The sequence below is a fragment of the Ctenopharyngodon idella genome, chromosome 9 (assembly GCF_019924925.1).
Source record: "Ctenopharyngodon idella isolate HZGC_01 chromosome 9, HZGC01, whole genome shotgun sequence".
In the NCBI taxonomy this organism is placed as follows: Eukaryota; Metazoa; Chordata; class Actinopteri; order Cypriniformes; family Xenocyprididae; genus Ctenopharyngodon; species Ctenopharyngodon idella.
The window spans coordinates 35,259,909-35,331,997 of NC_067228.1; the positions used below are offsets into that span (position 1 = coordinate 35,259,909).

At 39.7% G+C, this 72,089-nt stretch overlaps 1 protein-coding gene and 3 long non-coding RNA genes across 7 annotated transcripts; all 4 read left to right on the forward strand.

Annotated features, from left to right (window-relative positions):
- Nucleotides 1-1,432: 1,432 nt before the first annotated feature.
- On the forward strand, nucleotides 1,433-5,747 carry LOC127519309 (uncharacterized). Its single transcript, XR_007931777.1, has 2 exons — nucleotides 1,433-1,875; nucleotides 2,382-5,747. It is a non-coding gene; the product is annotated as an uncharacterized LOC127519309 (long non-coding RNA).
- Nucleotides 5,748-25,308: 19,561 nt separating this feature from the next.
- Nucleotides 25,309-33,259, forward strand: LOC127519243 (uncharacterized). Of its 4 annotated transcripts, XR_007931752.1 has the most exons (7): nucleotides 25,309-29,582; nucleotides 29,833-29,937; nucleotides 30,025-30,099; nucleotides 30,262-30,336; nucleotides 30,475-30,567; nucleotides 30,818-31,159; nucleotides 31,551-33,257. It is a non-coding gene; the product is annotated as an uncharacterized LOC127519243 (long non-coding RNA). The 4 variants fall into 4 exon arrangements; XR_007931754.1 differs by having other exon boundaries at nucleotides 30,007-30,336; nucleotides 31,551-33,259; XR_007931751.1 differs by having other exon boundaries at nucleotides 25,309-29,937; nucleotides 31,551-33,256.
- Nucleotides 33,260-33,744: 485 nt separating this feature from the next.
- Nucleotides 33,745-36,522, forward strand: LOC127519244 (uncharacterized). Its single transcript, XR_007931755.1, has 2 exons — nucleotides 33,745-33,892; nucleotides 36,321-36,522. It is a non-coding gene; the product is annotated as an uncharacterized LOC127519244 (long non-coding RNA).
- Nucleotides 36,523-52,377: 15,855 nt separating this feature from the next.
- LOC127519404 (immunoglobulin superfamily member 2-like) lies at nucleotides 52,378-54,150 on the forward strand. The gene is made up of 3 exons (XM_051907112.1): nucleotides 52,378-52,704; nucleotides 52,948-53,331; nucleotides 53,479-54,150. The coding sequence occupies exons 1-3, from the start codon at nucleotides 52,479-52,481 to the stop codon at nucleotides 53,925-53,927; spliced, it is 1,059 nt and encodes a 352-aa protein (XP_051763072.1). The 5' UTR covers nucleotides 52,378-52,478; the 3' UTR covers nucleotides 53,928-54,150.
- The last annotated feature ends 17,939 nt before the right edge of the window (nucleotides 54,151-72,089 follow it).

A 72,089-nucleotide genomic window follows, 5' to 3' on the forward strand; every position in this document is an offset into this window, starting at 1 on the left:
TACTGTTTGAAATTATTTATAAAATGAAAAGATAGGCTACTTTAAAAATGAAATTAAACCCGCCAGGAGGTGGCAGCAAGTCCCTGTTAATGAGCGAGTCATTGAGATTCAACCGATTAATTCAAATGGCTGATTCATTCAGGAAGTGTTGCTCTAAGGCCGTGTCCCAAATGGCACACTTCTATGCACTTTCGGTCTTGTGGACTTACAATGGCTGCCATGTGCGCATGTCCGTTAAGTCCACGAGACCGTAGGGTGTCCCACTTGTCAATTTTAGGCTTCAGAAGGGTGCTCGCAAGCGCCCCCTTTGCGGGCCGATATGCGCCCTTGATGCACACTTTTGCTGAGATGGCAGACTTCTTCCCGACAGTCAAAGCGACGTTACGTCACGAAAGTGCGGACTCGTAGGAAGGCCTTGAGTGTTTAGGGTGCCATCTGGGACAGGGCCAGAGACCAAAACAATCCTGTGGACTTTGTTTGGAACTATTTTCATTGGCGAAATAGAGCGAAACAGGCAATTTGGTGTATAAAATGTAAGTCAATTAATATAAACTGTTTATTTATTAAACTGTATGTTGTATAAAATATTACATTTCCAATCATGCTGATATTTGGAGAAAAATGGCTCTCTTTATGTAATATTGGTTAACTATATTAAATGATCTAAATATAAAATACATACAGGGGCATTTTTGCCCCTCATCTTGAATTCTGGGGGCATTCTAAATTCATGTTAATCCACCTTATTCCTACGTCCCATGACGCTTTGCGCGAAGTATGGGTGTAACTTCTGTTAAGCGCTCTGTGAACGCAATAATAGGCTACGTGTTTTTTTTAAACTGGGTACAATGAGATGACCTTTATTCTACTCACCCTTCAACCATCGAACATTAAAAGGACATTTAAAAGTGTAAAAGCATCAACAAGGCACTTTCATCAGACCATGAAAACCCCAAAAAGCTTGATTCTTTCCACAGCAATAACGAACTGGTATCACTGTAGTAATCTGTAGGCTATTATGTAAAATACATTACCTTGATAAAAAATGTTAATTTACTTCAGCATTGCGTGATACTATTTCAAAGTGATTTCCATCATTTTGACAGATAATAAATTGTATTTACCTGTGAAAACAAACCTGGAAAGAGACGTGAGGATTTGAGGAGATAAACGAGAGATTCTTTTTGTGCATTCCAGTAAATTTTTAATAAATTAAATTGGGAGAACAGTAGGAGCAAAGAGCAAAACTGACAGTGGTGGAGTGTTACATATCCGGCGCCTGCTGGTTCCTGCTACTCCCCACCAGAGGTCGCCGGTTCACCATTTCATTGCACACACAGTCATACATCACTCTGAACTACATTTCCCATAATTCCCCATCTAGGAACCAATCACACACTTGCACATGTTTCCCATCAGTGGACCCTTTATAAGCTGCACCCAGACACACACACAGGGTTGAGTATTGTTTAGTCGTATGTTTTCTGTGTTAATCCATGTTCCTAGTTCCATGTTCCTAGTTCCATGTTCCTAGTTCCATGTTCCTAGTTCCATGTTCCTAGTTCCATGTTCCTAGTTCCATGTTCCTAGTTCCATGTTCCTAGTTCCTAGCTCCTAGCCTTGCCTTGTTTTTGACCCTGGACTGTTTATTCCTTGTTTGATGATCTTTTCTGCCTGCCTTGACCATTGCCTGTGACTTGGATTACTCTTCTGCCTTGCCCTTATGTTTCTGTTTGCTGATGTTTGAACCTTGCCTGTACGATTACGCTCATTCTAATAAAGACTGCGTTTGGATCTACCCCTTGTCGTCACGACTCCCAACGTTACATGGAGAGAGAAGTGCCCTTGATGAGGAAACCATGGCAGCCATATACGGTAAGTAAATACTTGGTGAAAATTTACTAGTGATTTTTGTCTTGCAGTCAAGAAGAGATTTCCAAATGTGTCCAAAGAGGTTTTGAGGATTTGACCTGGAGAAAATGAGACTTCTTGAAAGCAAAAAAGTTACATTTGTTTAAATATATTGTAATGTTGTAATTTTTTGAACATTGTAAAGTATGTTCCTTGCTGATTTGTATTCAAATGTTCACATGTTATAGACGATGTTGAATGATGAGTGGCAAGGCAAAGATCCTTTTTAACAACAGTATCTTTACTATGAGACATGCAGGAGTTCAACACGCAATGTACAAACTTCAACACTGTAGCACCAACTCGCACATGCGTATAAGCAAGCTCTAGGATCATAGTCTGCTCAGATTTAAAGCTACAGAACACTACTATGTTCTACATCCTCCTTCTTTATCACTGACAGTTGTTCCTTAATGAACAGTTTCTTATATTAAAGTTTACTCAAAGGTTTTTTTTTTTTTTCTTCATAGGAAATGCATTGAACCGATTACTTGAGCTGAGAGTAAAAAGGGCAGTTAACACAACATTTGTTAACTCACATGTTAACATCAGTTATAATGTCAACATTTATAAATTGAACATTTTGTTACTGAATTACAGAACTTTCTTTTCTCTCTTTTTTTTAATTGTTTCTTTTTTTTTTTTCATTCCAGGTACTTTGGGTTTGGTTTGCAAATGCGACCTGCTCTGGTCACATATGGAGCTGTAGAAAGAACTTTTGTTGAATGTTCATTCAGTGGTTTCTTCTCAGTTCCTTGTGGGGTGCATTGTTCTTTGACCTCATTTGGAGTGGAGAATTTGTGCTTAGATTCAGCAGAGGGGGTCTGAACAAAGGGGAGCGACATTTCGCTGTGGTCTAACTTTTGTGGTGGTGGCTCCGCGACAGGAAGGATATGTTTTCGGTTTCGTCTGTATTCTCTTCCTTCAACCTCCACAAGGTATGATCTTGGTTCATCGCAGAGCTGTTTGTCGAGTCCGATTTGGTCATGGCCTTTGGACGTTGCAAGTCTCACTTTCTCTCCTTGTAAGAGTGGTCGGAGAGTTCTGCTGGACTTGTCATAGTATGTCTTTTAACAATGTCTCTTTTTTGAGATCTGATTCTTGACAGCATTGTTATTCTTTGACGCTGGCACCAGAATGGACTTGCTGATTGGCAGAGATGTGCGCGTCTGCCTCGACGTTAATCTCTCTGCTGGTGAGCCCAGTGTCTGGTCACGTGGAACATTTCTGAGGTTCAGCAAGTTTTGAAACGCATCAGAGCCGTCCCTCTTGGATTTCTCCACACTGCAAAAAATGCTGAGAGCCCAGTCTCAACTCTTCTCTTCTGAGCGTGCCCGGGTGGCGTTCGTCATCTCCTTACTCTCTGGACGAGCGCTACAATGGGCTCAACCCCTCTGGGAATCCAACGCCCCAGTAACAGCCACCATCGCCGCCTTCTTCAGCCATTTCCTGGAGGTTTCGGTCAAAGTACCGCCAATCTTTCAGTACACGACCAGGGCCCGTATGTATAAAACTTCTCAGAAATGCTCTTAAGAATAGTCTTAAGTTTTGACTTGTCAAAAAATTCTTGGTAAAGAGTAGGACTTTTCTAAGAGTAGGAGACTTTTATAAAGAAGCTAAAAGCAACTATTAGTAAAGTATAAGACCGATTCTTAAGTGCTGACTGAAGTCGCACTTAAGTGTTGTGAACTAGGACTACAATGATGTCAACTCAAAATGGCTGTCCTTAACCTCTGAATCAGCCAATAGCGAGCCTGCAAGGGTGAAGTCACAGCAGCATGACACCAATCATTTAATGTTATTATTAAAAAAAAATAAATAAATAATTGTAAAAGACACTGAAACGTTTTAATGTTTTAATTTATTTTTAAAAATAGCTTTGCACTGTGCAAAATTATCACAAATTAGTATTGACGGTGTGGAATCTTTTTCTATTGATATGTCTCCATTTACGGTTAGAGCAATGATGTGAACACGAGTTCATCAACGGCTCCAACAACTGCAGGGAAGCCCACAGTCAACATAAAAGTGGCTTGCTTTTGCCACATGGTTTGATGGTCAGTTGGAAAGTCAATGTACTGCCATAGAATAGTGGCCAAATGTGATGTCCAGCCATATGAAAATTGACATCCTCAACCTTAATTCAAATATTTTTTAAAAATGTGTTAAAAGATAAAAAAGTTAAAAGAGCATATCGTGTAGCTGTGCTTGGAGTCAATTGTTTCATGTGTGATAATGAAATGATTTCAAATTATTTCAAATTATTTTTGGACAGGCTGTCATGCAAAGTAATTATGAACACATGTAAAAAAAAAAAAAAAAAAAAAAAAAAAAGAACCAATGAGAAATTAAAACTGATTATGTTGTAGTCAATGTCATATTTTATAACATTTAAATAATATAAACATAAAAATAAAAATATTTTCATATTTTGATGGTTTAAGCAAAATTGTAGGGTCATTTAAAAAAAAAAAAAAAACTTTGCACATCAATTTTGGCCACTATGTTTGGTGTGGTAAGTTTACACAATACTAAAGAGCTCAAAAGAATATCACTGCAATGAAGGTTTATGACTGGGCAAGCGCTTTAAAACCTTGTTTATATTAGAAAAGCTTTCCAGCGCTGGAGAGAGCTAAGCAGGAAGGCCTGAAAACAGATGAGGAGGCTGCTTTGATTCCTTCTCATGTAATTAACACTAGGTTTTGATTGTCTGGAGCTGCTGTTCTGTTGGTGATTAACAACAAACTTTTTTTTGTATTTACTCTAGTGTACTGTACGTTAATTTTTTGTGCTTCCTTGTCGTTCATTCATCATCTGCGCTTTATTTTTCGTGTAGCATTTTGTTGCGTGTCAGCTGTGATAAACAGACATCCACTCTCGTACTGCGTGTGCAACAGCGGCCAAATAGTGAGAGTTGTGCAGTTAAACTACTGCACATTGACGCCCACTAGAGCATGAGGTGTTTAGCGTCATTGTTAGTGCACTCGCCTTGCATGCCAGCAGCGTTTGGGCCGGGGTTTGAGACCGACTCGGAGCAGGGCGATTAGTATTGGAGTGTGAGTTTCGGAGGTGGCGCAATGAAGAGAGGGATGTGTTTGTTTGGGTTGATTTCAAATATCAACAGTGTTCAACAACGAATTTGAGAAATCGCATACAGCACCTTTTAAATGTATTAAAATGCAGTAAACATTAATTATTGTTTAAGTAATATTTATTTTATTTAAAGTTATTACATTTCTTGTTAGGTCAGTTACAAAAAGAATTGACAATCAAGTTTATATCATAACTCAAATACATCATATCTTCATTGGAGAGTGTGTGTCTCTTCTTCTTTGCTGCCATCTTGTTACTCCTAACTAGGTTTAGAGACCTCTCCAGCTCTCTTAAATAATTTAGGAGCTGAGACCTAGTCTTGACACTTAGGAACCTTTATGAATCATACTGTCACGGAGTCACAGCCAACAGCCACCAACATCCACACATCGTCACCGGATCTCCACGCTCCACCCACTCGTTCCCAGTCTCCGGAATACTAATCAACTGCACCTGCACCTCATCACCTATGGACACTATAAAGACATTCACTTCCCTTACTCTGGTCTGGTCTCGTCTACGTACCTGGACTCCTTACCTGCTACTCACCTGAGTTTACTGTGTTCCCATCCTGTCGCCTTCCGTCTCCAGTATCTCTGTGTTCACCAATATCTGTAAAAGGCTTTACTCTGTTATTCAGCCAGCTAAGCTACCATTCAAAGTGCTTGTTCATTTACTCACCTGCATCCACCATCTGCCTGTGTTCCTGCCTCTGTTAAATAAATTTGTGTGTTTCACTCACATCTCTGCCTCCGTCTGTGTCCTGACAATGACAGCCTGGCCAAAAATAATTTGAAATTTCATTATCACACATGAAACAATTGACTCCATGCACAGCTAGACGATATGTTTACATCTTTTAATACGCTTTTAAAAATATTTGAATTAAGGTTAAAGATGTCGAGCGATATGAAAATTGACATCACATTTGGCCACTACTCTATGGCAGTTCATTGACTTTCCAACTGACCATCAAACCATGCGGCAAAAGCAAGCCACTTGTATGTTGATAGTGGGCTTCCCTGCAGTTGTTGGAGCCGTTGATGAACTCGTGTTCACATCATCGCTCCAACTGTAAATGAGGAGACATATATCAATAGGAAAGGATTCCAAACCATCAATACTAATTTGTGATAATTTTGCACAATGCAAAGCTATTTTTAAAAATAAATTAAAATATTAAAATGTTTCAGTGTCTTTTTAACTTTTTTTTTTTTTTTTTTTTTTTTTTTTTTTTAAATAACATTAAATTATTGGTGTTGTGCCGCTGTGACTTCACCCTTGCAGGCTTGCTATTGGCTGATTCAGAGGTTGAGGGCGGCCATTTTGAGTTGACATCACTGTAGTCCTTAGTTCACAGGTCTAAGTCAGCACTTAAGAATCAGTCTTGTACTTCACTAAAAGTTGCTTTTAGCTTCTTTATAAAAGTCTCCTACTCTTAGAAAAGTTCTACTCTTTACAAAGATTTAAGTCAAAACTTAAGACTATTCTTAAGAGCATTTCTGAGAAGTTTTATACATACGGGCCCAGATTAGTAGTGTTTTCTCAGAGTGGTTTGAGCCACAAGAGGGCGTTTTAACAGTACTGCATAAGAGAGAGTGATTCCTTGAATGTCTCATTCAGTCCATCAACACCCATCTCAAAGTAACACTAGAATAATAGTAGACTTAATATGGAAAATAATGTTAATTTAATGGCTAAGGTGAGCACAGTATGCCATTACACAGAACCTGATTTCACCAAGTGCAACATGTTCCTGGATCAGCATCTTTGCTCCTCGATCAACATCTTGGTGATTCTCCTGCTCTTTTGTTGAAAAGATGTTCAAGACGTTGATCCAGGAACAAAACAAACAGGAACAAAAAACCAAGCAAGTGTCTCAGAGCCAGCAAATCTATGAAAAGAGTGACTGTTTATCTTACACAGTCAGATGCAGCCTGCTGAAGTGACATGCATGGTTGTTGTCCATACTGGAACTACCTACTGTAGCCAAGTGCCTGATTCCCCCAGTGAAGTTCAGTGGTAGTAAAGCTCTTATGTATCCTTGTTCCCTTTTTTTAACAGAAATTAATGACATATTATATATATATATATATATATATATATATATATATATAAGTAAATGTTTAATACATTTCAATTTTGCCATCTTCCCATGAATTGCATTAGTGAATTGCCCTGAAGTATGAGTGTGTTTCCACATGGAAAAGCAGAGACAAAGACACACATAGAAAATCCTCAAAACAGACTTTCCTGCATTCATCTAAAGACAGGCTGTTCTTTAAATGAACATGCATATCCATAAGACATGGCATCCATTATTACTGTTTGTGTATTACCTCTGGTTTTTGAATTCAGTATTGTTATGTATATTTTATAAGAACCAATGATTAACATAAACTCACCTATACCAAGTTTGGTGTCTATGAGTTTGTATTTTGAAGATTTGAATGTTTGTGTATAGGGTCTGTCGATACCTGTGCAACATATCCGTATTACAAGAATCTTTAATAGTTTCTTCAAAACAACTTAACCAGTTAATGTGCAAATCCCCTGCTAGAAACCCAAAGGATCGTAAACTTTCCTGTCAGGAGCTCGTGTATCATTAGTTCACTGACCCAGAGGGGGAATGTCTAGCACCAGAGGCTAAAAGCCAGCGCACAGTTCTCCTCCTCCCTCTCTTGCTTCTTTGGACGGACTGACGCCCTACAGGGCGACCTCTTTAGGCCAAGGCCTAAGGGCCTGCCAGGCCTGTAATCCTAAACCTGCAACCCAACCATGTGCTCATCCAGAAGAGTGAAAGAACTCTTTCTTACTACAAGATTCAAACTAACCATGAAAGTTTGTTATTGCTTCTTCATTCAACACAGAAGACATCGATTGCAACTTCAGTACCATCAGACCGAATTCTCAGGACTTCCTACGGCAACAATATATCCAGACGCTCTTCAAAAAGGCATAGGCCTAATTCAAGTATCGTACAATATATAAAATTGCTGCTAATTAGTTAAAATTGTGAACCTCCTTTGTTACAAGGGAGATTTTATGATGAATACTGATGATTCTTTTCCTGGTTTTTGGTTTCTTCGTAGCTCCTACTGTTTCCCACTTTCGGTTTCACTCTATCATTTATCATTTTACCCGTTTATGTGTGACTTGTGTGTATATATGTTTGTGTTTGTTAGTTAGCTATGTGTTCGTGATTTAGTTAATAAACTTGTGCACAATACACATTTGGTTCTGGCTCCTGTTACAGTAGTTCTTCAAGGAAGACGAGGAAGGCAGGTTCAAAGACGATAATGTAGTTTAATCTCACAGAGTAGTCAGGAAACATAGAACACACGTAACATACAACAATACCGGACGCTAGACTGAAGACAGGGAGGAACTTAAATACACAATACTAATGACAAACAGCTGTGGTTGTAATCAGTGTCCATGGTGAGTGATGAGTGGTGGGAACAGAACACAAAGGAGCACGTGACAGTCAATAACAAACAGGACAAGACGGTGAATGTAACAGCTCCCTGTCTGAATAGATTGCCTCTTAAATGATCAGATCTTGACTACATGCTCTGAGTTGTACCAGTAACGGTATGGTTCTGTCAGATATGGTAAGAAGAAAGTGGATTTCTGAAAACACAAAGAGAATGTGTCTCGCTAGAAAGCAAAAAGCAGAGTCTGAGAGCTGCCCACTAAGTAAAGAGGTCTCATTAGGGAATGGAACATCGAAAATATGTGTGTCAGTCTTGGAAACATGCACTTCATATTATTCTCGGTTAGGGAGAGTGACTGTTTGTTTTGACAAAAAAAGAAATACTTGGCACTGCCCATGCTCTAAGCCAAAGAATTCATGTCCTCACAAGTCCATTGCAAAATGGCACTTGAACCAGACTCGACCTGAACTTTTCTTAAAAGTCAGAAGTACGGACAGTGATGTGTTTGACACCTTTGCAGAATCTGGTCCTCAAGATGTGCACAGTACTGAGGAAATTCTTCTATATCCACCTGACGGAAATGCTTTGACTGCAATTGTCCTTTACTTGCTGAACAACAAGAAATTGCCAGCTGCTCTGCCAAAAGATGTTTGTTCACCACAGAACATGAAGACACTGCCCAAGCACCTCATTCCACTGGAAACCTTTTGCGCTGTATGTCCAGGAAAGGTCCCTCTTTCAGAACCAATCTTAATTACACAGAAAGCAAAGATTGTTACGTTCACAGGTATACTGGAAGGTGTGTATAATTTAGGAATACATTTTAGGAATACATTTACAGTCACTGTTAGCAATTTAATTGAAGGTAGAAGCAATGAGCTCCTGGAAAAATGAATTATATAATATTAACAATAATTAGGATATATAGAAATTTGGGAATGTACCTGTTGATCCAGATGCATCTTTAATCTAGATTTAAACTGGGTGATTGAGTCTGAGTCCCAAACATTATCAGAAAAGGCTATTCCAGAGTTTAGGAGCCAAATGTGAAAACGCTCTCCCTCCTTTAGAGGACTTAGATATCCTAGGTACAACCAGAAGTCCAGAGTTTTGTGATCTTAAAGAGCGTGAAGGATTGTAGGGCGATAGAAGATTGATTAAGTACACAGGAGCTAAACCATTTAGAGCCTTATAGGTCATTAGCAGTACTTTATAATCGATACGGAACTTAATAGGTAACCAGTGAAGAGATGATAAAATTGGTGTTATATGATCATATTTTCTTGACCTGGTAAGAACTCTAGCAGCTGCATTTTGTACTAATTGTAGCTTGTTTATTGAGGAAGCAGGGCAACCAGCTAGTAATGTATTACAGTAATCTAGTCTAGATGTCATGAATGCATGAACTAACTTTTCTGCATCAGAAACAGATAACATATTCCGTATCTTAGCAATGTTTCTGAGGTGGAAGAAGGCTGTTTTTGTAACATATGAAATATGATTTTCGAAGGACAAGTTGCTGTCTAATATAACACCCAGGTCTTTAACTGTCGAGGATGGAGTAACAGTACATCCTTCTAAATTACTAGTCATCCAATGTTTTACTTCTTTAACACACTCTGTCAGATTGGATAATTTGGAGATTTCATCTGGTCGTGATGAAATATATAACTGAGTATCATCAGCATAGCAGTGGAAACTAATTCCATGTTTTCTTATAATATCACCAAGTGACAGCATATATATTGAAAATAGCAGAGGGCCTAACACAGATCCTTGCGGCACTCCATAATTTACTATCGTTATCTTAGATTTTTCCCCATTTAAATAAACTAAATTGTGACGGTCTGATAGATACGACCTAAATCACTGTAATACCTGCCCCTGGATACCAGTGTAATTCTGTAGTCGATCAAGGAGTATTTTATGATCTATAGTGTCGAACGCAGCACTGAGATCAAGTAACACTAGTATTGAGATACAGCCTTGGTCAGAAGCTAGAAGTAAGTCATTTGTAATTTTAACGAGCGCAGTTTCTGTGCTATGATGAGGCCTGAATCCTGACTAAAATTTTTCATAGATAGCGTTTTTTTGCAAGAAGGAGCACAATTGGACCGACACCACTTTTTCTAGTATTTTAGATATAAATGGAAGATTTGAAATTGATAGCGTGATTTCTCTTTTGATAGCATGAGTAATACTGTTGTACCATGTTTTTTTTTTTTTTTTTCTCTCTAACCTTTTTTAATCTAATCAGTGCAACAGTATCTAATGTACTAGTGAAAGTGGTGCACATACTGCTAGTCACTTTCTCGAGATCATTTGTGTGTTTATGTACAATGAGACAGATCAGGAAGTTTATTTGTGAATTTATCTATAGTTGTCGGGAGAATTGTTCTACCTAGTCGATATCGTGGCGCAATTTGACAAATATCAGCAGTATGCAGTACGCATGTTACAAGGTAGTGATCAGTGACATCATCACTTTGCGGTAGAATTTCTATATCGGTAGGATTGACAATTATGTGTTGTGGCTGGGTTGTTATAGGTCTGCGTGACTCTCGATGTATTAGACCTAATTTAACGGAGGAATTTTGGTATTCTTCTGTAGCCTGATGAGTAACGTACTCCGTTACTAACGTAACCTCGGTTCCCTTAGATACGGAACGGAGTACTGCATCGTCTGCCTTTTTAGACAAGACGCAACGGGGAAACTCCTGTTTTCACCGATTCTGAAGCCTTTTTTAATCATGCAGTGAAACTGCGAGCCCGCCAAAATGGGTGGGGTCTCGGGCTATATAAGCGGCCGTCTCGCTTTGGCAAACTGATTTAATTCGATTGAAGCGACGGCATGAGGCGTCCTATGAATAGCACGGGAAGTTACGCAGTACTCCGTTCCGTATCTAAGGGAACCGAGGTTACGTTAGTAACCGAGTATGTTCCCTTTCGATACTACACTACGTACTGCGTCGTCTGGCTTTTTAGGCAAGACGCAATGGGGATTATACAATCACGCCGTGCTATGAAGGGGGAACGACAGAGCATCTGAGCAGAGCACTGAGGAGGGTTCGCACGGATGCACATAGCATAACATATCCCGGAAGATAGGGGACACTATAGTCGTCCTCCCGTTCCTATATATTCTAGGAGCTCCCTTGGGGCCTAGAGCATATATAGGGAAAGGGAAAAAATATGTTATTACCCAGACTTTGGTCAGGGCCATAAACGAGTACTCGTAAGCTGATCACATTAGTGAGGCTTATGCAGAGAGAACCTGTGTCTGTAATGCGGGGATGTCTAGATTATAAAATCTGACAAAGGTGGACGGCGAGGCCCAGCCGGCCGCCTCACAAATTTCCGCAATGGACACGCCAGTGGACCATGCCCAAGAAGAGGCCATGCCCCTCGTGGAGTGTGCTCTAACACCTATGGGGCATTGTAGGCCCAAAGAGGAGTAAGCGAGCGCTATAGCATTGACTATCCATCTGGATAACCTGGGCTTTGTGACCGCAAGACCTTTCGTACGACCACCGAAGCAGACAAAGAGTTGTTCCGACTGACGAAAAGAGGCGGAACGATCGATGTAAGTCCTCAGGGCCCTGACTGGACAGAGTAGGTTCAACTCCTGATCATCCTGGGAAGGAGGAAGTGCAGAGAGAATGACCATTTGTGCCCTAAAGGGTGTGGACAGGACTTTCGGGACATATCCATGACTCGGTTTCAGGACTTTCGGGACATATCCATGTCTCGGTTTCAGGACAACTTTAGAGTCGTTAGGCCCGAACTCAAGACAGGAGAGGCTCACGGAGAGCACCTGTAAATCTCCCACTCGCTTTACTGATGCTAAGGCTAGCAATAAGGTGGTTTTTAACGTTAGAGGACATAAGTCGACAGTCTGGAGCGGTTCAAAGGGAGGGCCCTTAGGACCCCTGAGAACCACAGACAGGTCCCATGTGGGAACTGTGCAGGGTGGGGAGGGTTCAGCCTCCTAGCCCCTTTTAGAAAACGAACAACAAAGTTGTTTCTCCCTATCGACTGTCCTGCTACGGGAGTATGGGAGGCTGCTATGGCTGCGACATAGACTTTAAGGGTAGAGGGAGAACGGCCCCTATCCAGTAAGTCCTGAAGGAAAGACAATATCAAAGATATGCCACAAGTAAATGGGTCCTTGTCCCGGGCTGTACACCAGGCAGCAAAGACTGACCATTTTAGGTAGTAGAGACATCTTGTTGACGGAGCTCTGGCTTGTGAGTGTTCAGGAAATCTTCAGGGAGGTCTGAAGGCTCCCGTCTAGAAGCCATACATGGAGATCCCACAGCTCGGGTTTGAGGTGGACAAATCATCCCTCCCGCTTGGGAGAGGATGTCTCGTCTCAGGGGAATTGGCCATGGCCCCATGGACGCCAGCTGAGACAGGTCCGAGAACCAGGAGGACTTTGTGGGAACCTTCCCTGATTCATCTGATAACCTGGGGAATCAGAGCGACCGGGGGAAAAGCATACAGGAGGAGGCTGGGCCAGTCGTGGGCCAGCGCATCCTTGGACTTTGAAAAGTAAATTGGCCAACGAAAGTTGTCTTCTGAGGCAAAGAGGTCGACCTCTGCCTTCCTGAAGACATCCCAAATTTCCTGAACTGCGAGGGGGTGGAGTGACCATTCCTCCGAAGGATGGTTGCTCCGGGACAACATGTCTGCCCCTTTGTTCAGTATGCCCTGAATATGCGCTGCTCTGAGTGAGAGCAGGCTGTGCTGGGCCCACTCTAGGATGGATCTCGCTAGAGTGAAAAGGGGCTTGGATGAGAGCCCGCCCTGGCGATTTATGAAGGACACCACTGTCATATTTTCTGATCTGACCAGGACGTGGTGTCCCGCCAAGAGAGGGAGGAAGGATTGTAGAGCTAGATACACCGCCATCATTTCCAGGCGGTTGATATGACGCTCGCTCTCTTGGCTCGTCCAAGCACCAAAGGCTGGGTGACCATCGCACAGAGCTCCCCAGCCCATTTTGGAAGCGTCTGTGAAAACGACTTTCCTCTTGCACATCGTCCCTATAGCCACGCCCTGTTAGAACCAGCAGGGGTTCATCCAAGGAACCAGGGTTGCAACGCACGCCTGATTCACTTTGAGCGAGCAGCGACCATGCTGCCAGGCTTGGGACGGGACCCGCGGTTTCAGCCAGAACTGTAGTGGGCGCATATGAAGCAGGCCCAACTGCAGGGCTGGTGATGCTGAGCCCATGAGACCTAGCATCCTCTGAAACGTTCTGAGCGGCAGAGAGGATCCGGGCGTGAAAGTTTTAGCGAGCTGCTGAATGGCCAGGGATTGCTCTGGTGAGACCACCTCTGGCGAGATTCTTGAGTCGAGAAAAATTGATCCTGAGCCCCAAGCACTCTAAGTGGCTGAGAAGAAGGGATCTGTGTGTCACTAGCTTCACCTCTGACTGGGCCAGGACGAGCCAGTCGTCGAGGTAGTTGAGTATGCGTATGCCCATCTGCCTCAGAGGGGAGAGGGCCGCGTTCATGCACTTTGTAAAAGTGCGGGGAGCCAGAGACAGCCCGAACGGAAGGACCGTGTATTGATACGCCACCCCTTCGAAGGCGAATCTCAAGAATCGTCTGTGATGGGGGGCTATCTGGATGTGAAAGTAAGCATCCTTCAGATCCAGGGAAAAGAACCAGTTTCCTGGGCGAATTTGCGAGAAGATCTGTTTCAAAGTGATCATTTTGAATGAGCGCTTTATCAGGGCCCGATTCAGATGTCTGAGGTCGAGGATGGGTCTGAGACCGCCAACATTTTGGGAACGAGGAAGTATCGGCTGTAGAATGATTCGCCTGATTCGCTCAGAGCTGGGGGAACCATTTCTATGGCTCCTTTTGCCAGCATAGTGTTCAGTTTAGAGTGTAGGACGTGCACGTCCCTGCTTTCTACTGAGGTTTGGACCACTCCGTTGAATAACGGGTCCGCTGAGAGAACTGGAGTACATAACCTCGTTTTACTATGTTTAGTACCCAAGTTGACACTCCGGGGATGGCCTGCCAGGCCTCGGCTCAGGTGGCAAGGGGCTGGATTGGTTTGAGCACCAAGTCACTGTGAGGAACTGTGGTGCACATAAGGGGTGGAAGAGGAAAATTGCTCTCTTTTCAAGAATGTTTGTTTTTTATTATATCCACTATAACAGCGGTGCACTGCCAGGGCATTTGAACAGGCTCTGTGCAGGCAGAAAACACATTTTTTCGAGTGCCCGGAACTGAACCGGGCGATGGGAAAACCGAATGAGGCATTTTGGAGGGTGGTCCGGCCGCGGCGGGACTTAGCCTCCTCCTCTTCCTTATCTGGGTATCAGGCCGACTTCTGAGGCACAGGGTCCCTGTCGCTTCGGAGGGGGGTGGCGCCTAGCAGAACGTGAGCGCTGTCTGTGCTCAGGCCGTGGTGCGGGCTGAGTAGCGGATGCCGCAGATTTAGGAGGCTGCTGTGCTGGCGCAGGCTTTGGGCGGCTTGAAGCGGAGGAGCTGGAGCGCTTTGGCAGGAAGTGTTGCATTGCCTGGGACGACTTCTGTGCTGCAGTGAAGCGTTCAGCAAACCCATCGACTGCAGGGCCAAAGAGAACAGTAGGAGAGACAGGCAAGTCAAGGAAGACGGCTTTATCTGCATCCTTTATCTCCGTCAAGTTTAACCATAAGTGGTGCTCCAGCACCACCAGGCTGTCAATTGCCTGGGCCGTGGTCTTAGTGGCTCGCAGGGCCAGGTCTGTGGCGCAGCGCAGCTCTTTGAAGGCGGGCCAGAGTCCTGCCCAGGCTGGTCCAGGTCACGCAAAAGTTTGGCCTGGTAAACCTGCAACACCGCCATCGAGTGCAGGGCAGAAGCTGCTTGGCCGGCCGAGGTGTAGGCCTGTCCAGCAAGGGTCCACGTGGTGCGACACAGCTTGGATGAGTGGGTGACCTTAATTTTCCAGCCAATGGCGGCGGGCGGACACAGGTGTGCGGCCACAGCTTCATCCAGAGGCGGCAGTTTGTCATAACCCTGCTGCTCTGCGCCTGTCAACCGAGGTGAGAGCGTGAGAGGCAGAAGAGCGAATGCAGGCAGAGTACGGGGCACACCACGATTTCGTGAGCTCCTCGTGTCAAATTAAGATCATATTATTTTGTCTATATGATACAACTAGGATAAAAAATAGGATTTGATTATGAGATTTTTTTTTTTTTTTTTTTTTTTTTTTTAATGACTCGAGACTCGACTCGGACTCGTGACAAAAGACTCCAGACTTGACTCGGACTCCAGATAAAAGAATCGTGAACATCTCTGCTTAGTAGCATGAAAAACAAATAGCCTGGCACAGACAGTGCATATAGAGATCAATTTAAGATTTAAACTCTTGATACAAAACATATCTTTTGTGAGTTCTTGTTTTTAATGTTGATAATATTATATGAGCAAAAATGCAAATCCAATCCACACGTTTGCAAATGTGACATTGATTTTATAGAACAGTTCAACAAACAAACGGTTAACATTAAGTGATGTTCTTCACAGTATTGTCAGTATTTACTCTATTTTGCAATGAAATAATAGTTCCAACGAAAGCCACAGCAGAACTACAACAGACACAGTGGTGTTACGAATCTGCGGCTTTGAACGAATCTTTTGTGAAAGTCTTTGATTCAATGATTCATTCATAAATACAGCCACTTGCTTGTTTACTGAATGAAAGAATGACTCTGTGACTCACGCATTAAGACTTACCGCCACCTACTGGCGGTTTTAGTATGTAAAAGAATCACTTTGCACGTTTTTATCATCATTGCATGTTTTCTCAGGAAAATGTTATGGGGTTTCTAATCAAAATGTGACTTTCTGTTACAAAACAGGACAATGATTTTGAACATGACCTCTGTAGAGGACACTAGGACTTAAATCATGATTATCAGGCATTTTGGGAGACACAACAAGTGAATAGCAAAATAAATTATATATCAATATTCCTATTAATTATTGGATATTATTATGAGAATGTTGCCAATTTTTACTCCCATTATTACACTTTTTTTCCATTACAAGTTGCTCCAAGAACACATTAATATGCAAATTAGAGTGTCCAGAGTGTATAGATGCATTGTATTGAACGGGAAAACCGATGTATTGCCATTTTACCCACATATTGCATAAAGTAAAATGGTGTATCAATTCCTTCCATTCTATTTTTCATAACATAGTTGAGAATCATCTTTAAGCAAAGTTTAGTTAAAAAAATCCTGAAACCTCAAAATTGATTGGTGAATAAAAAAAAATTCCATTGTTTTTGCCTATACATGTAATTTAATGTAATTTTATTTTTTAAACAGATTAGTCCTGGTGTCCACTACAGAGGACATAGCATAAAATATGAATAAAATATAATTTTTCAAAAATGTTATTTTTAAACCTTTTCCTTATGCTCTAAACAATGTAATGATGTGAAAAAAATACTAAATTCAAAAACTTTTTTTTCTGGGTCCCAGGAGGATAGAGGATGTAAGTTAAATATAGCCTTAATATTAAATTATCAAATTTAACAGCACAATTCGATTTGCTCTGTGTTATATGTATACTCAGTTTTGGACTCATTCTGGACTTGTTATTGTTCCATTTCCCGCCACTAGTCAATCACCATGGTTACTGATCACATAATCACCCCCTTGTGTTTCCATGTATATAAGCCCTGTGTTTCTAGTCATGTATTGTCCGGTATCGTTTGTGTAAACTTTGGTGTGTATTCCTGATCTCTCCTGTTGGATTTCCTAGTAAAAGACCTGTTTTGACTATATCTCCTCGTCGTGTGCTTTATACACCAGAGACTGTAACAGAATACCGGACCGAACAGTTAAGACAGATTGCGGCGTGTTTTTTTGTTGTTGTTGTTTTCCGTGTCAGTGTTTTTTCGTGTTTCACTTCTTTCTGGTCACGATGTACACACCCGCATTTCTGTTGCTCTGCCTTGAGCAGAAGGACCGCTCCCTCGAGGCACATTTGGACAATTTTTTGTTCCTCGCACCATTGCACATTACCCGGACAGCAGTCTTTGCAACTTTCTGTTTACCGGCCTGAACTCTGCCACCAAAGCGCTGCTGTCCGGGGAAGGACCTTGAGGGAGCTTCCCTGAATACGTGGAGTGGGTACTGGCGTCTTGTGGATCGTCGTTGACTGTGGATTTCTGCAACAATGACGCCAGTCCCACTCCCACTCCAGTGCCCAGCCAGGAAACCCTCTGACGGCGTGGAAAGTCAGCGCAACGCCACCGAAGACAGAGAGCCCGCCTCCACCGCGATGCAAGAGCCAGCGATGAGTGGAACGACTGAGCATAACATCGCCGCGGAGACGGAGCCCAGCGTGTCTGACCAGGTGTGTGAGTTTGCTGCTACCATCGCCGAGGGAGACAGTGAGGAAGACGAGGGGTTGGAAGGGAGCCCCGCCCACACTCCCGCCACTGAGAGTGACTTCCAGGCAAGCACCATGGACTATTTTGAATTTGGAGAGGAGTCCCTATCCCTGGTAAATCCTGAGACTGTCTACCCCATTCTTGATGAACTGGTCCCACCCAGCCTCCCTCTCCCACCTCCTCTCCAAATCCCTGGTAATGACTTTGCTTACTTCTCTTCCTCTGCTATTCAACCTGTTCTCCAGCCCTCAACCTTGCCTGCTACCCAGCCATCGCTGTCTCACATCACTCCGTCAGCTCTACACCAGCCTCCTCTCAGTGGTGTGGCTACATCTGGGGCCTGCTGTGAGCCAGCCTCAGGCGATGAGGATCCTGCGGCTCCGCCTCCGGCCTCAGGTCATGTCGTTACACCTCGACTCATCGTCCTGACTTCACCGCCTCTGCTCCTTGCACCCTCATCTACAGCAGTGACCATCGAGTGTTCGGCTCCACTGGACTCCCTTGGTCCTGCAACTCTGCCTGGGTCAGACATTGCACGGCAAAATATCGCACGGCTATCAGCCAATCAGATTCAATAACCAGAAAAAACTGTTGTACAGCGGGTAAAGTAAGTATTGAATACGTCAACATTTTTTTTTATTAAACACGGTTCCAATGCAGCATTTCACAGACAAAGAAATCATAATTTATACAATCCATAAAAAAGCTATGTGTAATAAAGTGAAATGACTCAGGAAAAAGTTTTGAACACACTAACTGAAATTGTTTTAGTTGGTGGAAAAGCAATGACAGCTTCAGGGCGCATCCTGTATGACCAAACTTTAAATCTTAATTGTATTTTGGCGGTCTCTCTTGTGAATTTTGAGCTTCAGTTCCTTCCACAAATGCTCTGTTGGTGTCAGCCCTGTCATCCACTCTGAACTTCATTTCCCATTATCCCTCCTTCTACTCACCTGCACTCTGTCAACAATCACCACTGATCACCACCAGCTGTCACTCATCACCTGCACCAGTTATAAGGATCTTCCATACACTCTCTTTGTCTAGTCTTGTTTATGATGTTACTTGGATGTTACTCACCTAAAGACTTACCTGATGTTCGTCTCCGATTCCAAGTCTCCATTCTCCATTTTCTCCATTCTCCAATCTCCAGATCCTCGTCCTCTGTCTCCAGTTCTGTGTTCACATCCTGCAACCAAAGGAAAGAAAGTGCTCAGATTATATTCATCAGAGACTGATAAATGTGTGTGTGTGTGTGGCAACTTACCTGTTCTGTGTTCATCCTGCTGCATCTACATTCCATAACCTCCTTTGATTACCGATGTGATTAATAAAGCCTGTCTTAATTTCTACTTACCATCGTCCTGGTCTGTGTTCCTGACAGTTGGCTTTAGGTCTAGTGATTTACTGGCACATTCTAACAACTTTATTTTCTTCTTCTGGAACCAATTCAAACTCTCCTTTGCGGATTGTTTTGGATTGTTGTCCTGGTGGAAGGCCCACCAAAGTCTCTTCTTCATCATCCTGGTGGATAGCAACAAATTCATCTCAAGAATTCCCAGCACATGGCTCCATTCATCTTCCCTTCAATAATATTGATTCTGCCAGTACCATGAGAAGAGAAACAGCCCCATACCATGATACTTCCACCTCGAAAACATCACTGTTGGTATGGTATTTTTAGGATCATATCCAAAGCCATTTCTCATCCAAACATGGCATGTGGTATTGTTGCCAAATGTTTGATTTTCAAATGAGCTTCAACATGCCTTTTCTTAAATAATGGAGCTTTCTGTGGTGAGCGTGCATAGAGGCTGTGGCAGTGGAATGCAATTCCTATTGTTTTCTCTGTGACAACTCTACCTCCTGCTTAAAATTCTACATAAGGCACATTTAATGTCCAACAACAAATATTTTAGCAAAATGTATATATTAGTCAGAATTATTGCGCTCCAGCGAAATTCTATTGCGTTCCATCTGTTTGGCGTGCCTGCGTGCAGCAGCACTCATTCACTGTGAAGTTTAGCAGCAAAATGGAAATATTAGCATGACTTTCTAACATTTACAGATGGAGAATATACCTATAAAATTTAAGTTATGCATCTTAGCATCTTTTATGAAACAGGCCTCAGATTTGAGGGACAAATTTACAGTTTATTTCAAGTTTAGGCTTTCAAACAGGGTTAGGTGCTTCTGCATCATTTTTTTTTTTCTTTCTAATTTTAGGGATAACTTAGGGGTAGAGTTAGGTTTAGGGGTAGGGATATGGTTAGGATTTCTTGCTGAGCGGCAGAGGCGGCTGTCCCGGGGCTTGTGTTTGTACTGTGGTGCTACTGGGCATGTCATCTCAACATGCCCTGTTCGTCCTCCTCGTCCTATGGTGAGTGCCATTCTTCCCTACATTAAGAGAATGAAGCCACTCTCAACCATTGTAATGCTTACTGCTGTCGATGTTTCCATTCTAGTCCATGCTCTCCTTGACTCCGGGTCAGCCGGTAACTTCATCTCTTGTGCCCTCTGCCGCCAGCTCAAACTCAAGACCACAACCACGCCGTCCATCTACCAGATCCATTCCATGACTGGCAAACCACTCAGCCGTAAGCGTGTCCAGTTATGTGCTGGTCCAGTCAAGCTCCAAGTTGGATTACTGCATGTGGAACATCAACATCTCCTGGTTCTGGAGGATTCCACCGCTGATGTGATCCTAGGGCGCCCCTGGTTGGAGCAGCACAATCCCATCATCTCTTGGACCACCAGTGAAATCCTGAAGTGGGGCGACACCTGTTTCCCAGAATGTTTCCCTCACATCCCTCAGCCTCCTGCTCCTCGTTCTGTGACGCTTCCCGTCTGCTCTACCTCCATCGAGAGTCCAGTGGATAAACAGTCTGTGTTTTCTGCCCGAAGAGAGCTTCCAAGCTGCCTCCACACCGGCCATGGGACTGTGCCATCGATCTGCTTCTGGGTGAGTCAGTGCCCCGTGGGAAAATCTACCCATTATCCATCCCTGAGCAGAAGGCCATGGAGGAGTACATCGAGGAAGCATTACATCAGGGCTACATCCATCCTTCCACTTCCCCTGCTGCTTTGAGCTGCTTCTTCGTGGCCAAAAAGGACGAAGGCTTGCAGCCTTGTATTGATTACCGGGCTCTGAACAGAATCACGGTGAAGTTCCGCTATCCTCTTCCCTTTGTCCCAGCGGCTCTGGAACATCTATGCTGTGCCACCGTCTTCACCAAGTTGGACCTCTGCAGCGCGTACAACCTCATCCGGATACGTGAGGGGGATGAGTAGAAGACCGCTTTTGTGACCCCTACTGGACACTATGAATATTGCGTCATGCCTTGTCAACGTCCCCTCTGTATTCCAGGATTTCATCCATGAGGTGCTCCGGGAGTTCCTCCACAAGTTTGTCCTGGTCTACATCGACGATATCCTGATCTACTCCCGGAGCATGGCCGAACATTGCCACCACGTTGTGGAGGTCCTGAAACGCCTGAGAGATTTCCAACTATTCCTCAAATCCGAGAAGTGCTCCTTCCATCAGCCCTCAGTGCAGTTCCTTGGATATAACATAAGCAGCAGTGGCATCCAAATGGACTAGGGGAAGGTACAGACAGTCTCTACCTTTATCGTGTGTTCATCCTGTCACCGGCCATCACCCCAGTGTTCCGTTATCTCTCCATCGAGTCTCCATTTACCATCTACGATCTGCATTACTGTGTTTACCATGTTGTTCTCCTATAAACCACCATCTGCTTGCATATCTGTGTCTCCTGCCCTTCTGTCCGTAACACTGGAGCTTGAGAACTGTTATTGTTTGGAGTGAATTCATCACCAATAGTTAGATTATTCATCGGCTAAGGGACAACTTCAACTTTGGACATTGTTTGATGAACTTTGTACCCTCATATAAGACTCTCACACACACACACACACACATCCATTTTCACATTATTGAACTGTGCAACCTAATGCCCAATTTTTGCAATGCACCTATCCATTACATAGTTTTGTATAATGTGATTGATTGTCTTTTTCTTGTATTTTCTTTTTGTGTGGTGATAATTATTTTTGTTTTCATGGGTGTATAAAATAATAGTTGATTCATTTGGTGAGCATCTTTTCCTTCTTAATCTGTTTCGGCAAACTGAACCCCCTTGATTAAGTTGTATAATTAGTTTTGTGTTAGAAAAACATGAGATGGTTATAAACTCAACAACATCAGGATGTGCGTGCAGTTACATGGCCGCAGGTTTTCTTATCAGAGTCTGTAGCTCAACTCACAGCGGTTTCTGTTTCTATCATGACACTCAGGCAGAAATGTGAGGATTTCACAAAGAAAGCATGTTTTAAGTAAAGTTATGATTGATCATTTCCCACATTTCTCTAATCAAAATTTAACCATATGGTAACACTTTAGTATAGGGAACACATATAAACCATTAACTACAACTTTTCCCTCAATTAACTCCTAATTTACTGCTTATTAATAGTTAGTAAGATAGTTGTTAAGTTTAGGTATTTGGGTATGATTAAGAATGTAGAATAAGGTCATGCAGAATAAGGCATTAATATGTACTTAATAAGTACTAAAAATAGACAATATTCTAGAAATATGCATGATAATAAGCAACTAGTTAAAAGACCCTAAAATAAAGTGTTACCAACCATATAATTTAGAGTAGTTTTGAATATTTGAAAAACACTGTAAACTTTAACAAGGTTGAACAAAATGCAGCAAATTTACAGACAAAGAAATCATAATTTTTACAATCCATAAAAAGGCTATGTGTAATAAAGTGAAATGACTCAGGAAAATGTTTTGAATACACTGACTGAAATTGTATTTAAAGGTGCAATATGTAAGATTTCTGTCCGCTAGAGGTCACTAGAGGCCTATTCAAAACAAAGGCGTAGCTTGATGACGGCAAGTTTGAGCGCGGAATCTTGGGACATGTGGTCTTCACATCACAGCCGGTGGAAACAATCGGGATAGGACTCAGGAAGAAATCATGTTCATGGATGAGATTATTAACGTTACTGTAGTATGAAGCAGAGCAGGACCGAGTGTTGTGGGAGCTGAGCGAGGCCGCTGGAGCAATTGCGCAACACACACCTCACGAACAGGGGAACTTTTATTATGCCACAGTCGCTGGCGCCGCTTTCGCTTTTCCAGTCATGAGTATGAGGTAACGCAGCTCTGTTTATCATATTAGACACATTTGAGAGTGTTGAAAATTATGTTATAACGTTACTCTGAGCGTTCACTCGGTTGCTGCTGTGAGACACTTGTCGCACACTGTAGTAAGCTAGATCGATTTTAGAATATCATATTAAATGCTGGATGGCTTGTGTTGATAAATGGCATGCAATTAATTTTAACACGTATTGTATGATGGAGAAAATTCTGTATTACTGTTACTAAAAATAAAGCTGCATCTGATTATGCTATGTTAGCTACTTGACAAAATAGTGTTTTTCTCTGAGGCATGGTAAAGCATGGTAGGCTACTCGCAAAAAAAAAAAAAAAAAATCAAGAAAATTAGATTTAAACAATAAGACTAAATGTGTTGAGCTATATAACAACAATTAGTTTTCTGTCTATAAACGTAACCAAACAGTTGTTCCCTTGCCTATTAAAACATGTAATATATTAAAGTGTCTTTGGTGTTTCCATGGTTTTTGCAAAATAAAACCAGAAACCGAGGGTAACGCGGGTGTGATGCAATTGACAGGCGACTCCTCACACGTCCCGGAGTCTTGGTTAAAATTGCAGTTTTCTCACGATTTACAAATAGTTGGAAACATTTGGGATATTGTAAGTACTCAAGTGAACAAAATATATAACACTGGCCTAGTGGTTTTTGAATATTTTACTGCAAAAATATTACATATTGCACCTTTAATAGTTGGTGGAAAAGTCTTTTTTGCAATGACAGCTTCAAGGCGCATCCTGTATGACCAAACTTTAAATCTTGAATATTCTGGCGAATATTCTCTCTCTTGTAAATTTTGATCTTCAGTTCCTTCCACAAATGCTCTGTTGGTGTCACCGTCACCAGCCCTGTCATCCACTCTGAACTTCATTTCCCATCATCCCTCCTTCTACTGACCTGCACTCCATCAACAATCGATAACACTTTATAATAACTGCACACTATGAAGCATTAGTTAAGCATTAGTAAACAGTCAATTCATCATTTATAAAGCATTAATGGACATTAATAAGCAGTTTATAAATACACCTATAAATGCTTTGTTCTTGATTTATAAGCATATCTATAATGTGTTTAATAATTGTATTTTCATACTTTATTAATGATCAATTTATAATTTCTAAATGAAGTATTACATTATTTAAAACCAGTTATTTAGGAGTTGTCAGTGGTTCAAAAGATCATTTATAAAGTGTAATTAAATGATTAATAAACTATTTAAACATACATTTATACATCTTATTATTTAGACATATAGTAATAGTTACTCAGTGTGTTAATAAATGCTTTATTAATACATATTCCTACTGTAATTCATGATTAATTCAGGTAGTTATAAAACATTTAGTAGTTGTCAGTTAACTATTGTTGTGAGCTCATCTAAAGTGAGCACTATTCATGCCTTGCAAAGCTTTACAAAGGAGATTTAAAGGCTCAGTGATCTTCTGCACTGCTGTTCTCTAATGTTTTAAAGATAGTACTGAGGTAGTTTTGACACTGTGAAATATTTTATTACATTATTAATGTTTTATAAAAACATTATTTGTTGTATTTTGGCACTCCTGTAATCCAGTGTTGGCACTGGTAAAATTTTATTCAGCAATGTTTACACTTTACAGAAACATATTTGTATATCAGATTGCAAAAGATTAGTTTAATTTTACTGTACAGTTATGTTTTCTGGAGGAGTACAGGGATTTTTACTTTCTGTGAAATTGCAGAGGTTTTATATCAAGTTACCCATTGTAGAGTTTCATTTTTTTCCTTGAAATAAATATTTCTATGTATTGTATCCTTTAAATCTCCTTTATAAAAGCTTTACGAGGCATGAATTGTTACGTGTATGTTCTGTTTACCTTAGTTCTGTCTTGTCTGCATTTGTTCTCATTAGTCACTATGGTTTCTAATTAAGTCTCGTCAGCTGTTCCCATTTATTAACACACTGAGTAACTATTACTATATGTCTAAATAATAAGATGCATAAATGTACATTTAAATAGTTTATTAATCATTTACTTACACTTAATAAATGATCTTATGAACCACTGACAAATCCTAAATAACTGGTTTGTAAACAATGTAATACTTAATTTAGAAATGATAAATTGATCATTAATAAAGTATGAAAATACAATTATTAAACACATTATAGATATGCTTATAAATCAAGAACAAAGCATTTATAGGTGTATTTATAAACTGCTTACTAATGTCTATTAATGCTTTATAAATGATGAACTAACTATTTAGTAATGCTTAACTAATGCTTCATAGCGTGAGTTATTCTAGTGTTACCCAACAATCACCACTGATCACCACCAGCTGTCACTCATCACCTGCACCAGTTATAAGGACTCTCCACACACACTCTCTTTGTCTAGTCTCGTCTATGACCAACCGGATGTGCTCCTTGGATGTTACTCACCTAAAGACTCCTTACCTGATGTGCATCAGGACGTGCGTGCAGTTACATGGCCGCAGGTTTTCTTATCAGAGTCTGGCAGCACAGATGTATGTTCTTCCTCTGTAGCTCAACCCACAGCGGTTTCTGTTTCTATCATGACACTCAGGCAGAAATGTGAGGATTTCACAAAGAAAGCATGTTTTAAGTAAAGTTATGATTGATCATTTTCCACATATCTCTAATCAAAGTGTAACCATATGGTAACACTATAGTACAGGGAATACATATAAACTATTAACTATGACTTTTCCCTCAATAAAGTCCTAATTTACTGCTTATTAATAATTAGTAAGATAGTTTTTATGTTTAGGTATTGGGTACGATTAAGAATGTAGAATAAGGTCTTGTAGAATAAGGCATTAATATATGCATGCTAATAAGCAACTAGTTAAAAGACCCTAAAATAAAGTATTACCAACCATATAATTTAGTAGCTTTGAATATTTGAAAAACACTGTAAACTTTAACAAGGTTGAACAAAATGTTTGGTTTAAAATCTTTTCCTGTGGAGTTGAAATGACAGAGAACATTACTAGTGAGGTTTTGGCGGTTTCAAACATTCACTTTGCTGTGGAGAGCTGTTCAGCCCTGTGCGTCTCTGCTTAAAATGGTTGAGGCAGTATATATTTGCCCCTGTGTGTAAGATACTGGTCAGTTTACAACTGGATAAAATAACCAGAGACAAGCAGATGCCAGTGTATCTTATTCTTTTATTATAGTGAATTAAATATCAGCTTTACCTAGTACCTAGTGTCTGAGATCAATATATTTTGGCACAAGTAGGCAAATGTGTCTCAAGCTTGTTTAACTTCCACTTTTTTTTGTTTCACTACTTCCTGGGAACTTTTCTACTGTGAAGCTCTTAGATTGGTCTTTGACACATTCTATCTTGACTTTCGTTAAGTGTTTAGCTTGCCCTAGCATTATAATATTTTCTGTTGATTTAAATTTATGCAAAAAATAAAAGAATAATAAAAATTTGATTTCTTTTCTTTACAAAACACATTGAGATTTTGAGAACAAAATGGCAGAGAGGAACACCATGGTGGAGATGATGGAGGGAGGAACCAGGAAAGACATTATGGAGGAAGGAGCCGGAGAGAGACCCAGAGGCAAAGCACCCTAATGTAGGCCCATGGCAGAACCGAGGAGACAAAGAGACAAGGCAACAGCATAGGACCAGGGGGCCAAGGCAGAGCCACGGTGACGAGCGACTAAGGTGGTGCCAGGGTCCTGGAGGACTGATGCGGAGCTGGTGGGACTGAAGACCAAGGTGGAGCTGGAGGGAAGGGGGAGCCCAATGGAGCTGAAGGGACGGAGGGAGGAGGCACAGCCAAAGGCCTGTAAGTCCATGGTATAGGCAGAGCGACAACTAACTAAGGCGGAGTCGGAGAGACGAAAGAGTCATAAGGTGGAGCCATAAGGACAACAGTCCCAGGTGGAGCCAAGGGAACGAGGAGCCAAGGTGGAGCAGATTGGTTTACAGGCCAAGGTGGAGTAACGGGCTTGGTGGAAGACCGGAAGGCCCAAGGCGGATCCGAGAAGCAGAGCAGAGGAACTAGATGACTTTGAAAGGGGAAGCAGGAGAGGGAGGCTGGGTGGGGCCATCAGTGACAAAGGAGACTTGGAACTGGACGAAACCATAAGCGACGAAGGAAACTTGGAGCTGCACACAAACAGCTGCAACGGGAGACTTTAGGGAGTCATATTTTCCAATCCATCAATTAGTCTAATAACTTGGCACACCTCACCCTCAACAGCAGGAGTATGGGCTTGCCTCCACTCCATGCCTCTATACTCCACTAATACATCCACCTCGACGGACGTTGTTGCTGGCTCAAGCACCTGGTCAGACTCTCTGTGGGGCTTGGGCTCCATGACGAAAATGTTTATCCTCATTCTTTACCTCCTCAATAAAAATTTCTTCAAGGGAGGGTGCTGTTGGTGTGTCAGGTCAAGTGTAATCCTCCACAACTGACTGCAAACTTGCCTTTCTTTGGAGGGATGTTATAGTTGGGAATGACTTCACACTCAAGGTGAACGCATTCCATTACTGTCAGGAGGGACAGAGGACCCAAAAGTGATAGAAGGAACAGAAACAGTTTATTAATAATGACAAAAAAACACAGGCAGTCTGCCGAGCACCGGCTCTCAGGGTGAACTTAAATAGTCCACATCAAACGAAATGAAGAAAAGGGTCCCAAGCTTGTCAGAGGGCATACAGCGAATAGGTTACACAGTCCCGAGCCAGTAGACACAGCACCACCGATGGCAGATGGCAAGGTGACCTCAGGCAGCAGGAAGACTGGGCAGAGAACATGTGCACGACTAGACTGAACAAACAAGACTGGGACTAAGACTAAGACTGACACTACGGATAAACATATAAAGAAGTCTGGCAGGCATAAAGAGCCGAGTAACACACTAGAAAATACACAATAATCTGGCAAAGAGCTGAGAGAGCAGCAGAGTAAAGTAGCCGAGAAAATTAGAGTAGAGAAAGAACAGGTGTGGAGATGATCAGCGCGAGCGCTGATTGGAATAGCGAACAGCTGAGTCTAAGTAGCAGTAATGACAGGAGAAAGAGAAACAGGGAGAATATCAAACCCGACTCATGACAATTACACAGGTCAGTAAACCAAGATAGTTCAGGCAAGCCATTGTGCTTGCTCTTTCGGAATACAAACACATAAAAAAGTGTTATTTTGCACAGATAATGCTGAAGTATCATGTCTACAGATATAGGCTGGTTAGTACTGTGTGCACCACTGAATTTATTGAGACACAGACAAACAGAAGTGCTAATAAACAATATAATACTACTTTTTCATTACGGTTGATGCGCTGAGTAGCCATATTGGATTCTGAAGTTGAGTTGTTGCGGTTTCTCCAAGTTTCCCTTGACATGATGGGGGCGTTCGAGTTAAAAGTTCCTTCTGGGAACTAGGGCTGTGTTTGAAATGGCATACTATCATACTACTCTTACTATTTCTGCAGTATCCGGTATGTATACTGTGCATAGTATGCAAATTTTCTGTATGCATGGAATACCCAGATGACCTACTATATTTGCCAGAATCTGCTAAATACAACTCAAGAACACTGAAATCAGTATGGAAGCTGTGTTCGGAATGGCATACTACCATACAACTCTTACTATATTGTAGTATGCAATGTGTATACTGTGAAAAGTATGTGAATTTTCAGTATGCATGGAATTCCCAGATTACCTACTACATTTGTTGAAATCTGATGTATGCATCTGAGGACACTGCATGGGGTACTGTTTCCCAAAATGCAACACGCTCCACGTGACGTTTCATCTTCCTGAAGAGTGCGGTGTGATTGGAGGCTGGGAATAATTATGTAGTCTAACACTTTGACACGTTATTGTAAAGTACAAACTAGCTGTGTTTCCGAAAACACAATCATTACATAAATTGCACTTTAATCTCTACTGCACACTTCCGATCAAGTAACCTTTATTTATACAGCGCTTAATGCAGTACAGATTTCAAAGCAGCTTTACAGTGATATAATGATTCAGTGATGCAAACAGAGTTCAGAGTATCAGAGTATGGTCAATTGATTAAAGGTGCAGTAAAATATCCAAAAACCACTAGGCCAGTGTTATATATTTTGTTCAGTTGAGTACTTACAATATCCCAAATGTTTCCAGCTATTTGTAAATCTTGAGAAAATTGCTATTTTAACCAAGGCTCCGGGACGTTTGAGAATCGCCTGTCAATGGCATCATATCCGCATTACCCTCGGTTTCCACTTTTACTGCTGTAGAAACCATGACAACATAGTCTCGTGGACAAATGTGGAAGTAGTAGTTGTAGCGTCTATCAAGCAACTAGCTTGTTTCGTGCAGTCGTTATGGAACACATTTAATCTTTATCATTTGCAAATGACCCAAAAAGATTTTAGGACAAGAAGAGAAATAAAACGAGGATCAACATCGGTGTGGCTTTTCCTAAATGGAGAGAACTTCGCGTCAAACTTCAACTAGACAGAGACACCGAACTAGCATGTGTTTTAATAGACAGGTGAGTAAATGTTTGGATTCCTTTGCTGACAGCAAACTTATGATTATTATATCGATCAACAGTGTTAGTCATATTGTTTGAATGTGTTCTTGTTTATGCATATGATGTGAAAAATGGTAAGGTGATGTTCACTGCGAATACTTAAAGGCATGTTATGAACTGTTGGCTGTAATTTTATTGTTATACTTAGCTTTAGTGAAGTACTTGTCACTGCATTAAATAATGTGTCAAATGCCAAAATCATTTTAAGTTACCAAAAAGGAGGGCCATCCACGTCAACTCCTTGCAAGACACCTGGAATGCCTCTTCAAACCCTCTCTACCATAGCTTCGTCCAGTGACTCACCATCAGATAGGTAGGCATTCCCAAATTTGTTTTATATAATTTATCAAAGATGTTGCACAGAATTACAATGGGTAAATAGCTATAAAATGCTTTACAGAGATCAGTGTTTTCAGGAGCCTGGAGTCGAACATCTTTCTATGCCAGAAAGCGATGACCACCTGTTACATGAAAGGTCACTTTTAGATGTGTTATTATGTAAAGATGTGTTGTTAAAAATTATTTTATCATATAGGCGAGCATCACAAGCCACAAATTGCAGTGTGGCATAACCAAGCCAGTATTATGCATACCGACATTACAAACCAATGTTGTTTTTTTGGGCGGTGTTGAGTAGTTTTTCCAGGATGAGCTTCCATGATGAGTCTACCATTACCATGAGTGAAGATGCCAATGATCTTCAGAACACAGTGTAAGTGTTGTAATGCATTGTTACAAACCTGTTTGCTGTCTACTCCTGTTTGTGTAATTCGCTGTACACTGTATTTAGTTATTGTTTATGTAATTATTATTATTGTTATTATTATAATTATTACTATTTATTTTGTAGGATTGAATTGAAAGACCCAGATGATGCAACATGTGAAATAGACAGTGAGGACAACACTTCTGATGAGGACTATGTCCCCTCTATCTGTCTTAGGTTTGTGTGCATGAAGCATGTTTTTAGCTTTTTAAAAGTAGACATATATAAAACACAACAATCTGACTGTACTGACTGTGACTGGCTGTTATGTTATGAACCGTTTTGGCTCCAAGGCCACCCCTTGGTCATTACACATTGTTTTCTTTTTCTGATAAAAATGAAAGTATAGAAAAGACTTTTCTTGCACATGGTAATAATACATTGTTGTATATGTTTATTTTTTTTTTATTTATTTATTTTTTCACAGAACTGGTGAAGGATCTAAAGACTTTAGGAAAATTGAGGAGCTTAAAGTAATTAGTCTAGAAGAAACAGTCCATCTTACACAAGAAGATGAAGTGCTACCCCAACGTGAAGAACATGTTCCTACATCTTATGGTAGCCACCAAGTCATGTGTGAGGAGGACATAGTTGGACAACGGGCATCTATTGTATATGAAGAAAAATGATGAAAGAGCTGGTCACGCTTCTGCAGCTACCTGTAGTGAAGTGTAATTTCAGTAACACAATTACAAAAGATACCTGCCAGGCTTCACCACCTTTTGAAGTCCATCTGACTTCCAGGGGAACAGCAGGTGTCATCCAATGGGTATTTTTTTTTTTTTGAAAAACATAAGTCTGTGAAGTAGCATATATACATAGAAAAACAACTGATCTGTTAGGTGCATGTCACAAAACATATTTTTGTTGTTGCTAGAAACATAATGTATAACACCCATTAACGCCCGACTCAAAATCTCTCTTCATCTCAGTTTACCTACACACACAAATGTAAGCATTTGAATTGGCAGGTGTTCGTGATATGTTTTTAAAGGTGTATAATATATTATGTGGAAGTGCATACACATTTTCCAGTTCCAGTGAAAACTTTAGAAGTTTTTTTGAATTGTAATCTATATACCTTTGAATCCAATGCAGATAGTTTTTGTAAATTCATAGTTTGCATGCATTGCAATAACTCTTGTGTCTTTATCTTATAGATATGTTCAAATGGGCACAAGGTATGGACTTGGAATTTGCAACCTACACTCAAATTTGGAATGCAGGCAGGGGACATGATGGCCACCAACATTCTGCTGTCGGGAAATAACTACTACAAAGTGTCACACCAGTTTAATTACATGAACATGGGCTTTGTATATTCAGGATAGCTACTGCTTAGGAGCAATAAGGGACATGTGGGAGGACAAGAGAAGTGCTGCGATTCAACGTCTGAAGATACGTCCTTTGAACATAAATAAATGCCCGTCGATAGAAGAACATGAGGGCAGCAGCATGCTTCTTTATTATGGAATTTATTATGTATTCTGCACACACTGCAGCTGGGGATGACCACGTGGTTTCCTGCCCCAAGCGAACCACACTGCCACAAGACGAAATTTATGTAAGCAGCATAGCGGTATTCCCGGTTGTCATCCCCAGGTTCCTATGTGTCATGGATGGCATATATGTTGTTTCTTAAACGGCGTGACAAGCGCAATATGTGCTCATCCAATATGTATAATGACATTTGGGGCAACATGCTTACACATGTGCCCTCTGTCATGCCACAACATTTATTTTCAAGATCAGACGGCATTTCAATGCATCTTGTACAGGTACACCATCGAGGTACATCCTGTAATTGCTGTTCCTCTAGATGAGCAGGTGGTTGGAGAACATCAAAGATGAGGCCTGGTTCTCTATTCATAACTCTAAGTTCATCCACGTTCATGTTCCCTATAACATCCTGAAAAAAACAGCATAAATGTTAATGCCAAAAACACAGAACTTGTTTTGGAAACTTGAAGTATGTCCATACTCACTTGTGTCATCAACCTCCTGTCCTCTTGCAGCCTAGACACCATCAATCTGTCCTCTTCACACAGTCCAGATGATGCAGTGTTTCCTCTCCCTCTAGCTGCCTGTCTTCCCCTTGTAGACCTTCTCCGTCTACTTGCTGGTCTTCCTCTTGCTGCACTGCTAAGTTCAACAGCTTCAGTTGTCTCTTCTGGTGTCTTCACTCTGTAAGCTCTTCCCATCCCTTTTGCTCTTCCCGTCCCTTGTCTTTTTCCCCTGTCCGCACCTTTTGCTCTTCCCTGTGATGCTTCATGCCAGCTGCTCTGGGGAGGATTCCAGGTCTCATCAGTATTTGACATGGATACTTCCAGTGAGGATCTATCTGTATCTCCCTGCAACATACTCACATGTCAACAAAAGCAAATAAAAACAATTGTATATACAGATATGACATGACAGCTGACAATACATAGACATAAACTTGAAAAACTATCTAATGTTTTTACTTTTACATAGTTATGTGGAGTACATAATCCTAAATCACACTGAAGTAGTAATTCAGCATGCTTAATTTTATATATTCCAAATGTTGCATACTGTATGAGTAATGTTTATGTAAGGACAGTGTTACTGCATTTTGTTTGTTATTAGTTTATTGACATGGTTTATCACGTCAGGTGAAGTGTATAGCAATGTAAATTAATACAGTATGTGTTATACATAAATATTAATCATCCTTTTTGCAAATAATGTGGGTACGTTCCTATTTACTTTTACTATGATTGTTTTAAAAGAGTAAAACTGTGCAGCGTTACCACACCATTGAATTCGACAAATACAGTAACATCTATGACAACCAATTTAATATTAAACCTTACTACTTGCGGCTAATTCATTATAATGAAATAAAATCATGTCATCAAACGCAATATTTATAAAACTATTGCTTTACCTCATCCATGAACATGATTTCTGATTCCCGTCTGACTGATTTCCATCAGCGGTGGAGTTGAAGACGGCAGTTCCCATCATTCAACGCTCCTTCACAGCATCATCAAGCTACGCCGTTGTTGTTGTTTTGAATGTACGCCCTCTAGCGGCCAAACATTTTACATATTGCACCTTTAACTGACTGTCTCTCTAATAGACCACAGTATGTGAGGATGCAGGACTGGATCTCTCAAGTAGTTAAGTGCAGTACTGGAGTCCCTCAAGGAATGTTTTTAGCTCCATTTTTGTTCACTTTTTATACATCAGACTTCCAGTACATCTCTGAAACCTGTCACCTCCAGAAATTTTCTGACAACTCAGCAATTGTTGGCTGTATAACAGACCATGATGAAGGTGAATGAAAAGAGCTATTAAAGAGTTTTCTGGACTGGTGTGAGATAAACAGTCTCAGGCTAAATCAAATAAATACTTACAAGTGATGCTGTTGCAAGGTTAAAGATTACAGAGATATATGGAGATTAAAGAGAGCCATCATTACCACTGCCCGCATGGAGCACTCACTACTTCCTGATTCACGACCCATTTCTGACAGGTAAGTCTGTGTGAGGCTGTATGGTTTCATCTGGAGGGAGTGGGTCTGCTTTTGATACTGATTCTGTGACTGCATGTAGATTCATCTGTTCAACGTATTCACATGTCCGCTGCATAACATCAACAGGAGCTGTTTCCAGTGGAGGATCATGTTTACTATGGACGCTGGTGTCAACAGCTGCTTCTGGAGCTTCTGCCTCGGCTACGGCTGCAGCAGTTTCTCTCTCTAACACCATTTTATCCATTTTTGGTTCCAATTTGGCTTTCTCCACCTTTATTCTTTCCTCCTCATCTGCATACATTAAACATGCTTTGGCTGCTTCAGCTTTTGCTCTGGCCATTGCAGCTGCAGCATTTGTAGAGGCGCTGCCTGATCGTGAACATGACAAATATGATCTGGTTTTGAATGAGGGTGTGGACACCATTTTGCACACAATACTCGTTCAATTTACTTGAATCTTCACAAACTGCTGCTGTAACTTTTCCTGCAGCCGCTTTTTCATTATACTGTCCTCAACATGTTTTTAGTGTTTTGACAGTCAGATAAACTCCCTTTCCTCACATGACTCTGAAGTCAAGAAGTTCGTTTGCCCACAGGTTTAATGGTCTTGGGTATGGAGTGAAATTACAAATAAACAAATAAACATATTTCAATAATAATAATAATAATAATAATAATAATAATAATGTCCAGGAATTACCAACAACTACAGCAACATCCACAATAATGTAATATTTTGTGATGCTTGCAAATAAACATTTTGTAATGTAAATAATGAATACAGCGATATGACACTAAAGCACAATGTAGCTAATGCAATAGCTGGATGGAAAATGATTAATAATTACCTTAAACCAAACAATTCACATTTATATTCAAGTATAATGAACATCCATGTAAATCAAATAAATACAAGTAATGCTGTTGAAAGTTTAAAGATTACAGAGATATATGGAGATTAAAGAGAGCCATCGTTACCGCTGCCCGCATGGAGCACTCACTACTTCCTGATTCAAATGAATACCGGAAAATCACAGAATTAAAGCAACGTCAAACTTACCAATAGATGGAGCTCTAAACCATAAATAAAGTGAACAGGAAAATTAGTGCCATGGATAACGTTAAGGAATTGCAGACATTAAACAATTAAATGTGTTATCATATTAAACAAAATATGAAATCTGTGACATCAAACTTGTTCCAGCACACTATAAGAAGGGTCAAGGAGAAGAACAAATTAAACAAGCTCATAAAGAAAGCAGGTTCTGTTGTGAGGAGTGCATTACCCACCATAGGCCCTGTTTCCACCTTACATTAAAATGTGTTTTGGTCAATCGGATCACAAGTAGACGAGGAAGACGCATTCCCTTTTACACCTGCTGTTTTAATCCATTTCTTTTGTTCACTTTCACTGACCAGATTTCTTCAAAGGGAAGGTCTATGGGCAAGTAAATGTATGTGGTTTTTCAGATCTTTCGATCTAATGGACAAAATATGTTTGCGCAACTTAAATATAAACACGGCCAGAGAGCATCAGCTTTCATTTCTGCTCTGACAGTCGAAAGACCACGCCAAACTCTGTGAGTGCATGTTAGAAATCAGGAATAGTGAGAGAACATTGTGCTTGGTATGTTTCTTGTCTTCAAACCAAACTTGGGTCTTAGTTTAAATCCTGTATGGCTAGGATGCTTCCCATGATGTTTACGCGTTAGGTCAGTAGACAGAGAGTAGGCGTCTTTAGTGGCTGTTCGAACACATTCTACCACATGAGTGTTTACACTACGAAAGCAATCCAGTCTAATGCGTTTTCGACTACCTCTGAAAGTGGTCAAAAGTGGACAAGTGGACCTGTACTTAGAGTCGTCCACTTGTGATCCGATCGACCAAAACACATCTTAATACAAGGTGGAAACAGGGCCTAAGAAGAGATAACACAGGATAAAATGATTGATAAATTGGTCTCTATGATAAATCATGATTGTCAACCCCTTCATGAAACAGTTTGAGCCCTAGTGAGTACATTTAGCTCAAGATTATGATCCCCACTGTCACAGGGAGCGATTTGGAAAGTCCTTTTTACCAACTGCAATTAGACTGTACAATCAATGCTATTCAAGATGATAGATTATATTATAGAATCACTTTTTTGTATATAATCATAATGCCTTGCAGAATTGATAATAGAAAATAATTGCTGTTGTTGTCACGGTCACTGTCTGTCTCACCGTCCCTGAACTCCATTTCCCAGCATTCCTCCTCCTGCGCACCTGGTCACGTTCTGCAATCACCTGCCCCTGATTACTGATCGCCATCACCTGTCAGCACTCATCAGCACTGCAGTATTCACCCTAGCACAGTGTCTGGTCTCATCGCTACTATGCTGCCAAACCTGACCCTCTTACCTTTTGTGTCTTACCTGTTGTTCCAGTGTTCCCTCCGTGTTATCCACCGCTGCAGATTTACACCGTCTCCACGCTGCACAGTTCCCTCTGGATCCCTTGGAATACACGAAAAGACTATCAGCTTCAGATAAGCCCCATATGACTTTCCCTTTCCCCGCCTGCTTTCCTGGATATTCCTGTCATCTGTGTTTCACCATTGTTGTTCAATAAAACTTGCTGTTCATATCACTTACCTCTGTGTCCCGTGTCTGGCAGCTGACAGTTGTCGTGAATGTCTTTTATATTTTATTTTATTATTATTATTATTATTATTATTATTGTCTGGTGTGTGCTGCTGTGATGTGTAAATTTCATCTTAGGGATTAATAAAGTTTATCAAATCAAATCAAAATCAATGCTTCAACAGAGCTCTAACAAGAAAATAGTGTCATTGTTCTGCTGAAGTCTGTTTAGTGTTGATACAAATCCATTCAATAAACCATCCTATAAACCATTGTTGTTTAGTGGTATGATCAATTACACCCTTTGCAAATTAACGAGAGCCTTCAGAGCACTAAGGTTATTTAGAACATTACGTTCAATATAAACAAATCTTTCTCATTTCGAGTTAATAAACATCGTAATGATCTATGTATCAAATGCATCCATAGTAGTTCATTTATAGTGCGATGTGCTCATGGCCATAATTTTCTCCGCAATGATTACAGCTCTCATAATGATGATCTGTTTTTGGAAAATGTGCACTTAATAGTATCTTCTTTATCTAAAACTTCAAATTATAATTTCGATGCTGGCTGGGTTGATTCAGTCATATAAAATTTCTCTTAACAAATAAAACCATATATCAGCATATCAATAACTTTTTTTTTTTTTTATGCTGACAAAATATAGCCTATTTACCTCATATGTATGGCATAATCTAGGCTACCATAAATCTTAAGATAATTTTTGTGATGTTTTGTAAAACCCAGCTATAATGAGTTTTTTTTTTTATTTTATTTTTTTTACCTATGTATAATTGAAGTTCTACACAGTAAAAAGAGGAGGTGTTCCTGTAAGGAGATATTTTGATACTTGAACCCTTAAAATTAGCTAACCTAATATAGTCAATTTGATTCAAACATTATATTTTTGATTTTAATCAAACCAGTTAATTTACATGTTACCACATTAAGCATATTTTTATGCTAACATTTTTTTCAGTGCATATTTTTGGCTGAGCAAAATAAAATCTAATCAACTGATTTGAAGTAAAAAACATGATTTATTTTCACAGAATCAAATTGATTTTACACCAACAAACAGAATTTTTATGGGTTAGATCCACATAAAAATGAATGGTTAGCACATTTATTTGTAAGGTAACAACCTGGAAATCTGTGTTGAATAATGTTTGTCATGTGACAACCTGTAGCATAATACTCTGAAACATTATTTGTTGCATATTGTATACTATTTCACACACTATTCTTAAAAAAATAGTAGGCAGTGTGCACTGTATAGTACTAAGTAGTAAGTAAGTTGTCATTTCGAACACCGCCTATGAATTTCCCACTTCCGAATGGAACATACCATCAGAACATTGTGTTAAACTGAATCAGTCATTCAGACTGCAGTTTTTACATGACTCAGAACTAATCAGAATATTGCCAAATTCCGATTTATATTGGAATATTGATGTGCAAATAAACAGTGTTGGTTGGTGTCAGTGTCAAAGTTGGTGGTTACCATCTCTGCAAGTTACAAAATTCTGTTTCAATGTGACATGGAGGACTCTGTATTTTTTTCAGCATATTTAATCTTTGGTGGCATAGCATTTCTATTAAAATGTAACTTTCATATTAGAAAGGTTCCAGTTACAGTTAATTTTCACAGACAAGTTTAACTCTCCTCTCTATGCAACACTTTGAAAAAATGAAATAGCACAAAACTGCAGATTTTCAGTTAATGTATAATATCAATGCTGTTCACATATGCGATGATGAAAACATGAGGCAAATGAAGCAAGTGTAAAGAGTGGTGCGAGACAACAGGAAACCAATATTCAGTAGTTTACTCTGTTTTATCTGATGTGTCACAGTCACTTGCGTCAAAGAACATATATCAGGTTTGGGTTCTCTTGTTGAAACCTCTAATAACTTGTCCTGAGGAAGAGATAGGATCAGTCAGATTAAGGATGGAGGACTTCTGGTGCAGACTGTGGCATCTGCCGCTGTTGCTGTGTCTCACAGGACTCCTGCAGGGGGGTAAGACTGAACATGATCTCATTATATATTAATGATTACAAATATATAGACTGAATTTATAATTTGGTCCCACTTGACACTGTATTAACTGTCTTTGACTACTAACATTTAACTTAATCATTTGATACAATGCACTTATTGTGTACATGCATGTTTTTGCATTGTACTTATGTTTAAAAAATACCTGCATGTAATTACAGTTGCACTATAAATGTACACTCTAAAAACTTTTACTATGATTTATTTAATTTTTTTGTTGAAACATTTTTACACTTAAAAATATTGAGTAAATTTTAAAGCAGTGAAATGAATTATATACAAATTATATACACAGTAAAAAAAAAAAGAAGTAGATCTGAGTAACTAGATTTGGTACATTAACAAATAAAATTAAGTAGAAATAATTGGGTCAAAACATTTAAAAACCAATATTTAGTAATATTTAGAGTACCCTTAATGGTAACACTTTATAATAACTGCACACTATGAAGCATTAGTTAAGCGTTAATAAATAGTCAATTCATTATTTATAAAGCATTAATAGACATTAGTAAGCAATTAAATACAGCTATAAATGTTTTGTTCTTGATTTATAAGCATATCTATAGTGTGTTTAATAATTGTATTTTCATACTTTATTAATGGTCAATTTATCATTTCTAAATTAAGTATTACATTATTTACAAACCAGTTATTTAGGAGTTATCAGTGGTTCATAAGATCATTTAGAAAGTGTAAGTAAATGATTAATAAACTATTTAAACTGTACATTTATACATCTTATTATTTAGACATATAGTAATAGTTACTCAGTGTGTTAAATTCTTTATTAACACATATTTCTACTGTAATTCATGATTAATTCAGGTAGTTATAAAACATGTAGAAGTGGTCAGTTAACTGTTTTTGTGAGCTCATCTAAAGTGAGGACTATTTAAGCCTTGTAAAGCTTTTATAAAGGAGATTTAAAGGCTCACTGATCTTCTGCACTGCTATTCTCTAAAGTTTTAAAGTTAGTACTGAGGTAGTTTTGACACTGTGAAATGTTTTGTTATATTATTATTATTATTTTTTTTTTAAATATATATTTGTTGTATTTTGGCACTCCTGTAATCCAGTGTTGGCACTGGTAAATTTTTATTCAGCAATGTTTACACTTTACAGAAATATACTTTTATATCAGATTATTTTTAAATCAGATCAAAGGCTTAGTTTAATTTTAATGCACAGTTATGTTTTCTGGAGGTATACAGGAATTTTTATTTTCTGTGACATTGCAGAGGTTTATTTTTAATTTTATATCAAGTTACCCATCTTAGTTTCATTTTTTTTTTTTTTTTTTTTTTTGCCTGAAATAAACATTTCTATTTTCTATATCCTTGAAATCTACTTTATAAAAGCTTTACGGGGCATAAATAGTCCTCACTTTAGATGAGCTCACAGAAATAGTCAACTGACAACTAATAAATGTTTTATAACTACCTGAATTAATCATGAATTACAGTAGAAATATGTGTTAATAAAGTATTTATTAACACACTGAGTAACTATTACTATATGTCTAAATAATAAGATGTATAAATGTACATTTAAATAGTTTATCAATCATTTACTTACATTTCCTAAATGATCTTATGAACCACTGACAACTCCTAAATAACTGGTTTGTAAATAATGTACAAACCCGATTCCAAAAAAGTTGGGACACTGTACAAATTGTGAATAAAAAAGGAATGCAATAATTTACAAATCTCATAAACTTATATTTTATTCACAATAGAATATAGATAACATATCAAATGTTGAAAGTGAGACATTTTGAAATGTCATGCCAAATATTGGCTCATTTTGGATTTCATGAGAGCTACACATTCCAAAAAAGTTGGGACAGGTAGCAATAAGAGGCCGGAAAAGTTAAATGTACATATAAGGAACAGCTGGAGGACCAATTTGCAACTTATTAGGTCAATTGGCAACATGATTGGGTATAATAAGAGCCTCTCAGAGTGGCAGTGTCTCTCGGAAGTCAAGATGGGCAGAGGATCACCAATTCCCCCAATGCTGCAGCGAAAATAGTGGAGCAATATCAGAAAGGAGTTTCTCAGAGAAAAATTGCAAAGAGTTTGAAGTTATCATCATCTACAGTGCATAATATCATCCAAAGATTCAGAGAATCTGGAACAATCTCTGTGCGTAAGGGTCAAGGCCGGAAAACCATACTGGATGCTCGTGATCTTCGGGCCCTTAGACGGCACTGCATCACATATAGGAATGCTACTGTAATGGAAATCACAACATGGGCTCAGGAATACTTCCAGAAAACATTGTCGGTGAACACAATCCACCGTGCCATTCGCTGTTGCCGGCTAAAACTCTATAGGTCAAAAAAGAAGCCATATCTAAATATGATCCAGAAGCGCAGGCGTTTTCTTTGGCCAAGGCTCATTTAAAATGGACTGTGGCAAAGTGGAAAACTGTTCTGTGGTCAGACGAATCAAAATTTGAAGTTCTTTTTGGAAAACTGGGACGCCATGTCATCCGGACTAAAGAGGACAAGGACAACCCAAGTTGTTATCAGCGCTCAGTTCAGAATCCTGCATTTCTGATGGTATGGGGTTGCATGAGTGCGTGAGCTTGTGTATTACCTTGGACTCCTTTTCATCATCGTGTTTGTTTGCTGCCTGCCCTGTTGATTCTCTGCCTCTTTACTGGATTACTCTGCCTTGTCTGCTGCCTGCCCTGACCCATTGCCTGTCCCCGTTTACGACACTTCTTTACCTTGGACATTGTTATTGCTGGTGTTTGACCCTTGCTTGTACGACTACAATTATCTTAATAAATCCTGCATTTAGATCCTCAGCCTTCATGTCCCTGTGCAGTTCGTGACACAAACATTTTAGAAGTAAAAATTAGAAGTTTTTTTTTTTGTTTTGTTAAGTCGTGTTTGAAGCTGCTTTTGATTATCACAGATGACTGATTTGTGCTGTGTTTGAACTTGTAGCCTATATAATGTTAGTGTTATTATTAGTAGTAATAATAATTTGTAATTGCATTGTTATTAGTGTTGTTGGTGTCATTAAATGTTTTGTAAATATGCTATGTAAACAAAACAAAATTCTGCCAAACAACTATGCTGTTTTTTTTTAATCTTGGCTTAAACAATAACTGTATAAGAATGATGCTTTTCTTTTTTCTCTTTTATAACAAGCACTGATAATTTGTGAATAGATCACCTTGCAATTAAATTTTGATGTTGGATGTAGTTCTGTAATCCTCATACGCACGTTTCGGTGTCGTAAGTGTGGTTATGTGGTGATACTGTTATGAAATTAGGAAAGGCAAATTAATTGTAGGTACTAATATTAATTTAATAATATAATACTAGCCTTAAAATAATAATAATTATTATTATTATTATTATTATTATTATTTAATGCATTAACAGGAAAATTAGCCAATTATCGTCTTGATATCATCAAAGACATCAGCCACTGGTGATATGTCTGACTATCATCAATACTATCACGATACTATCGTCTATCTGCACAACCCTACAATGTGGAATGCAAAACTTTATCAAACATCCAAGTTGGACTTTTCAATACAATGAACGTGGATGGTGACGACTTTCACAAGTACAAAAATGACTAAATAATACCATAAAAGTTACACAGAAGTGGTTTATAAAAAAGAAAGTGAGATATATTTGGAACACAAGGGAGAGTAAATGATGACAAAATGCAAATTTTTGGGTGGAATATTTAAGATTTGCCTGTCTAATGTCACTCTTCACACAGATCCATGCTACGGTCAGCGTCTGGTCCAGATCCAGGAAGGTCCTCTGTATCGAGTACAAGGATATCCCATCTCCATATCCTGTAATGTTAGTGGGTTTAAAGGCCCATCTTTACAGAATTTTGAATTTAGGCTCAAGAAATCAAACGTGGATATAAATATAATCAGTACTGAAAACCAAAACTTTGCCTACGCAATGTTCTCCAGTAGGGTAAGGGGAAAAGATATTGAGATTGAGAGGTTGTCAGGATCTTCAGTTCTCTTGAGGATCAAAAATTTGCTGGAAGGAGATGAAGGAGATTTCTTCTGTGACACCCCAAACACAGATGGTGAATATTCAGGAACTTATGAAGCGGGAACAACACTTAACGGTAAGATATTTATTTATCTTGAGGGTTTTGGTGATTATCAGATGATTTGTCCATTTGGAGATTATTGACATTTCATCTATATCTACAGAAATCCATCTGTTAGCATCCATTGACAGTTCCATTCATCCCAACAAGATGATCAGCTATAAGCTGAAGTTGTACATATATTTATATAATTCACTATTATATCAGCCATCAGTTACTCTCTAGATATTGGTATTGGCATTGAAAACCACATATTGGTCGACCACTCTTTGTTACTAATGTTTTCAATGCAAAAATTCACAGTGATTAAGGACACCCTGGTGGCATCATACTCTGGCTCTTCCTCCCAGAGTTTGTCTGAAGGTGATCCTCTTCAGCTTGAGTGTCAGGTCTCCAGCGAAACTTATCAGCACACCCATCTGTCGGTCACCTGGTTTGTCCACAGTGAAGAGGATGAGAACCCCCGACCAATCATCACTCTGAACAAAGATCTGACTGTAAAGAGAGGAGCTGGATTTGAGGATCGCTACAACACAGGTCTTATCAGCATGGATAAGGTGGAGGACACAACCTACAGACTGAAGATGTCTCAATTGCAGCAGTCAGACCAGGGGAAGTTCTACTGCAAAGCCATTGAGTGGATCCAAGACCCAGACCGTTCCTGGACACAGATTGCCCACAAAACCAGCTCGGCATGTAACGTGGAGGTCAAACGAATTGGTGAGATTTATATTTTGTCATTTAAACCTGAGATAGTTTTGCTTGAGGACCCAGACTTTACACATGGAGTTTAAAAGTACAAAAGTAACAAATGCCCTTAAAATGTTGATATTTATTCACATTTATCTACACATTTTTCTAAATGTCTTGTGCATTTTAAATAGTTTTATGCTCTCTGCTGTTGATAATTTTCTGTTACCTAGAGTAGTCTGTGCATGGTTTTTGAGGATGAGGTCTTGTCACACAGCCGATCTCGCTTCTACCAAATGACAGATGGATTTGTGCTATTATACTGTAGAATTTGTTTGAATGCAGAGCTTTTGACATGAACAACAGAAGATAGAGGACCCAGTAACACTTTATAATCTCACGGTATGAATCATTAGTTAAGCATAAGTAAATAGTTAAGTCATTTATAAAGCATTAATAGACATTAGTAAGCAGTTTATAAATAGAGCTGTAAATGCTTTGTTCTTGATTTATAAGCATGTCTATAATGCGTTTAATAATTGTATTTTCATATTTTATTAATGATCAATTTATCATTTATAAATTAAGTATTACATTATTTACAAACCAGTTTTTCAGAAGTTATCAGTGGTTCAAAAGATCATTTATAAAGTGTAAGTAAATGATTAATAAACTATTTAAATGTACATTTACATCTTATTATTTAGACATATAGCAATAGTTATATAGTGTGTTAATAAATTATTATTTATTAACACGTATTTCTACTGTAATTCATGATTAATTCAGGTAGTTATAGAACATTTAGTAGTTGTCAGTTAACTGTTTATGTGAGATCATCTGAAGTGACTATTCATAAAGCTTTTACAATGGAGATTTAAAAGCCCGGTTATCTTAACAAATACAACACAGAGAAAAAATGAAACTGTACAACTGTATACTTGATATAACATGAAAAATAAACCTCTGCAATATTATATAAAATAATTTTTTCTAACTTATTTTGTTCTTTTTTGTTCATTTTGTTGCTTATTTTGTTGATGTATATTATGAAAAATATAAAAATACAATTATTAAACACATTAGATTATAAATCTTATAAATTATAAATTGCTTATAAATCAAGAACCAAGCATTTATAGCTGTATTTATAACCTAGTCACTTCTTACTAATGTCTATTAATGCTTTATAAATGATGAATTGGCTATTTACTAATGCCTAACTAATGATTCATAGCATGCAGTTATTATTAAGTGTTATCAGTAACACTTTACATTAAGGTTCCCTTCGTAAAGGGTTTATAAAGGTGTTTGTTAATGAGTAATACGTCATTTACAAATGCATTATAAATCATTAATAATGCAGTTATAACTGTATGAATAAAAAGGGCGACTTTAATGCAATACCTGCCAAATAGTGAGCCGTTTTTAACTCAAATGTTATAAATGCTTAATAAATGTATTTATTCACACTTATTTAACTCAAAACCCTGGTTTATTTCATGATGCAGCAAAAATTGACTATCATAATTAGACTGAAGGGTGTTGTATTTGTGGTTTTCTTATTAATATCTCATGACTGCCACTTTTATTACTATGTTGCTTACCAGAAGTTTCTGTCTTACCCATGATACTCTCCAAAAAGGTCATGATGCCTATCCACAGCTTGTTTATCAAGATGAAATTGAACCTTTTTTTAATCAATATATTTATTATTTTCACATGAACAATTTACAGAATCAGTTCAGTATACAAGTAAACTATTTTTTCTAAACATTCTCTCACAGAACACTTACATGAACATTATTACAAGGCCTTGATGTGTAAGATAAAAATAACAATAATAATAATAACAAAATAAATATATAAATACATAAAAAGGTTAAAGTAAAGAAGGGTTACATTATCACATCAGCATTTTCAATCAATATAACATCCAAATTATTCAAATATTGAATAAATTTGCCTCAAATCTTTTCGAACATCGAAAACTTTTTTTTTATTTTTTTATTTTTTTATTATACATAGATCATACATTATTTTTTCCACAGGCACATAGGAGAAAAGTTCTCTAAGCCATACAGCATGACTGGGCAGTTCTTCTGATTTCCAAAGTATAGCTATTAGGAGTGGAAGAAAAAAATCGATACATCGCGTTTGTCTCTTCAACGATTCTGGGTCGATTCTGAGAATTTCAGAATAGATTCTGAGCTTATTTTTAACCGCAGTTGCAAGATGACGCTGCGTGTGCTTACAGTGCATATCCACCGGCGCAAAGCAGAGCGAGCGTTTTCAGTTCATTCATATGGATGTTGAGCTTCACTCTCGCGAGCCTGAAGATGCTCAACTTCCATAGGAATGAACTGAATACGCTCGCTCCGCGCCAGCTTGACACACACCGTCAGAAACAATTGTATTGTGCTTGTTTTCATTTCCTCTCATACACACACCACTCAAACCTTCTATAAAATAATCTTTCATACAGTTTGGAAAAGCGAGAGCAAATTACATGCGCGCCCATTGTGCGGACATTCACGTGGTTCATCATAGCACAGGATATGCACTGTCAGAGAAACGCGCTTGCACCTTGCGTTCTCACCTGCTGGTATTTTCCTTACAAATGCTCTACGAAGGCATCATTTATGTTGTTTGGAGTGCTGTGGGCTCAGTGGCGGTTCTACATTGAATTACACCCTGGGCGAGACCCCCTTCAAGCGCAATAGAAGAACCATTTTTGATTCTCTTTTCAGTGACGGTTCTTAGAAGAGTCTTTTTTTTCTGTTTGTGAAGAACATTTTAAAAATCTAAAGAACTTTTTCCTCTCTCTCTCTCTCTCTATATATATATATATATATATATATATAAAAAAAAAAAAAACTTTTGTGAAATGTTCCATGGATGGTAAAGGGTTAGTTCACCCTAAAATGAAAATCATCTCATGATTTACTCACCCTCAAGCCATCCTAGGTGTATATGACTGTCTTCTTTCAGACAAACACAATCAGAGATATACTGAAAAATATCCTGGCTCTTCCAAGCTTTATAATGACAGTGAACGGGGGCCATTTTAAAGCCCAAAATAAATGCATCCATCCATCATAAAAGTAATCCATATGTCTCCAGGGGTTTAATTAAGGGCTTCTGAAGCGAAGTGATGGGTTTTTGTAAGAAAAATATACATATTTAAAACTTTATAAGTAAGCAATTGTTACGTACACAGAAGGGGACAGCGACACAGGAATGCAGGTATTAAAGTTTATTGAGCGACCAGAATGTGACAGAGTGCAGGTGAGTGAAGACAGGTTAACACGTTGACTGGTATAGCTGATGAACTGATACTTGTCTTGGTTTTGCAGGATGGGCAGACGGATGGCAGACTTAAAGCTTGAGCAGACACAGATGAACTCACAGGAGACGAGGAGACAACGAGGAGTCGAGGGAACACAGGAGACAGGTAAGTATCTTCAGAGGAGTCCTTAAGGTAAGCAGACTGGTGAGTACCAAGTGCAAACGAGACCGGACAGTGACTGAGTGAGAGCGTGGGCCTTTTGTGCTGCTGGTGATGAGGGTGCTGATGAGCTGCAGGTGTGAGTGATTAGTATTCTGGTGATGACGTGCGCTGTGTCTGTGAGAGTGTAGAGCCTGGCGTGTCTGTGACATTACCCCCCCCTCCACGGGCCGCTCCTGAGGGCCGCGGACCCCGATGTTGTGGTGGTCGGCCTCTGCCACGGGGTGCTGGTCTCTCTGGGTGAGTAGCATGGAAGGTGTCAAGTAGGCTGGGGTCGAGTATGTCATTCCTGGGGACCCATGAGCGCTCCTCGGGGCCGTAACCTTCCCTGTCCACCAGATATTCGAGAAGACCACCACGACGCCAGGAGTCCAGGATCTCTTTCACCAGGTAAGCAGCTCCATCGTCCACGATGATAGGAAGGGGGGGTTCCTCGGCTGCGCCAGGCTCTGTGGAAACAGAAACAGAGGGGTAGTGATGCTTCAATAAGAAGACGTGGAATGTGGGGTGAATTTTGTATTCAGGTGGGAGCTGGAGTTGGTAGTTGACTGGGTTGATCTGCCGCAGGATGGTGAACGGGCCAATGAATCTGGGACTCAGTTTCCTACAGGGCAGGCGCATTCTGATGTCCCTTGTGGACAGCCAAACCTTCTGTCCCGGCTGGTAATTGGGAGCGTTGGATCGCCGAAGGTTGGCTGTCATCCTGCGCCTGCTTAGGGCTCGTTGGAGCTGGTGGTGTGCGGAGTCCCAGACCCTCTCGCTCTCTCGGAACCAGTAGTCGACCGCAGGTACGTCCGAAGGCTCTCCTGGCCAGGGGAACAGTGGGGGTTGGTAGCCGAGTACGCATTGAAACGGGGTGAGTCCGGTGGTAGGCTGTCGCAGGGAGTTTTGGGCGTACTCGGCCCAACCCAGGAACTGGTTCCAAGAGTCCTGGTGGCCGTGGCAGAAGGTACGAAGGAAGCGGCCGATCTCTTGAACCTTCAGCTCCGTCTGCCCGTTTGTCTGGGGGTGGTAACCGGAGGAGAGGCTGACGGTCACACCTAGGAGGGTGAAGAAGGCCTTCCAGACCCTGGAGATAAACTGGGGCCCTCTATCTGACACGATGTCCTTCGGAATTCCATAGTATCTAAAGACATTGTTGAACATTAGCTCAGCAGTCTCCATGGCCGTGGGTAGTCCCCTTAAGGGAATCAGGCGACATGATTTGGAGAATCTGTCAACGACAACTAGGATGCAGGTACAGTTATCCGAAACAGGGAGGTCGGTGATAAAATCCACTCCTAGGTGTGACCAAGGGCGGTTGGGAACGGGCAGAGGTTGGAGTTTGCCGGAGGGAAGGTGCCGAGGACTCTTTGAGATGGCGCATTCCTTGCATCCCTGCACGTACCTTCTGACGTCCGATGCCATGTTCGGCCACCAGAAGCGCTCTTTCAGCAGCGAGAGGGTTTCATTGACCCCCGGGTGGCCAGTGCCCAGTGACGTGTGAGATACGTGGATGAGGGGAGTGCGCCGTGTCCGAGTGATGTAGAGCAAACCAGGGGGGCAACCCAGCAGAGCGTTGGTGGAGGCATTGGACTCGGGAAGCGTTTCCTCAGACCAGACGATGGGACTTACGAAGAGCTTCTCAGGTAGGATAGGCTCAGGAGTGTCTGAGGGTTCATCGGGACCATGGAGGCGGGAGAGGGTGTCTGCTTTCACGTTTTTAGAGCCTGGACGGTAGGAGATGGAGAAGTGGAAACGAGTGAAAAACAGAGCCCAACGTGCTTGGTGGGGGTTAAGTCTTTTTGCTTCACGAAGATACTCCAGGTTTTTATGGTCAGTTAACACAGTGAACGGATGTTTAGCACCTTCGAGCCAATGCCTCCACTCTTCCAGGGCAAGCTTGATGGCGAGAAGCTCCCTGTTGCCGATGTCATAGTTTGTCTCCGCCGGGTTGAGTTTGCGGGAGAAGAAGGCACATGGGTGGAGTCTACTTGGATTCCCCTGCTGCTGTGACAACACCGCTCCCACTCCAGTGGTCGAGGCGTCGACCTCCACGAGGTCCAACAAGGGTTTCTCGGGGTCCGGATGTACCAGGAGGGGAGCGGTGATGAAGGCTTTCTTGAGGGTTTCGAAGGCTTGGGTGGCTGCTGGGGTCCAGGACAGAGACTTGGGCTTACTGCGCAGGAGGTTGGTGAGTGGAATGGAAATGGTGCTGTAACCTTGAATGAATCGACGGTAGAAATTGGCAAAACCCAGGAATCTTTAGAGTTCTTTTATGGTGGTGGGAATGGGCCAGTCCTTGATAGCAGAAACCTTCCTCTCGTACATCCGGATGCCACTGCGGTCAATGTTGTACCCAAGGAACTGCACTGAGGATTGGTGAAAGGTACATTTCTCTGCTTTGAGGTACAGGTGGAACTCCCTCAGGCGTTGCAGGACCTCCGCAACGTGGTGGAACTGGAGGGCATAATCGTTAATGGACATTGAACCTTGTTTGAGTTGGTATAATTGCTCACCGATAGAAGAGTCCCAGGCAGGTCTTCCAAAAACTTCTTTGAAGTGAGCGATGAAACTGGAGAGAGACTGTGTGATGGGATTTTTCTGTGACCACAGTGGTTCAGCCCAGCGAAGAGCCTTGCCCTCTAGTTGAGAGATTATGAAAGCGATCTTAGCGCGATCGTTCGGGTACAGGTGCGGTTGCATCTTCAGGACCAGCGTACATTGCAAAAGAAATCCGTTGCAATCCTCCGCCGAACCAGATGCTAGCGGTGTACCGGTGAGTGCTCGGCGCAGGGCGTCCACGAGCTCCTGGAAAGGGTCCTGGGTGCTCATTCTGGTGCTCAGTGGTGAGGTCCGGTCTTCTGTTACGTACACAGAAGGGGACAGCGACACAGGAATGCAGGTATTAAAGTTTATTGAGCGACCAGAATGTGACAGAGTGCAGGTGAGTGAAGACAGGTTAACACATTGACTGGTATAGCTGATGAACTGATACTTGTCTTGGTTTTGCAGGATGGGCAGACGGATGGCAGACTTGAAGCTTGAGCAGACACAGATGAGCTCACAGGAGACGAGGAGACAACGAGGAGTCGAGGGAACACAGGAGACAGGTAAGTGTCTTCAGAGGAGTCCTTAAGGTAAGCAGACTGGTGAGTACCAAGTGCAAGCGAGACCGGACAGTGACTGAGTGAGAGCGTGGGCCTTTTGTGCTGCTGGTGATGAGGGTGCTGATGAGCTGCAGGTGTGAGTGATTAGTATTCTGGTGATGACGTGCGCTGTGTCTGTGAGAGTGTAGAGCCTGGCGTGTCTGTGACAGCAATAAGGTACTGTGGCTGTGCTCTATCGTGAATAAGTCACGGCTGAAGAGCGTTATTAGACACGACGTGAACTTTTATAAAACGGTTACCACACAATACAAATATTAAAGCCAAAAATATGTATCAATACAACTTTAAAGAAGTAAACTTTCACTAAAAGCCTTCCTTCTGCTGAAAAAAATAGTCCCTGAATGTGAACTGCAACAGAAGTTACATTATTACGCCATTAGATGGTGGCAAAGACTGTCTTTATGAGTGTGTCAGTCAGTAGCAAAGACTTTTTCATTGAAAAGAGTTAATTGTTTTGAACACAGAACAAGACGCAACTGACAAATGCTTTGACTAGCGCTGTCAGTCATGGGAAAACCCCTTAACTGTTAAAAGGACAAGATAATACATTGGATAATTAAACAAATTTGTTATTATGAACATATAGGACTCTGATCTCTTTCTCACAATACTCTTCTACATAATACAGTAATCTTTAATGGACAATATCAATTGAGAACATACAGTTTACGTTGCTAAGAGCAGTTGCTAAGGGTGTTGTGTAGTGATACACAGAACCGTTAGGTGAAGCGGTCATAGCTGTATTTTATCGTGAATAAAACACAGCTATTGACCAATCAGAATCAAGGACAGGAACTAACCATTTTATAAAATAAATAACTAGCTTCCACGCCACAAGAGTAACCACCTGACGCGATGTATGACACAGGATGTAGGAGTATCGTAAACTTTGACGCCTTGCGCGGTTCAAACAAATAGGATTGGGTAACAAACTCAAGCTCCTCTTCTCTTATATCAAAATCCTCTGACATTTCTCTTTAAAATTTCTCATTTTAGACTTCTAATTTGTGACAGGTGTTTTGTTTTGCTCTATCCTCTATGCTTCTGCTTTCATCCTTGCATCATGCGTCAGGTCAGAGGTCACTCTTCTGCTGAAAATATAGTTATTTTACTTAAGTTTTTAAATATGGATATTTTTCTTACAAAAACCCATCGCTTCACTTTAGAAGGCCTTTATTAACCCCCTGGAGCCATATGTTTAAAAACATGCCCCCCCATTCACTAGCATTATAAATGGATGTGAAATTAATATTGCTGGTCTCCGAACATACATAGCAAGTACTCTACATTGCCTCAACATTTTAAGTCTGAAACAAATTACCTGCAAAATCAGTTATAAGTAACAGTGCCGCGGATATTCCGTATCATAGCAACAAAGCGTCTCAACTGAAAAAAACGTTGCGCTGCCGATGCGCTCTCAAGTGCTCACAGATAGGCATTTTAAGCAGAGCGTCTAGCGTTTTCAGCTGGCTAAAAACGCTTTGGTGGACACAGGGCCTAAGGTTCACAGGTAACATATATTGGAATAACATTTTTCATTATTAATATCTCCTCAAGTTATGGTCGTTATCTTACGTTTTATTTTCAAAATAAAGTTTGAATTTCACCTTGATAAACAAGAAATCCGTTTTTATACACTGCTGTGGATAGGCATCATGACCTTTTTGGAGAATATCATGGGTAAGACAGAAACTTCTGGTAGGCAACATAGTAATAGAAGTGGCAGTCATGAGATATTAATAAGAAAACCACAAATACAACACCCTTCAGTCTAATTATGATAGTCAATATTTGCTGTATCATGAAATAAAACAAGAATCTGGTTTTGAGTTAAATAAGTGTGAATAAATAAAATTATTAAGCATTTATAACATGTGAATTAAAAACGGCTCACTATTTGGAAGGTATTGCGTTAAAGTCACCCTTTTTATTCATGCAGTTATAACTGCATTATTAATGATTTATAATGCATTTGTAAATTACTTATTACTCATTAACAAACACCTTTATAAAACCCTTTACAAAGGGAACCTTAATGTAAAGTGTTACCAGTATATTATTCTGTTATTGGCATTTATGATTATTTTCCCTGCTGTCTGTTGCTCCATCAGAACAGACCTGCAATCTACTGTCAGTTCAGGAGCACTGATATAAAGTATATAAGTTAGATCTGGTGTAATGACTGTGTGGGTACGACTGCAGTCATAGAACAGGAAATTGTGTAAGAGAACTTTGTACATCTCATGCTATTTCTTGTGTTTCAGAAGTGGGCCCTGATGTAGGTTCGTTCAGTGTCTATATGAAGGCCTCAAAGGGGCCACTACAGGTGGGAGATGCACTGGACATCCACTGCAGAGTGAAGGCTCAGAATCTTGGTCATTTATTTTCGGTGACTTGGCTGAAGAACCAGAAGAACGTGGCTCAGATCGGATCTTCTGGGATGCTCACTGTGTTTGACAGTTACAAAGAGAGAGACAATGCAGCGGAGATGAGAGCAGTGAAAAGCAGTCACACGGACTACCTGCTGACCATCCGTTCGGCTAGGACTGAAGACCAGGGTCAATACCAGTGTGAAGTGTGGCAGGAACACATGAATGATGATGGCACCTTCAGAAAAATACAAAAACAACTGTCCAGTCCAGAGACTGTGAACATCACACCCAAAGGTAAATAATGCTACAGTATTTCTCCTCTACAGTCAAGTGGACTTTATTGTGTTGCTGTGCAGTTGCTGAGGTGTTCTGGTATATATATATATATATTTTTTTTTTTTAAGAACATCTTCCATATAATGAAAAATATAATTTTATATATATATATATATATATATAAAAAAAATACACAGATAAAAATAAAACATTTGAATTATATGTTATTGACATTGCCTGTTTATTTGCCTGTCTGGTCAGAGAGTGATCTGACGGTGGTCATGGTGATGAAGGATGCGGTGACTGAGGGAGATACACTACAGGTCACCTGCTCTGTGTCGGGATTCAAAGGTCCTTTATCAGTGTCATGGCAACACAAGAAAGACTCAGGGGATTCCTTCAGTGATGTCATTAGTCTGACCCATGAGGGAGTGATGAAAGATATTGGGACAAGATATCAGAACAGACATGTTCAAACACTCCATTCTCCAGCTGGAAACTTTACCCTGGAGATTGGTGCATCTGCGACATCTGACAGTGGTGAATACAGGTGCATTGTGTCTGAATGGACCGTGCAGAGCAATGGAGAGATGACGAAAGCCAACACCCAGTCTCAGCAAAAAGCCATTTCAGTTAATTCTGTTGGTAAGACTGATATATATTCACACATTATTCTCAGGATCAGAGAAACTGTCTAGATATGCTGACATAAATTCTTTGTCATTACTTATATTTCTACTGCATGATACCGATACCAGAGTATGAATAATCACTGCTGACATTTATTTTCAGAATCTCTAATGAAGGTGACCTTAAAAAGTCGTACAACATCTGTGCCTATAAATTCTTCAATAGAATTACTATGTACAGTCAAAGGGCCTAAAGTGTCTTTGAGTGTACGCTGGATGTTTCGGCCCCCCAATTCAACTGTACAAAGGAACATTTTATCCATACGGCACACTGGAGAAATCTCCTGGGGAGCAGATCAGAGAAACTATCAGCTATCCGTTCAGCCACAGCCGTCAGCGACATATTTTACGCTCAAAGTGCCACGAGCCAGCAAGCAACAAGAAGGACAGTACCAGTGCCAAGTTGATGCCTATCAAAAGGATGTACAGAAAGCCATGAAAAACTCCAACCCGTTGGTTGTGACTGTACAAGGACCTGGTAAACCTGGTAAGTTTTTTTTTTTTTTTTTAAATAATTTTATTAAGAAGGTACATTCTACGTCAAACCTTTGAATATACATTAGTCTTTATACTCTCATATCTTTTGATCTTAAGGCCTATTCTTAAATGCTTACAATTTGTTTTGAAGACAAATATAAATTGTTCCTTCATATGAATTTCTTTCCATTTTTATGTGTAAGTTGGACTCTATAGCGAATCAGTCAATGTGTCCAGCATACTTGTGATCTCCTTTAATACAGTTTAAAAGATTTCCAGGATGCATTCCATGAAGTTGGTTGAGTGAAAGTCCAGAGTGAACAGAGCTGGAATCTAATGGCTTTAATGGAATCTAATCGTTTCCACTGAGCGGTACGTTTCAGTTCAGTACAGTACAGTATGATACGGGATGGTAAACCCTGATCTGGCTTGCGTTTCCACTGCCAACAGTACTCTTACTTTATAGGCATGGTGCATGCTGGAAAGTAGCGATCTACATCATTCTCGCGTGAAGTGACATTAAACAACAATGCAGGACATACAGCAGCTTTGTTTGAGCAAAGGCTGAAGGCTGCAAGGAAAAACAGCCGAAAAATACACAGTGTGATGCAATGGTATTGTGTTGTCATTCCCCTGGTAGCACGCGCAAGTAACGATTTTCTGTCAACCAATCAAAGTTCTGCAGTGAGTGAAGCTCAACCCTTTTGGTACCGGTGCTATTGGTATTATTGTGCTAGGTAACCCAGCTGTCACGTATAGTTTTGGTTTTGTTTCATGTTCATGTTTCATGTCTTATTTTGAAGTTTAGTCATGTCTGTTGGCCTGTTTGCCATGTGCTCCCTTTTGCCATGTGTTTCCCTTGTTTGTGTCATGTGATCTTGCCATGTGCTTCCCTGTTCTCATGTATTGTCATTGGTTGATTATGTTCACAGGTGTGTCTTGTTTAGTGATTATTCTATGTGTATTTAAGCCCTCATGTTTGACATATCCCTTGTCCCTGTACAAAGAAATGACAAAGAAACAGCAATGCTGTTTCTTTGTCATTCACACCCATCAGTTTCTGTGGGCCATACGTCTGTATGGGCCATTTGGTTCACAAATTTACAAACACAGACAGAGTTGATTGCATCTGAGGCACAGTCACAATGTAAATGCATCTAACTAAAGATAATGAAAATACACATAATCTTGCATCTATTCATTTTACTAACTTTAATCATAAAACTCAAGAGAGAGTGAATATCATCTAAAGTTTTTATTTTAATCTCATCCTTAATAACTTCTTATTTGAAGATATTTGTAAAATAATGTCCTAGACCAGGGGTCTCCAAACTTGGTCCTGGAGGGCCATTGTCCTGCAGAGTTTAGCTCCAACCCCAATTTAACACACCTACTAGAACATATTAGAATCTTCCAGGCAGGTGTGTTGAGGCAAGTTGGAGCTAAACTCTGCATGACAGTGGCCCTCCGGGACCGAGTTTGGAGACCCCTGTCCTAGACAATACATATTTTCCCCCCTATGCTCTCAAATGTCTCATTGTCTCCATGAATTTGATATAATCTTTTAAGTCCTTTGCTACCCCAAACCTTAATTACATCATCAAAATATTTTGGTTCAAAATAATCTGGATCTCTTGCTATTTCTATTGTCTCTCCTTTAGCTCTCCAAGTGCCGGTCCATTCAAAGTCTGACTGCAACAGGTTTTTAAATTCTTTTGTGAATAAGGTACATGATATCAGAGCCTCTATAAATCCATCTTCTGTCGATACATCTTGTGGTTTATCTCCTCAGTGCTCTTGGTCCACCTTCTCACCTGTCACTGAAGAGGATATTAAGGGTCTAGTAAAAAAAGCGAAACCATCATCAAGCCCTCTAGATGTAATGCCAACTTTGTTGCTTTTAAATGTATTTGATGTAGTTGGACCATATGTTGTTAAATTTATCAACCTTTCTCTTTTAACTGGTTCCGTGTCCAGCTCTTTTAAACAAGCGGTTGTCAGCCCCATTCTGAAGAAGCCCAATTTGGATTCATTTGAACCAAACAACTACAGGCCCATCTCTAAACTGCCTTTTTTATCTAAAATCCTGGAGAGAGTGGTGGCGGGGCAGCTGACTGCATTTCTTGATGGAAATAATTTTATAAATAAATTTCAGTCAGGCTTCCGTAAATGTCATTCAACTGAGACTGCCCTGCTGAAGGTATCAAATTACATTATGATGGCGGCTGACTCTGGGCAGTACTCTGTCTTGATCCTACTGGATTTATCTTCTGCATTCGATATACTCAACCATAATGTATTGATAAATCGTCTGCGAAATGAAACAGGTTTCTCTGGATCAGTTCTTAATTGGTTTTCCTCTTACCTGAGTGACAGATCATTTTGTGTGTCTATTAACAATATTCTGTCTGAGATGACTCCTCTGTCATATGGAGTTCCTCAGGGCTCGGTTCTAGGTCCTATTTTGTTCTTATTGTACATACGCCCTCTTGGTGAAATAATTCACGGATTTAAAAATGTGTCTTATCACTTTTATGCTGATAACATTCAGTTGTACTGTTCTTTTAAAGACTCTGAGTTTCATAAACTTACTGATTTATTGGGCTGCTTGTCCTGTATAAAGAACTGGCTATACATTAACTACCTACAACTGAATACAAAAAAGACTGAAACCTTAATCTTCGCTCCAGACCAAAAACTACCTCAAATCAAACAGCACCTTGGTTCCCTGGGTTCTTCCGTCCAGTCGAGCCTCAGAAACCTTGGTGTTCTGTTTGACCAATCCATGTCTCTAGACAGTTGGTCAAAAACTGTTTTTATCACTTGAGAAACATTTCTAAACTGAGAGCGTTATTGTCTAAAGCTGACTTGGAGATGATTATTCATGCTTTTATTTCTTCTCGTCTTGATTATTGTAATTCTCTTTTTACTTGTTTAAACAAATCTTCTCTGAGTCGTCTTCAAATGGTGCAAAATGCTGCAGCCAGGCTTTTAACAGGAACCAACAGAAGGGCTCACATTTCACCAGTTTTTTCCTCACTTCATTGGCTTCCAGTCAAATTCAGAATTGATTTTAAAATTTTAGTCTTGACTTTCAGAGCTCTGCACGGACAGCCCCCCCAGTACATCACTGACCTGTTGACCCCTTACTCCTCCTCCCGCGCTCTTCGGTCCTCAGGTCAAAACCTTCTAATGGTCCCCAAAACTCGCTTTAAATCTCGGGGAGACCGGTCCTTCCAAGCAGTCGCCCCCAGACTCTGGAACGCCCTGCCCCTGTCACTGCGAGTGGACGATTCTGTTGATTCTTTTAAAAAGCAGCTGAAGACACTTTTATTTAGACAGGCTTTTAGTTGACTGGGCTTTTATGTTTTACTATTTTTGTGGTTTTAATTTTATTTATATTTATCATAGTTTTATCTGTTTCATTGTTCTTTTATTAATATTGTTGCACTCTGTGAAGCACTTTGTGATTTTATCTGTGAAAGGTGCTATATAAATAAAAGTTTACTTACTTACTTACTAAACAAACCATCTCATGATCACTAATATTCATCATTTTGCAAATTGTTCTCCAACATTTAAAAGTTTCACCTATACAATAATAACTAGTATTCACCTTTTTCTTTCTTCCACAAAATATTAATGTACTAATTGCATCAATTGACCCATTTTCCATACATTTCCACTTTGATATATTATCCGCTTGTATCCAGCTCAACATTGGCTTAATCCGGGCTGCATATTAGTCCCAATTTGGCAATGATAAACCCCTCATTTCTTTACTATTTTGTAAAACCTTAAGTTACCCTTATCCAGAAAAATTTTCTAAAAATACTATGCCACTTTTTGAAATTACTAAGGTGTACATAAACACAGAGATTTTGAAAAAGAAATAAAAATCTCGGGAGTATGCTCATTTTAATAGTAATTATTTTTTCAAACAAAGATAATGATAATATTTTCCACCTTTTAAAATTGTTTCTTATAGTAGTTTCTAAAGTATCATAGTTTTCATTTACAATGTAGGGGAATTTTACAGTTAAAGACCCAAAAGACCAGATATGTTGAATAAAGACCCGGAATCAAAGTTTAAAAAATAAATAAATTGAAGAAAATTTTACTGAAGAATAGTTTGCAGTTTCATCAGCAGAAGCCAGCTTCAAGTCTCATAAGGGGTTCGTAGGCCGCTCTGCGTACATTCACATTTCCACAATAATTATACTCTAACAAAGTCAACTAACTACGTCATTACTTCAGGTTGAATGATTCTGATTGGCTAAGAAAAATAGACAAATTTGGTAATCTACCACACATGGACAGATAGTCAGAAGCATCTCCATTCGTCACGATGCTGACGAGGGGACTCTGGATTTAGGTACCGGATGTCCTTTTGGGGTCATGACATGGCGTCTGCTGGTCTCAAGCAGAGTGCCAGTTGTCCATCAGTACAAAGGACCTGCACAGAACACTTAGCGCACATACACAGATACACATGATTCACAGCTTCTTCAAGGCTGAAGTTGATCTAAGCTCTGCTCTGAGCAGGAAACTTTCCCAAAACATACTGATAACATGTTCTTTTCTCTCAGTGAGAGGTACAAACAATATTCAAAATTATTTTCTAGTGTTTAAAAAGGAAAATAAATGCTTTAACATACGTTGAAGAAGCCATTCAAATAATTTAACAGAAAGGTAAATGTTGATTAATAACTTAAAAGATATTTATTGAAGTGGCATTGGATTCCAGAATCCACTCCTTCAACAATTTTCTACATTGTTTGGAATTATCACTCCCAAATACCTTATTGTCACAAATCTGCCAGGCTTACTCACCACCCAATCCCGGTGCACTCCATCACCAGAATACTAATCACACACACCTGCACCTCATCTGCACCTTCATCACGCTGGCTTCATAAGCACTCACCTCACCTCAGTTCATTGTCCGGTCTCAATTGTACGAAGAGGACTCACTCCCTGTTTCTCCAGTATCTCCAAGCAACTACTCTCCAGCGCCCTTCATGTGCTTACCTCCTGTGCCTTCTCCAGTTCTCCACTCCAGCGTCTTCTCTTGTTCTTCACTCCTGCGTCTGTCTCCATCCAGGTCTCTGTGTGTCCATCGAGGTGTGTGCATTCATCTGTCGACCTTCCTAAATTGGAACCCAGAGTGCAGCTCCATCTCGCTGCATAAGATGATTATATCAGCTTAGAACAATTAATCTAACTGTCCATCAGGTTCACCAATCGTATGCAGTCATTTCTTGAGAACACCAGGGTCAACCACTCACTCCATTCCTTCACCAACCAGAGACCATCAGCACTCCAGAACCAGGTCAAGAACCCATGCAAGTAGAAACCACCCGACTGTCTTTCGCTGAGTGGCAGAGGCGGCTGACCCTGGGCTTGTGTTTGTACTGTGGTGCTGGTGGGCATGTCATCACTGCATGCCCAATTCGTCCTCCACGACCCATGGTGAGTGTTGTGTCAGCTGGGAATTTCATCTCCGGGAGCCTCTGCCGCCAGCTCAACCTCCCAACCATAGCAACCAAGACATTCTACCAGGTCCAATCGGTGACTGAAAGACCACTCAGCCGAAGACATGTGCGATACAGCGCTGGTCCTTTCCATCTACATGTTGGCCAGCTGCATGTGCAAGCTCTCCATCTCCTGGTTCTGGAGGGTTCCACCGCTGATGTGATTCTTGGGCGCCCGTGGTTTGTGTAGTATAACCCGATCATCTCCTGGAAAACTGGTGAGGTCCTGAAGTGGGGCAGTAAATGTTTTCCTGACTGTTTTCTTCAGATTCCTCGTCCATCATGATCTCATTCTGAGACCCTGTCCATCTACTCCATGTCCATCAAAAGTCCAGTAGAGAAACAGTCAGTTGATATTCCAGCTTGTTACGCCCCCTTCAGTGACATATTCTGCCCGAAGTAAGCCTCACGGCTGCCTCCACATCGGCTATGGGACTGTGTCATTGATCTGATTCCGGGTGAGCCAGTGCCCCATGGGAAAATATACCCACTTTCACTTCCTGAACAGAAGGCTATGGAAGAGTATATTGAAGAGGCTTTACAACAAGGCTACATCCACCCTTCAACATCCCCTGCTGCTTCAAGTGTCTTCTTCCTGGCCAAAAAGGACGGAAGCTTGCAGCCTTGTATTGATTACCGGGCACTCAACAAAATGACTGTGAAATTCCGTTATCCATTTCCCCTCATCCTAGCAGCACTAGAACATCTCCGCGGAGCCACTGTCTTCACCAAGTTGGACTTCCGCGGCGCATACAACCTCATCCGTATACGTGAGGAGGAGAAGTGTAAGACAGCATTTGAGACCACCACTATGAATATTTGGTTATGCTCTGTGGGCTGGTCAACGCTCCCTTCCAGGGATGTGAGAAAGTTCATCCAAGGATGTTCTGACTGTGCCATCTCGAAGAGCCCTCGCCACTTACCATCTGGCAAACTCCTTCTGCTGCCCATTCCCAACTGCCCATGGTCACACCTAAGGGTGGATTTCATCACGGACCTGCCACCTTCTGAAGGTAACATATGCATTCTAGTGGTTATTGACCAATTTTCCAAATCCTGTCATCTTTTTCCACTCAAAGGACTTCCCACTGCAATGGAGACTACATCTTAACTACATCTTCAGATATTATGGAATTCCTGAAAACCAGACCGCGAACCTCAGTTCATATCAAGGTTATGAAAAGCCTTTTTTGCCCTCCTAGGTGTGACCATAAGCCTCTCCTCTGGATACCATCCCCAGTCGAACGGGCAGACGGAGAGTAAGACCCAGGAGATTGGGCATTTCTTACAAACCTTATGCCATGGCCACCAGAACTCTTGGAACCAGCTCCTAGGCTGGGCCGAGTACGCGCAGAAATCCCTTCGCCAGCCTACCACCAGGACCCACTCCCTTTCAGTGCATACTCGGTTACCAGCCAACTCTATTCCCCTGGTCTCGAGAACCATCTGATTATCCGTCCGTCGACTACTGGTTCCGAGAGAGCGAGAGAGTCTGGGACGCAGCTCACCACCAGCTTCAGCGGTGAACCCGGGACATCAGGATGCGTCTGCCCTGCAAAAAGCTCAGTCCCAGATTTATTGGCCCCTTCACCATCACGAAACAGATCAACCATCACGTACCAACTCCCAACTTCCTTCTCACTACAGAATTCACTCTTCCTTCCACGTATCACGTCTGAAATCTTACCACTCTCCCACTTCTGTTTCCACAGAGCCTGGCACAACAGTGGGGCGTACTGTCACAAATCTGCCAGAATCACTCACCACCCAATCCCAGTGCACACCATCACCAGGATACTAATCACGCATACCTGCACCTCGTCTGCACCCTGTAACGAACTAGCTCAAATTATGGGTGAATTATATATATAATTAAATCATAACACGTTATGATCAATTATAATATAAATCGACCAAAAAGGGAACTATGCATATATATATATAATCAATTACAATGGATTATAACCAATTATGAATATATATGGTCCAGAATTAGTTCTAGTTTTAGAATTACTTTAGAAAAACTGATCTATTTTGTCCAGCTAAATTATCAGTCAAATTTTTCACGAAGCCAGATCTTTCCCTAGCCGATCTTTTTTTTCCCTCATCTCAAGAAATATCTGCGTACACACGAAACCACTGAAACCGACTTAAAACGATGTAGTATACATGCCAGATCAGTCTGTGGTGCTGTAATTCTGCCACAGAGATACACTAAAAACGGAGAAAAAGACTTGGAGCATGCGCATAAACCTTGCGCGCTGTATACAAACTTTAGTAAAGCTTAGAAATAACGCTTTATTTTGGCTCAGTAGCTTCTGCAGCTTCTGTTGCTGTTTTGTGCTGTTAGCGGCGTCTGACTAGGGTCTACACGTGGGGTGATGACATCATCGTTTCACAAAATATACAGATAGGCTGTACACACGAAAATGCAAGAGCGACGTTTTCAGATTTATCCACTCTGGGACCCGGTTTCAAAAAATATCGGATTCACGTTCTGAGAACACCGGATCCGTCTGGATGAAATGCCTATACGATACAAAAATGTTTGCATATAGAGCGAAACTTGTCTCCGTGTGGACAGGGCTCAAGTGTAGCTGCACAGCGTTGGTGAACATGATCACTACTAGGGGTGTAAGAAAATATCGATACACATGAATATCGCGATATTATGTTTGGCGATACTGTATCGATTCTCAAAAACACTGTATCGATATTTATTTATTTATTTATTTATTTATTTATTTATTTAGATCCAAGATTCGTGGCTTTGTGTTCGGTTTAAACCACAGACTGTATAAAATCCAACCCGCTAGATGTCAGTGTTATCTCAGAACGTAAAGTGACGCGTAGCCGGAGAAGTGCAAGGTGCATCGCTAACATTAGCATTAGCAAACCCAGCTCACAAGACGATAGAATTATTCCGCTCCCGCGGCATACAGAGCTGAAGTGTGTGTGCTCATTTTGGCTTGAACTATAAAGAACCCACTAAGGAGATTGACAAGAGTCAGTTGTTTGCAAAATAGGCCATGTTAAAATCCAAAACTCGGGAAACGCATTGAATCTGAGAGCTCACTTAATATCCCGATGCCATCTGTGCTGCTGAGAGAGGCGTTTGACAGAATATGCAATATGTACTGCACGCTTTCCTCTCGGTAACAAAATAAATACACAACAAAAATGACAGCGGTGACAGAATTAAGAAAGCATCTGATCATAGCGATGTGAATAGACTTTGTTCAGCACTTCAGTAAAGTCACGTTTATTTAAATAGCACTTTATACATTAGACTGCTTTAAAGCAAGCAGCTTCACAGTATTAAATATAAAACAAACAGATGTTCAGTCATGAAATGGACTATGCACTAGTTGTTAAATAGTTTAGAAATTAAAAACTGCTATACCGTGAACTTTTAAAACATATACACCTAAAGAATCCTGCAGTCACTTTACTATTTTCCCTTACATTGCATAAAATAGTGATTAGTGATATAAGTGCAAATGATACTGCATTGATTAAATAAAATATAGTTGTTTGTAAGGTTTTATGCATATGGTGGTGTGTTACGTATGACCGTTTTTTTCTAAAATTACATTCTTTTTTCTAAAAAAACAAGGAATATCGCAATATATCGCCTTTCTTACAGTATCGCAATATATCACAATATATCGTATCGTAACCCCTGTATTGTGATATGTATCGTATCGCCAGATTCTTGGCAATACACAGCCATAATCACTACACAATTTCTCCAGCAGGCTGCTGTATGCTCGTCTGGCTTTTTGCAATGTACAGGTGCTGGTCATATAATTAGAATATCATCAAAAAGTTGATTTATTTCACTAATTCCATTCAAAAAGTGAAACTTGTATATTATATTCATTCATTACACACAGACTGATATATTTCAAATGTTTATTTCTTTTAATTTTGATGATTATAACTGACAACTAAGGAAAATCCCAAATTCAGTATCTCAGAAAATTAGAATATTACTTAAGACCAATACAAAGAAAGGATTTTTAGAAATCTTGGCCAACTGAAAAGTATGAACATGAAAAGTATGAGCATGTACAGCACTCAATACTTAGCTGGGGCTCCTTTTGCCTGAATTACTGCAGCAATGCGGCGTGGCATGGAGTCGATCAGTCTGTGGCACTACTCAGGTGTTATAAGAGCCCAGGATGCTCTGATAGTGGCCTTCAGCTCTTCTGCATTGTTGGGTCTGGCATATCGCATCTTCCTCTTCACAATACCCCATAGATTTTCTATGGGGTTAAGGTCAGGCGAGTTTGCTGGCCAATTAAGAACAGGGATACCATGGTCCTTAAACCAGGTACTGGTAGCTTTGGCACTGTGTGCAGGTGCCAAGTCCTGTTGGAAAATGAAATCTGCATCTCCATAAAGTTGGTCAGCAGCAGGAAGCATGAAGTGCTCTAAAACTTCCTGGTATATGGCTGCGTTGACCTTGGACCTCAGAAAACACAGTGGACCAACACCAGCAGATGACATGGCACCCCAAACCATCACTGACTGTGGAAACTTTACACTGGACCTCAAGCAACGTGGATTGTGTGCCTCTCCTCTCTTCCTTCAGACTCTGGGACCCTGATTTCCAAAGGAAATGCAAAATTTACTTTCATCAGAGAACATAACTTTGGACCACTCAGCAGCAGTCCAGTCCTTTTTGTCTTTAGCCCAGGCAAGACGCTTCTGACGCTGTCTGTTGTTCAAGAGTGGCTTGACACAAGGAATGCGACAGCTGAAACCCATGTCTTGCATACGTCTGTGCGTAGTGGTTCTTGAAGCACTGACTCCAGCTGCAGTCCACTCTTTGTGAATCTCCCCCACATTTTTGAATGGGTTTTGTTTCACAATCCTCTCCAGGGTGTGGTTATCCCTATTGCTTGTACACTTTTTTCTACCACATCTTTTCCTTCCCTTCACCTGTCTATTAATGTGCTTGGACACAGAGCTCTGTGAACAGCCAGCCTCTTTTGCAATGACCTTTTGTGTCTTGCCCTCCTTGTGCAAGGTGTCAGTGGTCGTCTTTTGGACAACTGTCAAGTCAGCAGTCTTCCCCAGGATTGTGTAGCCTACAGAACTAGACTGAGAGACCATTTAAAGGCCTTTGCAGGTGTTTTGAGTTAATTAGCTGATTAGAGTGTGGCACCAGGTGTCTTCAATATTGAACCTTTTCACAATATTCTAATTTTCTGAGATACTGAATTTGGGATTTTCCTTAGTTGTCAGTTATAATCATCAAAATTAAAAGAAATAAACATTTGAAATATATCAGTCTGTGTGTAATGAATGAATATAATATACAAGTTTCACTTTTTGAATGGAATTAGAGAAATAAATCAACTTTTTGATGATATTCTAATTATATGACCAGCACCTGTATATGTGGGTTGTTTTGAACGAGCTATAAAATGGGGACATTTCCAGGGACAGCTCCAGTCAGGGACAGAACACCAAAAACCGGGACTGTCATCCTATATGTGCAATAGCAAAGAGCTTGTTTATATTTTAGACAAGTCAAGTTGCGATACTGAACATTATGGCAAGCCGTTTTGACTTTTATTCACATCTCAGGATATGAATTCTTGATGTCAACAATTAAATTTCCACTAGTTAAAATGCTAATTCTTGATATCTGGAATTAAATTTCCACTAGTAACAATGACAATTTTTGATATCAGGAATTACATCTCTACTAGTAAAAATGTTAATTCTTGACATCAACAATGATGTCATCACTCACAGAAATATGTATTCTTGATATCAACATTTGAATTTCCACTAGTAAAAACTAGAATTCTTGATGTCTGTAATTGTATTTTCACTAGTGAAATGTCACCATAGGCTGCCATTCAAATTCAATTGTTGATATCAAGAATTGATTTTTTACTAGTTGAAATTCCAATTTCACAAATCAGAAATAAATTCTTACTAGTAAAAATCATAATTTTTGATATCATTAATTACTTTGTTACTAGTGCAAATGTCTATTCTTGAAATGAACAATTGAATTGGTCCTAGTAACAATGCTCATTTTTGATATTAATAATTTAATTTTTACTAGTGACAGTGTTAGTTTGTTACTAGTAGTTTGTTAATTGTTACTAGTCAGAAAGCCATTTTAGATATCTGAAATTATATTGATATCAGAAATACATTTTCAGATATCAAAAATAAAATTTTTTGCTAGTAGCAATTCAATTGTTGATATCAAGAACCGACATTTCAACTAGTGGCAATTGAATTCTTGATATTAAAAAAAATTGCATTTTTACTAGTAAGAATGTAATTATTGATAAAGACAGTTGATATCAGAAATTGCTCTTGCAACTAGTGAAAATAGAATTACTGATATCTTAAATATTTTAACTAGTAAAAATACTATTACAGATGTCTAAAAATGCAATTTTTACAGGTAAGAATAGCTATGGTAATGAGTTAATGAATATTAATGAGATGTGGTTTTCCCATAATCCTCTGCAGGCCAAAGATGGAGGAAGAACTTCCGTCCAGAGAAATGGCTCCTTTATTTTTTTGTTTAGTTAATGAAACATAAAAATGATATTATGGCTTTTTTTTTTTTTTTTTTTTTTTTAGTTAATTGTTTAAAAAAAAAAAAAAAAAAAAAAGTAGTTTCTGTCAGGGCTGGTTGTAAACGAGGAGAGGATGCAGGATCGATTGAAGCAGCAAGGTTTATTTACAATTACTAAAACTCAAAAACACTCAGGAGTAGGAACAGAAACAACCAACTAAACAATGACGAGGACAGACAAGGGAGTGCAGGAGGAGTGAGTCTTTAAAGGAAGTGCTGATGAGGAGGTGCAGGTGCAGGGAATCCATTTGATGAGCTGACTGGGTGCAGGTGTGAATCAGTAGGGATGCTGGGAAATGGAGTCCGGGGAAGGTGAGACGAACGGTGACTGTGACAGTTTCATCCTGTTTGTTTTTATTGGCCATCAGATCCTTCGGAAAATTAACGGAAAAAAATAAACAAGGCATTCATGTATCCATTGTCATGAACATAAGAAAAATAACCTCATGTCGTTTTTTCATGTTTACAGTGGGTACGGAAAGTATTCAGACCCCCTTAAATTTTTCACTCTTTGTTATATCGCAGCCATTTGCTAAAATCATCAAAGTTCATTTTTTTTTCCTCATTAATGTACACACAGCACCCCATATTGACAGAAAAACACAGAATTGTTGACATTTTTGCAGATTTATTAAAAAAGAAAAACTGAAATATCACATGGTCCTAAGTATTCAGACCCTTTGCTCAGTATTTAGTAGAAGCACCCTTTTGATCTAATACAGCCATGAGTCTTTTTGAGAAAGATGCAACAAGTTTTTCACACCTGGATTTGGGGATCCTCTGCCATTCCTCCTTGCAGATCCTCTCCAGTTCTGTCAGGTTGGACGGTAAACGTTGGTGGACAGCCATTTTTAGGTCTCTCCAGAGATGCTCAATTGGGTTTAAGTCAGGGCTCTGGCTGGCCCATTCAAGAACAGTCACGGAGTTGTTGTGAAGCCACTCCTTCGTTATTTTAGCTGTGTGCTTAGGGTCATTGTCTTGTTGGAAGGTAAACCTTCGGCCCAGTCTGAGGTCCTGAGCACTCTGGAGAAGGTTTTCGTCCAGGATATCCCTGTACTTGGCCGCATTCATCTTTCCCTCGATTGCAACCAGTCGTCCTGTCCCTGCAGCTGAAAAACACCCCCACAGCATGATGCTGCCACCACCATGCTTCACTGTTGGGACTGTATTGGACAGGTGATGAGCAGTGCCTGGTTTTCTCCACACATACCGCTTAGAATTAAGGCCAAAAAGTTCTATCTTGGTCTCATCAGACCAGAGAATCTTATTTCTCACCATCTTGGAGTCCTTCAGGTGTTTTTTCATGTGTCTTGCACTGAGGAGAGGCTTCCGTTGGGCCACTCTGCCATAAAGCCCCGACTGGTGGAGGGCTGCAGTGATGGTTGACTTTCTACAACTTTCTTCCATCTCCCGACTGCATCTCTGGAGCTCAGCCACAGTGATCTTTGGGTTTTTCTTTACCTCTCTCACCAAGGCTCTTCTCCCCCGATAGCTCAGTTTGGCCGGACGGCCAGCTCTAGGAAGGGTTCTGGTCGTCCCAAACGTCTTCCATTTAAGGATTATGGAGGCCACTGTGCTCTTAGAAACCTTAAGTGCAGCAGAAATTTTTTTGTAACCTCGGCCAGATCTGTGCCTTGCCACAATTCTGTCTCTGAGCTCTTCAGGAAGTTCCTTTGACCTCATGATTCTCATTTGCTCTGACATGCACTGTGAGCTGTAAGGTCTTATATAGACAGGTGTGTGGCTTTCCTAATCAAGTCCAATCAGTATAATCAAACACAGCTGGACTCAAATGAAGGTGTAGAACCATCTCAAGGATGATCAGAAGAAATGGACAGCACCTGAGTTAAATATATGAGTGTCACAGCAAAAGGTCTGAATACTTAGGACCATGTGATATTTCAGTTTTTCTTTTTTAATAAATCTGCAAAAATGTCAACAATTTTGTGTTTTTCTGTCAATATGGGGTGCTGTGTGTACATTATTGAGGAAAAAAAAATGAACTTAAATGATTTTAGCAAATGGCTGCAATATAACAAAGAGTGAAAAATTTAAGGGGGTCTGAATACTTTCCGTACCCACTGTATTTTTGTTTTCATTACACTTTTTAATGCATCAATGGGCTATTTTTTTATAGTTCCATCCATGACATACATATGGCTCTAATACAGAACGTGTCATCATCGTGCCCAAATTCGTGCCGGCGTTTCTCTTTGATTAAAGGCCGGTGCATTATAAAACACAGTGTAATGAAACGTTATTGGCTACTGAACATTTTTACTGCACATTTTGATGTATAATTATGTACACTGACACCTTCTCATATGGGATAGCCTAATGAGCCGAAATATTTGCAATCTCTGTCCAATGGGTGCGTAAATATGGCATGAAAGCTACACTGTAATGTGCTAATAACTTGAATTATTTTTATATACTGTAATAGGTTGTCCATTAACTTGAAGCATAGGGCCACATTGGACAAGATGAATGATAAAATCTTTTTGAACCTGTTTCCTACTCCCATCTGCCATTTTAATGTCACATTAAATATGACACTGGATAACTCGTCTGATGCATATATATTTGAATGAAATATGCATCCGGAATGTCTCTCAATTATAGTGGGTTCGGAGTGGAATAGACAATGATTTAATAAGAATGATGTATTTTTGCCCATGGGGTTGTCAGCCTGTTATTATTATTGTTGTTGTCATTGTTATTGTTGTTTTACTTTATAATGTTTACTTAAAACCTAACAACAGTAGTATCATAAAATAACTAATGTATACTTTATTCGTAAACTTTTTTTTTTTTTTTTCCTGTTTTGGTAAAGTGTCTCTACTGTTCCATTACATTGTTATCATGAAGTGTTGTTTTGGTGATTGTATTTTACTGAGCTTTTGCCTGCAAAACAATACAGAATAGAAGGGAATCGAGATATGTTATGTTAAAAGAGATGAATAAAATGGTCTCTTCATTTTAAATGTACAGCAATCATGTCTGGAAACTTGACAAATAATTTTTATTAGGGCATGTAAAAGTAAAAAAAAAAAAAAAAAAAAAGAAAAAAGATTAAGCTTAAAAGATTCCTTATCGTATGGCCCCCTCTAGTGGCCAACATTAATATCACAGCCTTAATCTTCCAAGTGAAATGGCTGTTTAGAATTATATTTTACACTCACCAACGGCATCAAAAAAAATTATAAAACTCAGCATGTTTGCTCATTTATTGTTCTCCATATTTACAAAGTTTTTAGATGTTTGAACACACAGATATAATATACATGTGTTGGTAATGTGCTGTTCAATTAAAAAAAAAAAAAAAAAATCATATAACTTCATGCCCATACAGTGATTAAACGACCCAATATTAATTTAGCGCATTCCCAGTGTCCGTAGCTGTATCCCTTCTAGTCTTTACCCTAAAACTGGTGTCTTCTGAGTTAGAAAAAAAAAAAAAAAAGTGCTTCAGATAATTATTTTAAGCATGCAGTTAAGACAATTTGATACATTCCACATGATAATAGGCCTACACAAAAAAATAAGATTCATTCTATTTGCCCTATGTAAAAATAACAGTATTTTCTTTGCGATAACCCGGGAGCCTTTACGAATTTGTGGGTATGCGGATTGAAAACCCGATATGGTTTACAAATCTAAGCGGACTGATTGGACATTCCAGGGTACGTTTAATTTTGCACTAAGTGAAATAGCAATAGATTCTATTAAGTGAAAATAGCACCATTTCTTATGCCACTTACACTAAGTGAAAAAAGCTAAATATTCTATTTGCCCTATAAAAAATGTATTCTCTTTGCAATAAGTGCAAAAAGTTAGATTTACAGCTACTTATAAATAGTGGTGTCAAGAACTGAATTGTTGATATCAATAATTACATTTCCACTAGTAAAAACTAGAATTCTTGATGTCTGTAATTGTATTTTCACTAGTGAAATGTCACCATAGGCTGCCATTCAAATTCAATTGTTGATATCAAGAATTGATTTCTTACTAGTTGAAATTCCAATTTCGCAAATCAGAAATAAATTCTTACTAGTAAAATCATAATTTTTGATATCATTAATTACGTGGTTACTAGTGCAAATGTCTATTCTTGATATCAACAATTAAATTGCTACTAGTAACAATGTTAATTTTTGATATCAATAATTTGATTGTCACTAGTGACAATGTTAGTTTCTGATATCATGCATGTGATTGTTACTAGTAAGAAAGCCATTTTATATACAAATAATTGAGAATAATTGTTTCTTATTTTTGTTGGGTTTTTAGCTCTCGTTTGTAATACAATATTTAACAGTAAAAATTCAGATGTTTTCTCTAGCAGCCATTGTTCGTTACCACGGCAACCGCTTGAGCTTCCGCACTTCACAAGCTTCTCGTTCGCTTAAAATGCCCTTAAATCTAGCACAGTTATTAACTGTTCATTACAGAGGCGGTTCGCCGGAGATGAGGCGAATCTGATATATCTATAGAGCTGCAAGTCAAGAGCACTATGATTTATTTATTTATTTTCAATTATTGATTTCAATAAATAAATACAAATAGGCCTACTTTGATTTAGCACAATGCCCATCTTGTTTGTAGTTACCGACTTATTCGGTAAGTCGGTAACTACAAACTACGAACTGGGATGCATCCCCCTGACCAAGAGTATATTAATAAAAAAAAATAACGAATAAGTAGGTAAATACAAAAGAGCTGGGCAATGTGCCAAATCAGCCAGGACTCCGGGATTTCACTTTTCCCGGCTGCTCGCGATGGCCAGTCCGAGACTGCCTTATATTTAGCACAGTTATTATATTAATAATAAAAATGATAGCACTTCGGGTGAAAAAGGTCATCCTCTGTGTTCAGTCTTTTAAACTACTCCTCAACACGCAGTGTAAATAAAGCAGTTACACCAATGAGATGATATAGTCCGCGGCCACAACCCCGTGCTAATGGTACAGCCCACGGCGGAAGTTACAAGACAAAAAAATGGAAAAATGGAAAATCGGTTAGATTTCATTTATTCAAATGATTGTTTCTAAAGTCATAATTTAGCATAATTATCTATTAAAGAAGTACACGGAAAACAAGAAAAATGAGCGTCTGGTTTCAATTTTCCATTTTTGCATTTGCATTGTATGGTCTGAAAACTGAATTGTGAAGCTACACGGACCAATGTATTTCTGCGAGTGATGATGTCATTGTTGATATCAAGAAATGTAATTCCTGATATCAACAATCAGCATTTCCACTAGTGGAAATTGCATTTCTGATATCAAGAACTGAATTGTTGATCTCAACAATTAATATGTTTAAATGTTAAAAGGGCGACAAAACTATTACAGATATCAAAAATGCATTTCGTTCTAGTTGAAATTCCAATTTCACATATCAGAAGTAAATTCTTACTAGTAAAAATCATAATTTTTGATATCATTAATTACTTTGTTACTAGTGCAAATGTCTATTCTTGATATCAACAAATGAATTGGTCCTAGTAACAATGTTCATTTTTTATATCAATAATTTGATTGTCACTAGTGACAATGTTAGTTTCTGATATCATGAATGTGATTGTTACTAGTAAAGCCATTTTAGATATCTGAAATTATATTGATATCAGAAATACATTTTCAGATATCAAAAATAAACATTTTTATTAGTAGCAATTCAATTGTTGATATCAAGAACTGACATTTCAACTGTGACAATTGAATTGTTGATATCAAAAATTTACATTTTTACTAGTAGCAATGTAATTATTGATATCAAAAATTATGATTTTTACTAGTAAGAATTTATTTCTGATATGTGAAATTGGAATTTCAACTAGTCTTCAACTTAATCTCCTCACGTAAATGATACATTTCGATGATTTGCGTTTCTTCCCCACCGCAGAAACCACCACAGGTTCATCAATGTCGTCAAAATTATTCATTTTTCTGTTTTTGTTGATCACAAAGTACAAAGCAGATAAGGAAAACTATTCAGAGCGCCGCCATTACTGTTTAAAGTGCGTGGAATGGCGCGCTGTGATTGGTTGAGCGGATATATCGCATTCTGCAGAGAAGGGAG

Excerpts from the sequence above, each read along its gene's own strand:
- LOC127519404 (XM_051907112.1), top strand. The coding sequence starts at position 52,479 with ATGCTCACTGTGTTTGACAGTTACAAAGAGAGAGACAATGCAGCGGAG. Across the intron at positions 52,705-52,947 it reads TGTGAACATCACACCCAAAG|AGAGTGATCTGACGGTGGTC; the intron begins GTAAATAATGCT and ends CTGTCTGGTCAG. Across the intron at positions 53,332-53,478 it reads CATTTCAGTTAATTCTGTTG|AATCTCTAATGAAGGTGACC; the intron begins GTAAGACTGATA and ends ATTTATTTTCAG.